The 71,705-nt window shown below is 30.7% G+C and overlaps 6 protein-coding genes, 3 long non-coding RNA genes, 1 other non-coding gene and 1 pseudogene across 14 annotated transcripts in view; 5 read left to right on the top strand and 6 right to left on the bottom strand.

The window, feature by feature from the left end:
• Positions 1-3,184: 3,184 nt before the first annotated feature.
• LOC103863791 (tryptophan synthase beta chain 2) lies at positions 3,185-6,483 on the bottom strand. Its single transcript, XM_009141547.3, has 6 exons — positions 5,414-6,483; positions 4,947-5,271; positions 4,556-4,772; positions 3,936-4,473; positions 3,667-3,765; positions 3,185-3,557 (listed from the first exon to the last, which is right to left on the bottom strand). Exons 1-6 carry the CDS (start codon positions 5,481-5,483, stop codon positions 3,304-3,306), a joined length of 1,503 nt encoding a protein of 500 aa, XP_009139795.1. The 5' UTR covers positions 5,484-6,483; the 3' UTR covers positions 3,185-3,303.
• A 10,274-nt stretch (positions 6,484-16,757) lies between these two features.
• LOC117133851 lies at positions 16,758-16,864 on the bottom strand. Its single transcript, XR_004457892.1, has one exon. It is a non-coding gene; the product is annotated as a small nucleolar RNA R71 (small nucleolar RNA).
• A 13,859-nt stretch (positions 16,865-30,723) lies between these two features.
• Positions 30,724-31,905, top strand: LOC103863790 (protein THYLAKOID ASSEMBLY 8, chloroplastic). 2 transcript variants are annotated; one of them, XM_018658159.2, is made up of 2 exons: positions 30,724-31,500; positions 31,578-31,905. In XM_018658159.2, the coding sequence occupies exons 1-2, from the start codon at positions 30,842-30,844 to the stop codon at positions 31,615-31,617; spliced, it is 699 nt and encodes a 232-aa protein (XP_018513675.1). In that variant the 5' UTR covers positions 30,724-30,841; the 3' UTR covers positions 31,618-31,905. The 2 variants fall into 2 exon arrangements, with proteins under 2 accessions (XP_018513675.1, XP_009139794.1); XM_009141546.3 differs by having other exon boundaries at positions 30,792-31,500; positions 31,599-31,905.
• Positions 31,906-36,504: 4,599 nt separating this feature from the next.
• LOC117133626 lies at positions 36,505-40,468 on the top strand (annotated as a pseudogene).
• A 247-nt stretch (positions 40,469-40,715) lies between these two features.
• Positions 40,716-43,181, top strand: LOC103863789 (RHOMBOID-like protein 9, chloroplastic). Of its 2 annotated transcripts, none has more exons than XM_033290285.1 (7): positions 40,716-40,957; positions 41,229-41,610; positions 41,704-41,848; positions 41,926-42,091; positions 42,251-42,421; positions 42,505-42,659; positions 42,730-43,181. In XM_033290285.1, the coding sequence occupies exons 2-7, from the start codon at positions 41,247-41,249 to the stop codon at positions 42,983-42,985; spliced, it is 1,257 nt and encodes a 418-aa protein (XP_033146176.1). In that variant the 5' UTR covers positions 40,716-40,957; positions 41,229-41,246; the 3' UTR covers positions 42,986-43,181. The 2 variants fall into 2 exon arrangements, with proteins under 2 accessions (XP_033146176.1, XP_009139792.1); XM_009141544.3 differs by lacking the exon at positions 40,716-40,957 and adding an exon at positions 40,980-41,157.
• A 3,185-nt stretch (positions 43,182-46,366) lies between these two features.
• On the bottom strand, positions 46,367-48,129 carry LOC103863788 (14-3-3-like protein GF14 psi). 2 transcript variants are annotated; one of them, XM_033290128.1, is made up of 5 exons: positions 47,888-48,005; positions 47,160-47,637; positions 46,960-47,082; positions 46,760-46,876; positions 46,367-46,664 (listed from the first exon to the last, which is right to left on the bottom strand). In XM_033290128.1, the coding sequence occupies exons 2-5, from the start codon at positions 47,631-47,633 to the stop codon at positions 46,605-46,607; spliced, it is 774 nt and encodes a 257-aa protein (XP_033146019.1). In that variant the 5' UTR covers positions 47,634-47,637; positions 47,888-48,005; the 3' UTR covers positions 46,367-46,604. The 2 variants fall into 2 exon arrangements, with proteins under 2 accessions (XP_033146019.1, XP_009139790.1); XM_009141542.3 differs by having other exon boundaries at positions 46,413-46,664; positions 47,160-47,633; positions 47,894-48,129.
• Positions 48,130-48,360: 231 nt separating this feature from the next.
• LOC117133591 lies at positions 48,361-51,440 on the top strand. The gene is made up of 2 exons (XR_004457467.1): positions 48,361-50,172; positions 50,498-51,440. It is a non-coding gene; the product is annotated as an uncharacterized LOC117133591 (long non-coding RNA).
• Positions 51,441-53,885: 2,445 nt separating this feature from the next.
• On the bottom strand, positions 53,886-56,448 carry LOC117133715. The gene is made up of 3 exons (XR_004457698.1): positions 56,399-56,448; positions 55,637-56,283; positions 53,886-55,562 (listed from the first exon to the last, which is right to left on the bottom strand). It is a non-coding gene; the product is annotated as an uncharacterized LOC117133715 (long non-coding RNA).
• Positions 56,449-56,545: 97 nt separating this feature from the next.
• Positions 56,546-59,212, bottom strand: LOC117133716. 2 transcript variants are annotated; one of them, XR_004457700.1, is made up of 4 exons: positions 59,163-59,212; positions 58,403-59,047; positions 56,651-58,328; positions 56,546-56,577 (listed from the first exon to the last, which is right to left on the bottom strand). It is a non-coding gene; the product is annotated as an uncharacterized LOC117133716 (long non-coding RNA). The 2 variants fall into 2 exon arrangements; XR_004457699.1 differs by having other exon boundaries at positions 56,549-58,328.
• Positions 59,213-63,091: 3,879 nt separating this feature from the next.
• Positions 63,092-66,031, bottom strand: LOC103863786 (ubiquitin receptor RAD23d). The gene is made up of 12 exons (XM_009141541.3): positions 65,785-66,031; positions 65,239-65,397; positions 65,088-65,144; positions 64,892-64,947; positions 64,737-64,793; positions 64,451-64,628; positions 64,204-64,347; positions 64,028-64,093; positions 63,891-63,938; positions 63,699-63,805; positions 63,535-63,613; positions 63,092-63,408 (listed from the first exon to the last, which is right to left on the bottom strand). Exons 1-12 carry the CDS (start codon positions 65,848-65,850, stop codon positions 63,289-63,291), a joined length of 1,137 nt encoding a protein of 378 aa, XP_009139789.1. The 5' UTR covers positions 65,851-66,031; the 3' UTR covers positions 63,092-63,288.
• A 5,555-nt stretch (positions 66,032-71,586) lies between these two features.
• LOC103863785 (probable dolichyl pyrophosphate Man9GlcNAc2 alpha-1,3-glucosyltransferase) overlaps positions 71,587-71,705 on the top strand; it is a 2,759-nt gene continuing 2,640 nt past the window's right edge. Inside the window, exon 1 of the mRNA XM_009141540.3 lies at positions 71,587-71,705. This exon is cut by the window's right edge and continues 413 nt beyond it. The gene's annotated coding sequence lies outside the window, so the exon portion shown is untranslated.

Here is a 71,705-nt window from a genome sequence, read left to right as displayed (position 1 = left end):
CAAACCGGGTAATGGCTGATGTAAATTGAATACTGACGGGTCCTCTAAAGGGAATCCGGGACTGGCTACAGCAGGTGGGGCCATGCGGGATGAATATGGAGAGTGGAGAGGAGGCTTTGCGATCAATATTGGTATTTGCTCAGCCCCATTGGCGGAGTTATGGGGTGTTTATTACGGCTTATGTATAGCATGGGATAAGGGGATCCGACGACTAGAGGTGGAGGTTGATTCCGAGAGTGTGGTGGGTTTTCTTACGACAGGTATCCAGGATTCTCATCCTCTGTCATTCCTAGTACGTTTGTGCTATGGCTTCATATCAAGAGACTGGTTAGTCAAGATTTCGCACGTGTATAGGGAGGCTAATTGTCTAGCAGATGGATTAGCTAACTATGCTTTTTCTTTATCGTACGGTTTACATTACTTTGAGTTTGCTCCGGAGCATGTTGCTTCTATCTTGTCAGATGATATTCATGGGTTTGCTAGAGCTAGACAGATTTTCTTGTAACGCAAGTTTGATTTTGAATAAAAAGTAGGAGACTATCGTCTCCTGCCATCTACCAAAAAAAAAAAATGGTCTGATAGACTGATGGTCGAATGATTATAGATATATGGCCGGATAGCTACTAGCTTCTGGGTTTATAGATTGATCGATTAGGTCACACAAAGATTGTGGATTGTCCTTGTTTCACCAACTTTCTTGTCCCTGGATATGACACACCAAGCCGACTTGAGTGATTGTTGATTTTTCCGGATTCATATATGTTCACAGTCAAGTTGTTCGCAAAAAGAAAAAATGAATCACCAAATTGGTTAAGAGAAAGATTGATAAAAGTGATGATTATATTTAAACTGAATTCGTACAAAAGTATATGTAGAAGAAAAAAAACACATGCAAACGCTTAGAAGAATTGTAGAAAACTAGGCAAAGACTTAAGCTAAAAACTAGACAAGTTAGTAGACCGAGATGTTGAAGATTGACTTGGTTTCTTTATTTCGACCAAAGAACATCTCCTCGCCTTCAACCGAATAGATCAGTCATAAAATAGCTTCCTTAACCTATTTGATCTTTTCTCTTGTCATTGGCCCATTAGAGAAAACAAATGGTTTTTCAATCTGATCAATGATTTTTTTGGGGCTGATATTGGGTTGAATCGACCATCTTTGTTTTTGACCCGATCCACATCACTTCCAACTTGTTTGAAATGTTCCTTATGCATGTTTGCTTGAGCATTAGGTCTATTTATGTCCATTTTAAAATTGTATCCACTTGTCCCTTGTCCAACTCCTTCTTTCGTCCATCAGGGCTTGCCCATCTCGTCCAATGCTCCATCGCCAAGTGGATCGTCCATGTTGGCATTAACGGCTAGTTCAAACAAGACATTGAATGGCTCATCCAAGGTTGTATAATCATCTGGTTCGACCACGGTTGCATCGTTAGACTTCGACCAAAATTGAGGTGTACCTCATGTGGTGAACCTGGTCGAGATGTACCTCATGTGGAGACAAAGGTATGAGAGTGATCTTCTTTCCTTGGTGCTCAAACTAGTGTTTGTTTGTAAACCTATCATATATCAGCTTACGGTCCAATTGCCAATGTCGACCCAACATAATGTTTCCAACTTCCATTGGTAGAACCAGGGGCGGATCTAGTTGTATAGAAGGTGGGGCACGTGTCCCATACTAAATTTTTTAAATTTTGTTTGTAACATAATTTTGAGTACTTAAAACTAGCATATTTGGTTAAATGAGGTAAATGGTGCCACACACTTCACGCTTGACCATATTTTTCACCCATCTTTTATCTTATTTATTTGTTGTTGTCAAATTTAGCGTGTGCAGTTACTCTTTCTTTGTCAAATGTTTAATTTCATATTTCAACTTTTCTCGTTTGTTTCTTAAATTTTATTAAAGTAGTTTTATGTGTCTAATTTTTTCAGCTTTGCACTGTAAATATCAATTTTGAATTTCCAATTACTTATTTTGTACTCCTTCTATTTCTAGAAGATAAATATTTTCTGGTTTATACATATTAAAAACATTAAAATCTGATAATAAATATATTATTATATTTGATTAACTATTCAGTGATACAATTAATTATCTAAGAGTTTATAATTTGCTATTATTAACTCATATAAAATGTATTGAAAGCTTAAAATTATATATCTTTTAAAAATAACTTTCTAACTTTTGTAAACAATTTTGGAAAATAATGAATATTTAATTAGTTAAAATATTTACTGTAAAAATATAATATTTTATAATTTCATAAAACTGTCAAATTATTTTAAATAAAATATATATTTGTGCCCCATATAAAATACATTTCTAGATCCGCCCCTGGATAGAACATCACAAAAGACTTCATCATTGTATCTTCCAATCGTGATAGGAACCCTTACTTGATCATTGATTCTTATTTCTCCTCCACTGAAGAGAATATGGCTTTAGGTGTTTCAGGACCTTAAGGTTGAGTTTTTCGACCAATGACATACTCGCCATATTGGTACAACTCCCTCCATTAATAATCAAACTACAAAACTTATCATGCATTTGACATCATGTGTGGAATAGATTCACACGATGATCTTGCTCCTCTGGTTTGGATTGAAAACTTAACAACCTCCTAGCAACAAGTAACTCTCCATGAACCGGATTGTCCATATCTTCCTTATATGTTTCTGCTAATGGCCGTTCTTCTTCTGATTCTATCTCCAAATTCTCAAGCAAGATCATCACCTTCTTGTTCGAACATACATTGGCATAGCGGCCAATTCTGTGACACTCAAAACACTTCATATCTCTAGACCGATTCACTGGTCCTAGCCTTTTTCATCTCTGCCAACTCCATGAGTTTTTGGTTCTTCTTTCGGTTTGGCAAAGTTACTTTCTTCTTTTGCGTAGGATGGCTTAGAAGATGAATGTATGGGTTTCTAGGAAACATTTTTCTCTTGTTCTGCTGATCAATAAGGATATTTTTGTGTAGCAATTCATCCATGTCATCATAATCCTGCATTTCTAGACGATCTTGAATGTCTCTATTAAGACCAGCCTGAAAACAAGCCATGGTGCTCCAAAATCTTCATCAAAAGTGTAGTGACTCAAAGGTATATTGCACAATCATCATCTTAAAAGTGTATGGCAAGTGGAATGTGTCTAATTTGCCGTATGTCAGGTGATGAAAAAGAAAAGAAAAGACATTGTGTTCATTATTTAAATTCATGTTTCCTCTTTATTCGAAAGGCCATGAAATTGGCCCAACTTATTTCACGTCTGTTTTGGAACATGGGGCATAATTTGGAGCTAAACAACATGAGGAACCTTAGACAAAGACTCTCGAATCCTCTCTTCACTAAATGATAAATCTATCAATTCGCCTCTTAAATACTTGTCGTAAGAGGAAAGGTCAAAGTGGCCATGTCCACACATCGCCATTAGTATCACTTTTGCTTCTCCTGTTTCTTTGCATCGGAGAGCTTCTCTTATGGTTGCAGCAATGGCATGAGTCGGTTCTGGCGCAGGTATTATCCCTTCTGTTCTCGCGAACTGAATAGCCCCTGCAAGAAAATTCAACGGTAAAGTTGGGATTTACATTTCATTGCAAAATATAAAAGGGAGTAAGTTAGTAAACCTAAATTGAGAAATTGTGGTTAGACTAAGAACTACCTTGGAAACACTCAGTTTGGGGAATTGAGATTGCTTCCATGAAACCTTGTTCATAAACATGTGAGATCAATGGGGCCATCCCATGGTACCGTAATCCACCTGTTAAAAACCATAGATAACAAATTAGCCGAAAGTAAAACCCAAGAAATCAAGAATCAAGAATTCAAGAAATCAAGAATCTAGAATTCAAGAAATCAAGAATCAGTGAGATGGAGAAGCCTTCCACTTCAGTATGTCTAAGTTTTTGGATTTTAAGGTTTATTTGTTACCAGAATGGATAGGATCAGGAATGAAGTCATGCCCTAAAGTATGCATCTTCATCAAAGGAGTCAATCCAGCAGTATCGCCAAAATCATAAGCATAAACTCCTTTGGTCAGGGAAGGACAGGCCGAGGGCTCAACAGCTCTTATAACAGGGTTGATTTTGCCTTTGAGTTTCTCCCGGATATAAGGAAAACTCAAACCAGCAAAATTTGATCCTCCACCAGTACATCCTATGATCACATCAGGCGTTTCGCCAAAAGCTTCCATCTGCTTTATGCATTCTTCTCCAATAACCGTCTGGTGTAACAACACATGGTTCAATACACTCCCTAAGCAGTATTTTGTATCCTCGTTTCTTGCTGCCACTTCAACAGCTTCTGATATTGCAATGCCTAAACTTCCCGGGCTTGATGGATCGACCTGAAGGATTCTTCTACCTGCTTCAGTGAGATCCGATGGTGACGGATGAACCTTTGCCCCCCAAGTTTGCATCATTAGCCTGCGATATGGCTTTTGATGGTATGAATTGGCCACTTGCCACACCTATAGCGTAAAAGAAACAAGTACTTAACAAGAAGGACTAAATTTTCAAGATATCACGGCAAGAATCAAATATTTTTCTAACTTCACAATTAAGTCCAAATAGACTAGAAGCAAAGGCTAAAGAACTGCCCCATTGGCCAGCACCGGTTTCCGTTACAAGGTTCTTGACACCTTCTTTAGCATTGTAATAAGCTTGTGGAACTGCTGAGTTTGGTTTGTGTGAACCAGCTGGGCTACCACCTTCATACTTGAAGTAAATCCTTGCAGGTGTCTGAAGAAGCTTCTCCAATCTCTTTGCTCTAAAATCAAAGCAAGTAACGTCATCTAAACTGATAGACTCAGATTTTTTAAATTATAAAAAAAGAGGAATAAATCCTCTGTATTTGTTTTCATCCTTATACTATTCTAATTTATTCTTTCATGACATTCAAGTACAATCATAAACAAAAGAAGAAGAAAAAGGGATCAAGAACCTGATTAAAGGAGTTGGGCGCCAAAGCTTATAGATTTCAAGAACTTCCTCAGGAATATCGATAAACCTCTCTAGTGTTGCTTCTTGTTTTATTATCTCATTAGGGAAAAGATGAGCTAAATCTTCGGGTTTGATGGGTTCGTAAGTCTTGGGGTGCAATGGTGGAGGAGGCTTAACAGAGAGATCAGCAACAATATTGTACCATCGACTTGGAATTTCAACAGATGAGCTATGGTTAGATCTCAAAGCTGCGTTTGCTCTTAAGCTAAATCCATTTGAAACTCTTGTTGGGTGTTTTGACTTTCTTTTCAGAGTTGAGTCATCACCTAATCAAATCAAATCAAAATATCTCTATATATCAGAAGATGAACTTTGAAGTTGAGATTCAACAACAATCTAGTCCCATAAAAACAACAAGAAATCCTTTTGACAAACGAGTTCATATTAAACGTACAAATGTACAATTACCTGTGAAGAAAAGTTTAGCTGAGGCTGACTTGGTGAATGGGTTTGGAGGCAGAAGCAATTGAGCGGCCATTTCTTGCAACTCTTATCAGTTTCAAAAGAAAAGAAAGAAAATCTTGAGCTGTGAAGACTATGAGAGTGAGAGAAAATTTCATAGAACGGTGGGGCATTTAAAGAAGACTTCCCGGCACCCAACTACATCTCACTATTTGAATACTAATTTGTTGTTGCTCAAAAAAAAAAAAGAATACTAATTTGTTTCATCTTCTTTTGTCTTTTACATCTTTTTCTTTACTTTGGTTTTTTTTGTTTTGTTTTGACATCACTTAAATGAAAAGAAATTTTATACTATTTGTGTTATAGAATAGTATAGTTTTCTTATGTGTGTCTAATATTATTTTGGGTAGAGGATAGTGATCTAATAGTCTTGGACATGTGTAATTGTATTTTCAGAACTATATTGTTGCTAAAGAATTTGCACCAATTTTTTTGGGTCTAAATTTGCACAATATTTCATCTATATATTACACTATTTTGTCTATTTGTATTTGTAATACTATTTTTGTTTGTTTATCATCTTCTTTATTACACACTAGGAGACTTTCCCGTGCTCATGCACAGATACAAATACTTATGTAATAATTAATAAAAAAATATTTTTTTATAAATTTTAAACTATTTTTTAATTTATATGTATAATAAAAATGTTATTTTCCATCTTAATTGGATATGTGATTTCACATATAGTATTTTGTATTATTTCAAATATTTATTTTTGATCTGTTAAATTATATATGTTATTTCTAATTATGTTTAAATTGGACTATAATTTTCTTAATTTCATGTAGTCCAGTTCATCCTCTTATATTTGTACATTTTTGTATAAATTAGTATATATTGTTGTAGAAAAAATAGGAAACATAAATATTAAATCTGAGTTGCATTAATAAACATAACTTGTAATATTTTGAAAATTAATGCACATTTTTTTGAACACTTACACACTAATTCACAATATTTTTTTATTTGATTTTCATATTAAGAATGGTTGGATATTAATATTTTAATATACTGGATTTATCAAATTTTTTATCACAATTTTCTTTTGCCATAATTATACTAAAATAAATACTTGTTAAGTTAGTTTTTGTTTACTTTTATCTTAGGATGAAAATATATTTTGTAAGATTATGTATAATTTGATATATGCTGTTTTGGATAAAATAAAAAAAAACTAAAGTGTTGATAAATTTTGTATAAAAATTGTAATCATTCAATCAAAAATATATTGATAGATAGAAATATTATTTATTTTGTTGAAGCCTCATAGTTTTAAATATTTATTTGGTTTTAAAATGATCATAAGATATAATCATTTTTTGAAAAATAAGATATCAAATAATCATTTATGTTATTTAGATTATTTTCTTATTAATTATTCGATCAAAAGGGATATTATCTTGTAGAAAAAGATATCTGAATTATTCCATTTTAATGTTTGTTTTGTGAAGTTTCAATTTATGTATATTAATAGGTATATATTTTAAAAATTTAGAGATATTTTTTTATTTTTGTTGTTGTAGGAAACATATAAAGGATAATAAAAGTAAATTCGTTTTATATAAAATATATGTTAATATCTTACAAATCTTTTCTTTTTATTATTTATGTGCTTTAGTAGAAAAGGAAATTATATTAAAAAGTTAATTATAATTTTTATTAAGAAAAAAAGAAACATAAATAATTGTTATTAATGGCAATCGGAAATAATTTTTTTTAGTTCATTAAGAATATTTGTGTAATAAACCACTATGAAAATTAACGTGAATACGACACATAAAAACTGATTTCTCAAATAATATTATAGAGATGTGTATTGTATACTATTTTTTTATAAAAATAGTATAGTATATTATAACATTTTTTTTCTTCTCTTTGATTTCATCTTCTTCTTTTTTTTTTTCCCTCTTTCTCCTCCTCATACTTCTTCCTCTTACCCTCTCGCCATCTTCCCGTTTATTTATTCACTTTATCCTCTTTTTTTTTTCTTTTTTTTTTTCTCCTTTCCATTCTCTTTCTATTTCTTTTTTTTTCTACATTTTCCTGTTATATCTCTTCTTCCTTATTCTCTTTTTTGATTTTCTTGTTCTTATTATCTTTCGCAGTATTAAAACAAGACGGATAAAATGAATAATATTACACAAATATACATTGCATATTCTAGCCATGTGCTTGCTATGGGTATATGTTGAATTATATTTTTTTATGGTTATACATTGCAATTTCTCTAAAAAAACAAAGTTTATTTAATATTGGTGTGACATTCTCAATCACAGATTTTATAGCCAAATATATCTGTTAATGATATTCGTTGGTCTGCTGTAACTTTAGGAAAGAAAACTACAGCACGGCTGGTAGAAAGTTTATCAGATCACCCCGGTTGAACATTCATCTCTTTGAACGAGAACACGTACTTTCTTCTTCATATAGTCTTCTTTCTTCTCCTGTAATTCTTCTCTTTTCCTTTACTAAATTCAGAAAACCAATTTTTGAAAAAGCTTCCATAAAACAGTTTACTTTATTTTGGTAGTAAGATACTCCTATTACGGTTCAATATTTACCCTCTTCGTGATGTTGATGATATTGCGGCATTAATGTTCATTTAAAACTCAACCACCAAAATCCAAAATAGCAGATCTGTGGCCAATAATAGTATCTAGCTGCTCGTTTGTCTTTTACGAATTATCAAAAGACGAAGACATTGTAAAACAATTGCAAATAAAACTGTAAACAATTGCAATTTATTGAATTGCAGAATAACATAAAATAATTAAGTTACAGAAAAGAAATTTCTGTAGAATAAAACTGCGAGATGATTTTTTGTACTATTAAATAAAATGATGTAAACTGGGGAGTACTAATTATATAAAATATTTTCTATACTATTTATTGCAAAATATTAATAACTAAATTGATTATTACAAGATATGAAATCAAATAAAATTTACAAAAATGACTTTACTTTTTCAATAATTGTACTACTGTAGTGATCGATTCTCCCGTCAATTCCAGGAAGATGGTGTTTTACGAATGGTTCCTAGAAAGAGAATGATATTTTTTCAGGTCAAGATGGTGTTATACGGATGGTTCCTGGAAAGAGAATGATATTTTTCAGGTCAAGGATGGTATAGTACCTTAGAAGGATTTGAGGGTTTGATGGGGGCAAAGAATGTCCGGACTTCCCTTTTTCCTCTTTATGCAGAGATGGAAATGTTACTATGGGCAATGAAATGCATGAAAAACTTACGATAATTTCAGGTTAGGTTTGCAACGGATTGTTCTCAATTGATGAAGATGGTTTCAGAACCAGAAGAATGATCAGCGTTTGCAAGTTATTTAGAAGATATAAACAGTTTGAAAGAGAGTTTTTTCCGAGCAGAGATTATCTATGTACCAAGAACGTAGAACAAGAAGGCGGATAGCTTAGCCCGTAGTGCTAGGAAGGAAACGTCTTTTATAGTTCACATGGATCAAGATCTCCCAATGTGGTTCACAGAGTCAATATGAGTCTGTAAAGTTGATGACAAAAAAAAAGTAGTGATAGATAAATATTTTATAATATTGTAAAACCAAATTATAGTGTAATTTTATTTAATGCATAACTATCTCTTATTTAAAAGTTATCGGTATTTATTTAAATGTTCAAATATTATTACTGTATAATTAAATAATATAAAAATCTTAATTTTGTAAATAATCTACTGAATATTCATTTTTGCTTAATGACTGTTCTTTGTATTTATTAACAAAACAAAGAATTATATTTTTGCGCTTTTCTTATATTCTATTAATTTTGTTTTGATTGAATCATAGATTTACTCATATTTCGAAGGTTACCAATCAAAGTCAATGTTACAACCTCTATATAAGCTATTAAACCATTAATCACTTTAAGAGCTACTCCAATGCTAGTATTTAAACAAAGTTTTTCATTATTATTTTATTAAAAGTAATCAAATATGAAGTGGAGTACATCTCGTATCTCTGAATCAAACCTTTTAGAACCTTGTTAGATTCTCATATTGCACGTGTACTATTGTCATTGGCTTAAACTTCTTATTCTTAATGAAATAAATTAATTACATTACAATATTTTGTTTATAGATATCATAAAAGGGACTCTCATCGTTGGGGCATGACTAACAATCCATCACAACTTACATATTTTAATTATGTCTAGGGCTGGGCACAAATATTCGTTACTTGTCTTATACCCTTTACTTAACATGTACTCGCCTCGTTTTTTAAGTACATGTCCTTGCCCTCACCCCTAAATATGTCAATGTCATTGAGCTAGACCTTTGATCTTTTATTTTATGTTTTTAAGTTTAGTTAATTTAGGAAAAGAAATCGTAAACTAGAACCGAATTATATATATATATATATTTCTCTCACTTCTCTCTTATCTAGTTTCTTTCTCTAATTGTTTACATTTGTTCGTTTCACCGCAGGTCACCCATCATTTCCATTTTCATTTCTTTTTTGCATGCCCCTCTCATTGTCCCTCTTCTTTTAGGTGTAGCTGATATGATATGCAGGTATCTGTGGACCTCCCATCATTTTCACCATTGCTGAGATCTGTTTTTTGGGCGTCGTTAAGGCTGCTGGAGCACCGGTGAGGCCACCACCTGAGTACCGGAGCCAATATGCTTGGATTCTGAGTTGCTTTGTTAGTATCACCAGATCTGGATTAGATCTAGTGGATTTGGGAAGTCTATGTGGTTTTGGGCTTCACCGGTGGTGTGAGGGCTTTCATAGGTTAAACCCTTTCCCACCTCTTTTCATCCTCGTTCTCCGTCACTTTCTTCTCTCTTCAAGCGTCGAAGACCATTTTCTTCATGGTATGAGGCAACCACTAGACTCTCTGATAACTCAAGTTTTAACCCGGTAAACTAACTGTGGGTTCATAATAAAGTATGCAGTAGTAGTACGGTACACACTTCAATTCTAAGTTCAGATTAAGTTAGAAGACACAAGATTTTTTTTCCAAAGGCAACTAATAATACAGTAAATCAAAACGATGTAAACTATGAATGAAAAGCACTATGCGTTAGGAAATTCATAGGAAATCAGATCATGTGGATTTACCGATTTAGTCAGGAAATTAATGAAGAACCATTCTTGAACACATAACACAATTTGTAATATTTCCAATGGTGTGGCTCCAGTTATAATGTCTATCAACCTAATCAACTAACTGCCATTGTACTCAGGAGATTAACCATGCATTAAGAACAAGTTATGATAAGTTCACAATGTGCCTTAACAACAACTTTCGGTGGCTAAGGACACTTGTTTACAAGGATTTGTTTAACGAAGTTAGACCAACTTTCATTACCTTTAACAAATTTAGATTAATGAACTAAAGGGTCAATCAATTTCAAGCATAAAAACAATACAAGTGAAGAACTATAATGAAAATTCCCAAATTATCATTCCTAAACATTCAGTCTCTTTAATTCCATTGAAACCTTTAAACCTAACAGTGGATTTACTCAGACTTATAATCAGAAATACAAATAAATGAAGAAACTATAATTAGAATCAAAAAGAGAAGCAAGATGGGTTCAAAAAGAATATATCGTCTCCACGGAGCTGTTAAAACTAAAAGTTTGATATAAATTATTTTTGCGCCTAAACAATGGCTCAAAAATAGTAGATATAATTCAAAAATACGTCCTGGTCGAATTTTTGGCAAAACCAAACTGAAAATATGAAAAAATAATTTCCTATTCTCTTGTATTGAACATGTATCCAGACCAATATTCAGTAAAACAGGTTTAACAATTGGTCTAACCAATGGATCGACCTCAAACCTGAGGCATTAAAAATCTAATTCAGTTATCTATCGTGTGTAAAACTTTGAGCTTCATACATCTGTGGGAAGTCCACCAGCTATTGCTACTTCTGATGCATCTATGCAGTGTTCTGCAGCTTCAATTTCTTTGTTTGAATTCAGTTCGACATTTCTCTTACCAAGTAGGCTTTAACCCTGTAAAACCACAAAATAATACAAAATACTCCAAACACACATATTTTGAATCGAAAACAACTCAAAACATAGATATAAACTATTAAAACCACATATATCACTTTCTCTGCTCAAGGTTTCAATAAACGTAGCGGTTAGCAATTGTCTCTGAGGTTTATTGGTTTCCCAAGCTTCTTTTTCGGTCGTAAATTGGATTAGGACTGATTTTGTTGGCATACGTGGCTCTAGCGACAATAAATTTTTGAGGCTGAAATAGATATTTTGTCATTTTTCATACTTGAATAGAAAGCAAAAGTCCAATTTATACCTACACTTTTAAGTTGATTTATTGCATCAATCTGTTATTTTCACTTTCTCATATCCCAACTAAAACATTTGGCTAAATTTTACATTGATCGAGAAACCATAACCCAACCGTTGAGCTTAGATGTGGTTTTTACTTAACACTTTGACAAACAGCGTTGTTAATCACTAACTTTATTATTTATTTATTTTCTTTCATTTGTTGAGTCTACTGAACCTTAAATGTGTTGCCCTTTTAAAGCAAAACAATCACATAGCACCTCAAGTATTTACCATGTATGAAAGTACCAACAGACCTTAATGTTACTAAGGCTTTGTTATTGTAGTTGGATGTGCATTTATACTGTCCATCTGGATGTTATATTCAAATCCATGTTATCAAAATCGATATTCTAATACCTTCTTATGCTGCAAATCAATTGGAAGTAAAACCATTTTTTAAAACTGATTCTCTACAAATCTTTATAGGCGACTAAACGCTTAATTGCTGCATAGATACAAATCTGTATAGTCCTTAATCATCGGCATAGATACTAATCCACTACAAAATGCTTCATTGCTGCCTAATAATGTTTTTAAATTGATTCAGATGTTGCATCTGAATGTTCATTTTAGGGTTATATTTAGAACTAAATGTTTGTTAGATTTTTTGAGAAATATTATAAAAGAGCACTAAAACAATTTTTTGTTTCAAAAATATCACACAAGGAAGAAATTCTCAAAATAGCATTCATTAAAGAGTAAAATGACAAATATGCTGATATTTATAATTATATTATTAGCTAAATATACCAAAAAACTAACAATTTCAGAAGTATATAAATAATAAATTTTACAATATATATATAATTTTATTTGAGTTTTAAGATTTAAAGTTTTGTGATTAAGGTTTAAGGTTTAGTTTTAGGGGGTTAGGTTTTAGGGTAATTTAGTTTTTTTTTGGTTAATGAATGTTTTTTTGGAAATTTTGTGATAAAGGTATTTTAGTGCTATTGGGATTTATTCTTTTCAGAATAGCACTTAGTTGCAACTAATTAAAAAGACAAAATATACATTATTACAAAATTACTAACACTTAATAGTTAGATTTTGATTATATTTTTGTGAAACATGTTTTCTTTTATTATTAAGGAAAATTCAATTTGTTGGTTTAACCAAAAACATTCTTTTATGGAAATATATAATTTGATGATTTGGCCAAAACCACAATTTTACGGTTTAGTAGACAAATTAAATGTTGTAGTTTTGGTGGTAAAGTGATATTTATGGTTTTGGTAGAATATCACAACTTTGTTGCTTTTACAAAAAAAAAAAAAAAACTAAATTTGGCCCTTTTTTCATGGTAAGATAAGTAGGGTTCTTCGTGATACTACGAAAACATTAAGTAAAGAAATAAAGCCGAAAGAATAGATAGAAGATAGTGTTTTTTGATCAACAGAGCAGGAGTACAACATATTGATTCGAAAGTCCTAGCTCTAGATGCCTGCTTCTTTAGTCGAAAGTGAATAATTGGTGATCCACCACTTCTAGGGTTTAGGAGTCCCTTTTATATGTCTTTTGTCAAAATTTAGGTTGGATCCTTCCATATTCTGAAATATGGAAAGATCTCTCTTTATTAGCAGTTTTTCATTTTACCTAGAGGCAGGAGGATAACGTGACCTGAGAGCCAAAAATCGTTTAAGCAGGAGAAGAATGCCAGCGTCATGCTCTAAGCAGAAGGACTTTCTTCCAAGATTAATTATCCCCTACAGTTTGGCCCTTATATTTTGAGTTCATGTTGGACATCAGGAGATAACTTGTGCCTTTCGTTTGACGTAATTGTACATTCACAGCAAGTTTGTGGATGGTGTGAAGAGCATGATTTTGCTTCTTAGATGTTTTCCGGATTATATCCGCCTGAATCTATGTGAATTTGGTAGGAGATGCTTCATGGAGAAGGAACATGATGATATAAGAGACTGGGATCTATTTAGTCGCTTAGCACGGAGCCGTGTATGATAAAGTGATCTTAATGGATTCATTGTCCTAGACTCGCATTACAATGATCCAAAAAAACTCATTTTGTGACACATGGCCTAAGTGACGTGTGGTATAGGCATGTGGTCTTGTAGTTGATAGGAGCCATCTTGTCTAGAGGGTGCATAGTCGGACTAGATAGTAGACTTGCCGATATGGTTCATGAGCATTGTGTCGTCCTACTTAAAAGCAGGAGGTCATGGCCTGAACCAGTAGATACACTTGTGAAATGCTACAATGGACAGCTACTTTAGTCCAATTCTCGATGATCTTGTATTATTGCTTAAATTTTCAGGGAGGATCATATTTAAAACATGACCCCTTGTCGTATGGGAAAGAATGCTTGACCTTGGGGCCGGAAGAAGGCATTTTGGAGGAGATTCTCCATGGCACATATTTTGATTCTGGCTTTTTAAGCCTTTGGGAGATTTAACTTTTGACTTTCCTTCCTTTTAGGATATTACCATTGTGATTAGCGAATCATGGTTCCAGTGCCCAAGGAACTTCAAATTTTGATAACTAAATTTTTGGTTTCCGAATAGAGCTTTCTTTCTTTATATGACGTCAGCGTATCCGGAAAGGGATCAACAGCTTTCTTTCCTTATATTCTTTATATTTCAATTTTCCTTTCACGGGATTTCAGATTTTCCTTCTTCTCTTTGGGATTCGCTTTTTGCTTCATCGTCTCCTTTAAACTTACGATTCTACCTCATCATTGTATAACATGTATTATTCTTGCCCTCTTGTTGTAGACCTTTGGGGTTTAGATATGATCAATTCTCGGTTATTTCCTTTAGATCTGGTTGTAAGGACACATCTCCGTCGATTTATCCACGGTGTTCAGGTCACGTATTGATATCTTGCATATTTACATTGTTTTATCCATTCATCCATGAGCATTTTCATCATATAGATTAGGATTTAGCCATGTCTAGGTTGCATTTTGCATTCATTGTCCTTATTAGGTGCTGGAGTGTGCCATGGAGTGATTTGAGATGTTTGGGAGCATTATGATCCAAAATGGGGTGAAAGATGAGCATGGATGGAGGCCTTAGAGAAATCTTCTGTTGCTAAGATTTAGTGGAGACACAGAAAATTGAGTTAGCTTTCTAATGGAAGTAGTTTCAAGTCATTTGGAGATGTAATGAAGGAGTTATGATCAATTTACTAGAGGCATATCCATCCTGGTCGAGTATCGCGGAGGGACCTTCCAGAGCGACACCATAAGGTAGCTCCCAACCCAGAGCGACCTTCCAGAGCTACACCCCTACGTCACTCGCCTTTTCATCACTTTGGAAGCCAAAACATAGGCCTGGAGGGACCTTCCAGAGCGACACCATAAGGTAGCTCCCAACCCAGAGCTACGTCTCGGAGCTACACCACGAAGTCCCTCCGCGTGTTTTGCTTGGACGAAACTTATGATTTTTCAGGGACCTTTTGGTCATTTGTTTTGATGTTTTACACTTTCTAAACCTAAGTTAAGTACTTTGTAAGCCAGGGGAGGCAAGATAATCTCTTTTCTAGAGAAGAACTAGTAAAAAACCTCTTTTGATTCAGATTTCATTGCTTTCATCTTGTGTTCTTGTTGATTTCTTATCTATTTCTCTACATGGTTAATCTAAAATCCAATATGGGTTTAAGAGAAATCATGGAGATTAGTGAGTAATCACCTTTTGAATTCATGGGTTAGGGAGATTAAGGGTGATTAGGTTAGAGCTAGGATGTTTTAGTGTAGATCATTCATATTTCCTTGCTAGTAGAGTAATCATAATGCATCTTCTGAGTTGGCCACTCAAAAGTTGATCCTTAGGCATTTCTCACCCGAAAGGTGTTCGATGAAATGCCCGAGACAACTCTCCTAGGCTTTTAGTATACTTTGCCAAAGACATTTGTTGTTAAAGATGCTAAGATAGCTAATAGACTTGTTATTAATGATTGCTTTCATATTATTCAACCAAAGACATTTGATGTTTGAGATATGTTAGCAAATGAGCATTCATCTAGACATAGAGCTTGCTTAGAATTGTGTCTAGGCTTAAGGTTGATAGTTTGATTGATCATTTGCCATCCTTAGTTCGATACTTGATCACCCAAGGTCTAATCCCTATGCCCATGAGTTCTCTTTTCCCTTAGTTAAGAAAGTATCATTCTGTCATTGCTTTTTAGTTTTAGTCATAGCTTAAAACCCATCTAAATCATTGGTTGCACTTAGATTAAGTGAGTACTTGCATTCTCGGTGCTTTGATATCCCTCAGAACTGGTTCGACAATCATTTATACTACAACATTTGTCTTAGGAGCCTTGAAAACTCCTAACATCAAATTGGCGCCGTTGCCAAATTCTGAGTAGATTTAAACATTGAGATTTAGTCACTTGCTTGAGACTAAGTCATTTTTATTTTCTTTTGTTACTGATTCTTCTTCACCTCCCTTTAATCTACAGGTGTATGCACTTGAGGAGCAGGGGTCCATCAAACCTAGTTCCAAGAGCTGCAGATATCAGAGCTTTAGAGAGAGAGTGTGCTAGAAAGAGAAGAGAAGAAGAGCAACAGGCTCACTTGCAGAGATTGGATACTGATATGGGAGACATACCTCAAAACCAACAGCGAGCAGCGCGACCTATTGGCACTTATGACCGCCCCAACATTCATGGTCATAGATTGGGAATCCGAGCACCAGCTGTAGCAGCCAACAACTTTGAGATCAAATCAGGACTCCTCAATGTGATCGAGAACAACAAGTATCATGGCTTGGCTCTAGAGGATCCATTTGATCACTTGGACAGGTTCGACAGCTACTGTGGGTTGTCAAAAACCAATGGTGTGTCCGAAGATGCCTTAAAGCTCAAGCTATTCCCTTTCTCTTTGGGGGATAAAGCACGTCAGTGGGAGAAGTCTCTACCAGCGACTCCATCACCACTTGGGATGACTGCAAGAAAGCATTCTTGGAGAAGTTCTTCTCTACTTCAAGAACTGCTAAGCTGAGAAACGAGATCTCCAGCTTTCAACAGAAGAACTTGGAAGGCTTCAGTGAAGCCTGGGAGAGATTCAAGGGCTACCAAGCTCAATGCCCACACCATGGCTTTTCTAAGGAGAGCTTGCTGAGCACATTCTACCGTGGTGCTCTTCCTAAGTACAGAGCCAGACTGGATACAGCTAGCAATGGGTTCTTCTTGGGGAGAACTGAGGAGGATGCAGAAGAGCTGGTTGACAACATGGTAAAGAGTGATGCAGTCTACAGTGGAGACCACGACAGAGGCAGTAGAACAGATGATAAGCAGACGAGGAAAGAGATCAAAGCTTTGGAAGATAAAATCGACCTACTCATTGCTGAAAAAGCCACCCAAGAGCAGCTAAAGTTTGTTGGTAACTCCAAGCAGGAAGATCCACTTGCTGTCAATGAGGTTGAGGGTTTGGAAGGTCAAGAGGAGTTGTGTTTCATTAACAACAATGGTAGCTGGTACAAAAAGGAGCCCAACTTTCAGTACAACAACTACCAACAGAAATCCTATCCAAACAACCAACAGAGTGGCTATCCGCCAAGAAACAACCAGCAAGGCAACTATCAGCCTCAGCAAAACCCCTCGTCTGGTTCCTCTGCTCCCAAGAAGCAGCACTGATACCTTACTGAAACAAATCTTGGAGTCTCAGACTAGAAGTGAGAAGCATGTTGGTTATGAGTTGAAGAACCTTCATACCAAGATTGATGGGAGCTACAATGAGCTCAACAACAAATTCTCTCACCTTGCTTCTACAGTCAGGAATTTAGAGAATCAGTTTGCTTCCATGAACACTCACCAGAATCGCCAGCAAGGATCTCTACCTGGAAAGTCTGACCAAAACCCCAGGGAGGCCAAAGCTATCACCCTTAGGAGTGGTAAACAGTTACCTCCTAAAACCCTCACCAAGGATGCTGAGAAACTAGGTGAGGGGGTTGCCATCAACATAGATGATGAAGTGGTGATTGTTGATGAGAAGATCAATGACGAGATCTTGGAAAAGATAGTGGAAGCCAAAGGTAAAGGAAAGGTTGGGGAAGAGAAGAAGACAGTAAAAGATGGTGAAGTTGTTACTCCAGCAAGTGAAAGTTCTTTTGTTCCTCCTCCCTATGAACCCAAACTTCCATTCCCTGGTAGATTCAAGAGGCAGCTGCTAGAGAAATACAAGGCTCTGTTTGAGAAGCAAATGAGTGAAGCTCAGGTTGCAATGCCCATCATCGATGCTTTTATGTTGATTCCTCAATACAGCAAGTTCTTGAAAGATGCTGTAGCTGCAAAGAAGAAGGAGATGGAAGGCATGATGATTCTTACCCATGAGTGCAATGCCATCATCCAGAGGCTTGATGCTTCAGAGAAATTAGAGGATCCAGGAAGCTTCACACTACCTTGTGCTCTTGGACCTATGGTATTTGAGAAAAGTCTCTGCGATTTGGGAGCTAGTGTCAGCTTGATGCCTTTGTCTGTTGCAAAGAAGCTTGGATTCACCCAGTTCAAGAAGTGTAGACTCTCTCTGGTGTTAGCTGATCGTTCAGTGAAGTATCCTGTGGGCATCTTAGAGGACCTCCCTGTGAAGATTGGAAGGTATGAGATACCTACAGATTTTGTGGTGCTTGAGATGGGTGAGGAGGCTCAAGATCCATTGATTCTAGGAAGACCATTCTTAGCTACAGCAGGAGCTATTGTTAATGTGAAGGAAGGCACGATTGATCTCCATTTGGGTAAAGAGAACATCCTCCACTTTGACATCAAGAGGAAAATGAGGAAACCAACTGTGTTCGGGCAAGCCTTCTACATTGAAGAGATGGACACTCCTGCTGATGAGCACCTTGAAGAGTTACCACCTGAGGACGACGAGGAGGGATCATCTCCCTCTACTCATTCCCCATAGAAGGTAACCCATCACACTCCCCTGTATATACCATTTTATTTTTGCATATTAGTCTTCTTTTCGGTATCTCTCTCTCTACTTGACAACACAGAGACTGTGTAACTCAAGTTTGGGGGAGGTACCAAGTATTTGATCATGTTTGCTTTGATGTTGTTTCATTGAGTCATGCATTGCATACCTATTTGCATATAAAAAAAAAATCAATCATTTAGTTTGCATCATTTGCATTTCTAGGAGAGTCTAGAGCATATAGGTTGCATTCACATGCATTGGGAGCAATGATTTTAAATGCCTTGTAAAGAACACTACGTTGCACCTGAGTAGCTTTTGCACCTCTCAAAAAAACTTGTATGTTTCGAGCCTTGAAAACTCTTCCTGAAACTTGTTGATTGCTGAAACTCAGTCTTTGAAGCCAACTACAACCTTATTTGAACTGAACGAACTTAATGCCTCTTGCTCATGGTCCCTTGTGTACTGAGTCATGGCTATACACACTTGAGTTGTCACATCCTTTATGCCAATCTTATTTTGACAAACTCTAGTGGTAGACCACTCCCAAAACCTTTCCCTCCTTTTAAGCTTTCATTGTTTGATGAGTGAGGCCTTTTTCGGAAAGTCTTACATGTGCATAATGTTGAGAGTATCGGGAACGACAATGCTTGATCTTCATTCTTGCTAGATTGGGCACTCTATTGTCTAGCTATAGGTGGGGGGTGAGTGTTGTGATTATGATTTGGGAGAAATGAAAAAGAAAAAAGAATAGACTCTTTGTGCTTAAGTGAATTGTTTTGTTGGGATAAGTAGAGAATCCTCTAGCTCAAGTTTTGAAAAGTCTTGGCCCCCAGCCTAAAAAATAAAAAATAAAAAAAAAAATAAAGGAAAAAGAAAAAACGAAAAAAAAAAGTGAAAAGAAAAAAAGAAAAAGAAAAGAAAAAGGGGGCTAGCAAAGTTGTTAAGAGCTAAGAAATGTTTTGAGGTTGTGAAAAATCCCTTGTAGATTTCAAAGAGAAAGAGTTGATGTTCTTAGGATCTTTTGGTGAGAGATGTGAGTTGGGTTTGACATTTGGGAATGATTGTGTAATTGTATGTTTGGGAAAAGGGTAGAACAATGGAGATTGAGCATTGTATGCATTAGTTGATCCCTTTCTTAGATATATTATGTGCAATGTCAAGGCTACTTGTTTCGAGAGTAAACCACCTTAAAGATCATATGTTTTGAATCTCTTGAATCACTTGAATAAAAGCCTTCCCTTACCCAACCAAATGACTTGGACCAACTGACCATTTGCAAGAATTCACCTGATGTTTTGTGCTTAATGAATGTGAGAGTTGGTTGATTTGAATGTGTGGATGCTTGATGATGAGTGTAAGAACAAAAAGAGTTAAGATAGGCCTAGAGAAGCTAGAGTGTAATAAGAGAGTGTGCTAGTTGTGTTTCTTTTGGCTATGTGCTCCCACCTTCAACCTCTCTCCCTATGAGTTCTAGAAAGTTCACTTGTGGACAAGTAAAAGAACAAGTTTGGGGGAGTTGATATCTTGCATATTTACATTGTTTTATCCATTCATCCATGAGCATTTTCATCATATAGATTAGGATTTAGCCATGTCTAGGTTGCATTTTGCATTCATTGTCCTTATTAGGTGCTGGAGTGTGCCATGGAGTGATTTGAGATGTTTGGGAGCATTATGATCCAAAATGGGGTGAAAGATGAGCATGGATGGAGGCCTTAGAGAAATCTTCTGTTGCTAAGATTTAGTGGAGACACAGAAAATTGAGTTAGCTTTCTAATGGAAGTAGTTTCAAGTCATTTGGAGATGTAATGAAGGAGTTATGATCAATTTACTAGAGGCATATCCATCCTGGTCGAGTATCGCGGAGGGACCTTCCAGAGCGACACCATAAGGTAGCTCCCAACCCAGAGCGACCTTCCAGAGCTACACCCCTACGTCACTCGCCTTTTCATCACTTTGGAAGCCAAAACATAGGCCTGGAGGGACCTTCCAGAGCGACACCATAAGGTAGCTCCCAACCCAGAGCTACGTCTCGGAGCTACACCACGAAGTCCCTCCGCGTGTTTTGCTTGGACGAAACTTATGATTTTTCAGGGACCTTTTGGTCATTTGTTTTGATGTTTTACACTTTCTAAACCTAAGTTAAGTACTTTGTAAGCCAGGGGAGGCAAGATAATCTCTTTTCTAGAGAAGAACTAGTAAAAAACCTCTTTTGATTCAGATTTCATTGCTTTCATCTTGTGTTCTTGTTGATTTCTTATCTATTTCTCTACATGGTTAATCTAAAATCCAATATGGGTTTAAGAGAAATCATGGAGATTAGTGAGTAATCACCTTTTGAATTCATGGGTTAGGGAGATTAAGGGTGATTAGGTTAGAGCTAGGATGTTTTAGTGTAGATCATTCATATTTCCTTGCTAGTAGAGTAATCATAATGCATCTTCTGAGTTGGCCACTCAAAAGTTGATCCTTAGGCATTTCTCACCCGAAAGGTGTTCGATGAAATGCCCGAGACAACTCTCCTAGGCTTTTAGTATACTTTGCCAAAGACATTTGTTGTTAAAGATGCTAAGATAGCTAATAGACTTGTTATTAATGATTGCTTTCATATTATTCAACCAAAGACATTTGATGTTTGAGATATGTTAGCAAATGAGCATTCATCTAGACATAGAGCTTGCTTAGAATTGTGTCTAGGCTTAAGGTTGATAGTTTGATTGATCATTTGCCATCCTTAGTTCGATACTTGATCACCCAAGGTCTAATCCCTATGCCCATGAGTTCTCTTTTCCCTTAGTTAAGAAAGTATCATTCTGTCATTGCTTTTTAGTTTTAGTCATAGCTTAAAACCCATCTAAATCATTGGTTGCACTTAGATTAAGTGAGTACTTGCATTCTCGGTGCTTTGATATCCCTCAGAACTGGTTCGACAATCATTTATACTACAACATTTGTCTTAGGAGCCTTGAAAACTCCTAACATCACGTATGCATGACATGCCGGGTCATACTTCTTTCCTTACATCCTCGGTGGGAAGCATGAGTAAATTGAAGTGAAAGCTCGGATCTGTCCTTTTGGGGTCTGATAGCTCATGGAACCCTTAGTTGACCTCACGAGTGATGTTCAGAATCCAGAACTAATAGCTTATTCTACTGAGATGCTTCCTAAGTTTGGACCACCATCAATGATTGGAGTAGAAGATATCACAGAATGGAGGTAGATGTATCCCCTTCCTATTTATGTTAATCTCCACGTTTCAGGTCCGAGAGATCAGGCCTATGACTTTGGAGTGGAGGAGATAACAGTTTATAAGGCATTTTTTTCAAATCCGATTGTAGATGTAATATCTATGCGTTGTTTACTAAAATTTCTGATTTCTTCAAAATCTCACATGTTCAGCTTAATCATCCTACCAGGAGGACTCTTATAGCTATCTAGAATCTTGGTGAGCTTGAGAATATCTCTCTGAGGATAAATGGAACTCTTTCCGCGTAGCTACCTCCTCTTAATGGTGGTGATAGGAAATTATATCTTCATCCGAGAATCGGATGATCTATCGTTGAGGAGTTTTCCAAATTAGTAGGAAGGAGCATGCATTTGAGAAAAAAATGTTTGAAAGATACACTTTTATAGCCCGTCCAGGTTTTTATACTCTAAGCATGAGGGTTTGCTTCCGTAATTAATTATCCCCGATAATTTTTCTGAGAAAGTACAATTTGTCAATTTATATGAAAAATAGAAAATGAGGTTTTGTCGGATAAACCCAATTTTCCATATAGCTAATTGTATATTTATATTATATATGTATATGCTATTATTTGTGGAGTTTTTACACACAAAAGCACTTTCCACTTTCTTCTTTCACATAAAGGCAATTTAAGAGGAATCAGCATTTTGCCTTGATAAAAAGTCAATACTTCCCTCTAACTTCACATGTTCTGACTAAAGCTTAGTTTACATTTGTATTTAGAAAAAAAAAATACTTTATAGTATTATTCCTCAACTTCAACCCCAACAACACATTATCTTATCTTCGGAATTATTGTTCACCTTGTAAACCATATAGCTTTCTCCCATTTTTAATTGTAAGCTCATTTACTCTTTAACTAGCTTAAGACCCACGCAATTGCACGGGGTGAATGTTATATATAAAACTAATTTTAATTTATTATCATCTATTTGTATTCATTTACGTATTATGTATATAATTAAATTAGAGAAAAGACATAAATCAAAACAATACATCTTTTTTATTTACGATAATATTTTGGTAAATAAATCAAAATAATCATTTTATTTATTTTATATGGTATATAACTAAATTTCAATGACATGGACATAAATATATAGTATATTTTAATATAAATATTTATTATTGAGAACTCATACTCATATGATAAACACACAATTCTAATGTGTGATTTTTTTAATGCAAAATTCAAAATTAAAATATTAAGGTTTCAATGCAAATTTGGAAATTATCATATTTAAGTATTTGTATATGTTATATAGTTTAAGTTTAAACTATATATATTAATATATAATATGAATGTCTAGTCAATCAGACTTCATATTCATACGATTTATAATCATTTGTATCTTGTTATTACCAAAAATATTAAACCATTAATCACAAAATTTTAGTGTGAGACATTTAACGTTTTTAATAATTTATAGTCGTTTTAAAAATTCAAAATATAACATATAAGAAAAAAAAAAAAATTTTGTTATATGGTTAATGTGGTTGTTTAATATATTTTATTAATATAACATTAAACAAAAAATATCTAAGATAAAAAAATTATTATCAAATATTTATCATTTATAATCATTAATTATCAAATATACGTTAATTATATTAGGCAATTCCGTAGCTTTTATTTAAGGAAAGTGCGAGAATATTCTTTTGTACATTATATATCAATTAAATAGTTAGTTTAATAAAAAGTATAATATAAGTTAAGATGGACCAACTTATTTCTCTAAAAAATCTGAATTTCATTTTCATGATGACACGTGGCTACAAAACAATGTTGTAATGTTTCTCAATTAATATATAAGGGATTGTACTCTAGCCAAAAACCATAAAATAAATTTAATTTTTCCAAATGCTGAAACACCAGATTTTTCAATCAATTTTGTAGAATATTGCGCCGGATTTATATAGCTGTTATGATGCAGGTGATTGCAAAGCATAAGATTAGGCATGTATGTATCCAACAACTTCAAATTGGTCATTCTTAGTGGCAACTGAAACAATTGTAAGTCAGAAGCAATTCTATGATGGGAGGTAAGTTATTTGGATTTCTGTTAGAACCAAGAGATGTGGTAGTTTTTGATTTCGTTGTAATCGAGCATGATATGTTTGGTGGATATAGTTTGATTTCAACAGGAAATATATAACACAATGCTTCATATCTCAGTTTGATTACGATTTTTGTTGAATGAAACTTGTAAGGCTATAAATTTGCAGATAGAACATAAAGTAATGGACAACGTATCATCTCGAGTGAATTGGGATGTTTTCGGTAGTGAGCAAGGCCTTATCGGTTCAGAAGCTAAAGAGAACAAGGTATCATTTCGAGTGAGGCTTCTTATAGAGATGTACATGTGTGAGTGAATAGGTGGTCGGTGGCAAGGGTTGTCTACATGAACATACTTTATTGTACTTAATTAAATGTCCACATGGACACAAAATTGTAATTAGAAGCCACTTTCTTGGTTGGTTGTGTGTATTTTTTTAAACTAAGAAGCACCTTGTTGTTAGATGTTTGTTGTATGCTGGAACTTTTGTGGTTCATTAACATTGCATGTTTTTTTCTGCATCGACAAAATTTGGTGGAAACATACATATGTTGTGTTCACAATGTATTCACAATGTTGTCAAGCCTATATGGACAGGTTCCATAGGACACATTTATGTCGATATTGAATTGAGGAAAATTAAAAGTTGATTAAACAGTGAATTACAAATTTTCGCGACGAGTTTATTCCACGTGAACAACCAAATATAGTGTTTCATGAAATTGTGAACACATAAAGAGTTATAGTCACATATTGATGAATGAGTTTGGATGTATGTTGTAAGGTGGCTTGTTGGTGGTTGGTTAACATTTCATGCATTTTACTATAACTGTTTTTAGGTCGTTTTCGGTTTGGATAACAATTTGTGAGAAAAGAATTATGTTTAGTCGTCATGGTCAGAAGATCGTGGACATGTTACAACAGTTGTCTTAATTTATGTTGGAGCGGACACGTACTAGTGGATATCAAATTGTGGATTGTTTTTAACTGAGAAGGAAATAGTTGTATATGTTTACCATGTATAAAGGACCAAACTTATAGCAGTTGAACAACCCAAAAGGTGGTTCATGCAATGTCAAACACTAAAAGATATATATTCACAACATTTTTTCGAACCTTAAATAGACGAAAGTTTAAATGAAAAGTGGTGAATGCTCTATCCAACAAGACCGTGTAGCTCCAGTCGAAGTTTTGTCTGTAACGAAGTTTCACTTCTCATCATCTCAAAAGCTCTACTTTCCGGAGATAGCTCAAAAGTGGGTGGCCATAGCCGAAAGTAGAATGAGATTTTCAATGAGTGTGATTAGTGGAGGTAAAGAAGATAATTGTTTACAAGAAACATGGTTTAAAAGGTGCTATCATGTTGAAAGAAAAAATTAATATGGGCATTTTGTTTTTTTTTTTCTTTTCTTTTTTTTAATCCTTCTATGGAAATACATACAAGTACAATTAGACGAAAGACTATGACTTTGTGCTAAAAACTACAAATATTGATAAAGTGATGACATAATTAGAGTAAAAAGATGATTATAAAAGTTTAGTTAATTTTGTTGGGTTTAGACGATGTTGAAACGAGGTGGACTTTGCACATGGGCATTAAAAGAATTCTAGGTTGTGAGATAGATGGGAAGTGCCTATTGATTGGTAAGTGCTTTATTGTGTTAGTGTTACTTTGAAAATTGTCTTAATAAGTATTTTTTACCAAAAAAAGTAACTTTCTTTTAGTGTTCCAAAAATTAGGATGGCTAAAGTTTAAACATATTATTATATATTTAACCATAAATCTGTTATAATAATGATACATCCAAAATAACTCTCGGGTACAACATGCGTTCAGATGCTAGTTATTGAGCTCCCCTTATTTTCTTTCATAAAAACTAGGAGTTAACCCGCGCTACGCGCATGGCTATTTTTATTTTCAGATGTTAACTATATAGTTTTTTTTACAATGTATTCTGAACAACAACAAAATTCTGAATATGTGGAAACATATTTTCTTAGAAAAAGATAGAAAACTATATATTTTTCAGATAGATGTTTAATATAGTTTTTTATTTCTTATATTGTATATTTACTTATTATTTAGTCTTTCATATATTGTTGGGCAATTCTATCAAATATTGTTTTTTAAATGTTTGTCACAAAAATAGCTTTCAATAAGCAAAATGACCAAAATAGCCACTTTTTATTTTAAATTTTTGGGGAAATTACATGTTTACCACTTTTATGGTACCACTTTTAATTTTTACCACCACTAATGAGACATTTTCAAAAATACTTTCTTCATTAAGTGGTAAAAGTGGTTAGTGTAAACATGAAAAGTGGCACTATGAATGTGGTATTTGTAGCAATTTCCCTAAATTTTTTTATTTTTTTAAATTTTGAAATCCTATCCTCAAAACCTCACCCTTAATTTTAAACCCTAAGTCTATATTAGTTAACCCTACGGTATAAATGTATTTTTACTCTTTAATAAAACTTTTTTGGACAATTTTCTCATTATTAAAGGCTATTTTGTGACAAAAACTTAAAAAAAGACTATCTTGAAAAATTTCTCTATATAATATATTTATTTATTCTAATGTTCTTGTTTGTATATCAAATGGTAATATTACAATAGATATTTAATGTAATATTTCTATGCATTATATTGAATATTTGCTTATTATTTATTTGCATTATGTATTATTTATTTAATTATACATTCTTGTAAACTATAATTTAGTTTTTTATCTTATTGTATATTTACTTACTGTTTATCTTTTCTTATTTTGTACATTTACTTTTTCTAAATTTCTTGCTTTTATATCAATGATAATATTACAATATATGTTTAAAGTAATATTTTTATTTTTTATATACTATATTTACTTATTATTTATTTTTTACTATATTTTTACTTATTATAATATACTTATAACATTTCTATCTCTTATATTGTATATTTACTTATTATTTATTTCTTCCTATATCAGATATATGTTTAATGTTTGTTTTTTTATTTCTTATATTGTATATTTTTTTTTTTGCTTTTATATCAAATGGTAATATTACTTATAGATGTTTAATGTAATATTTATATTTATTATATTGTTTATTTATTTTTATTCTGATGTTATCGTAGACGCTAAATGTAATATTTTTATTTCTTATACTTAATATTTACTTATTATTTATTTTACTATACATTTTTCAGATTGATGTTTAATTTAGTTTTCCAGTTCTAATATTGTATATTTACTTATTGTGTATTTTTCCTTATATTGTATATTTACTTATTCTAGTATTAGATATATTTTTTAATATAAGATTTTTATTTGTTAAATTGTATATTTACTTATTATTCATTTTACTAAACATTGTTTTTCATAGAGATGTTTAATTTAGTATTTTTAATTTTTTAATTGCATTTTACCTATTCTTTATCTTTTCTTATATTGTTTTTTACTTATTTTAATTATCTTGTTTTTATCCCAAATAATAATATTTTGATAGAATGTAGTATTTATATTTCTTATATTGTATGCTTCTTTTACTTGTATGGTATGTTTGTTTTACTTATACTGTATATTTACTTATAAAATATTTGGAAATAATAAAAATGTAAAACTATACATTTTTTAGATAGATGTTTGTTGTAGTTTTTTTTATTTCTTATATTTTATATTTTCTTTTTTTATTGTATATTTATTTATCTAACTGTTTTGCTTTTATATCAAATTGTAATATACGATAGATGTTTAATGTAATTTTTTTATTTCTTATATTATATATCTACTTATTATTTATTTATAAATATATTATTCAGATAGATGTTTAATGTATGTTTTGTATTTCTTATATTGTATATTTACTTATTATTTATTTAACTATACGTTTTTCAGATATATGTTTAATTTACTTTCTCCATTTTATATATTGTATATTTACTTACTATTTATATTTTCTTATTTTGTATATTTATTTATTCTAAATTTCTTGGGTTTATATCAATGATAATATTACGATATATATCTAATGTAATATTTTTATTTCTTATATAATATATTTACTTATTATTTATTTTTTCTTATATTTTTATTTATTTATTCTAATATTACGATAAATATTTAATATAATATTCTATTTCTTATATTGTGTATTTAGTTATTATTTATTCTACTACACATATTTCAGATATATGTTTAATTTAGTTTTTCATTTCTTAATTGTATATATTTACTTATTTTAACTTTTTTTGTTTTTATAAAAAATGATAATATTATGATAGATGTTTAATGTTATATTTGTATTTATTATATTGTATATTTACTTATTATTTATTTATTTATTATTTATTTATTTATTTATTGTATATTTACTTATTATTGTTTAATGAAATGTTTCTATTTCTTATATTGTTTATTTACTTATTATTTATTTTTTCTTATATTACAAATTTACTTATTATTTATTTTCTATTTTTTAAATAATAATGCCACGTGTCTATTTTATGGATAAATCGTTTTGGTTGTTTACTTGAGTTACCTTTTCATCAAGGAGGAGAATGTCCAGAGTAGGTGTGAGGTGTCTATCGACGGTGTTTTGTGCTTGTAAAACAAAAGTGAAAAGAAGACTGATTCACTCAAAGTAATGCATCTCATGGAAGAACCCAACCAAAAAATCACTTACACACATTCATGCGACAAATATTGAATTAAACAAATTCTTATTGCTTGCATTTTCATAATTTGCAAGTTTCCAAATTAGCAATATATTTTACTTTCATATTTTATTATTGTTTTATATTGGACCTCAATATAATCTTACTCGAAAATTAGAGAAATACATGATCACTCTTACTCACAAATATTTTCCTACAACTCGTGGTCCATCTTTTGATACCAGATATTCTTCCGAATACAACAATAGATGGGTTGATCATCTAAAAAGAAATCAGACCTTTTGGATTTCTAGAGACTCATGTATTATGATGCGATGAAACCTACTCGTAATGTATATCTTAAACACTCATTTTCTCTTTGGAAGGCTAAGAAGAGATGCTCTTGTATGTCTGGTCTGTTGATGTGCAATGTTCCTTCTATGAATTCTCCATATTCTGTTGTTCTGTTATTGTCCGAACAGCCTATAGAAAACAGGAATAACCATCTCTTTTGGCATCATAATATAGATATAAATATGACACATAAGAGAAAATAAAAAGACTTCTATCATCTACAGAAACAAGGTTTAATGTAGCTGGATCATTTGCAGAGTTGATCAATATACATAGGTGACAAAAGTATCTCAGAAATTGACTCTGATTAGCTGAGAACATAACATTAATATACAAAAATAAATAAGTTTATATCGTAATACCAACAAAAGATAGAAACTTTCAGAGAAGTTTCCATGGGTTTTCAAGTTCTAGTAGACGCATCTAATTAACGTCATTCACGAACTATCTTTTCACTGGCGGCTGCTGCTCTGATATTGAAACTGTAAACCCATTTTATACACAGTTACTTTGAATCAGTTTTATCTTGTATTTGATTGAAGAATTCATGGATTGTGAGCCTCGTACCTTTTGACCAAAGCAGCAATGTTTCCTCTTCAACAGAATCTTCATCAGTGCAGCTTCTCTCTGACTCAAACGTTGCGGGACAATGAGTCAACCTTTTTCTTCCTTTGATTTTTCTATGCTACTTCTGCTACTACTTTGTCCTGCCATCCCCTTACTGGCGTTGCATGTGTTTTGAAAACTATCATCCACTTCGTTACTTGCGTTCAGGCAGAAAGGAGGAATCTTACGGAAGCTTAATTTGTTTGTCCACCTTGTCGGCTTATGCTTGATGATGATATTATATTCTCTCGTTTCTGCTCTGATTAATGTACTTTCGCCATTTTTTATATTATGTATTTATATATTCGTATATTATTGTATATATTATATTCGTATGATTTAATTTTTATATGGAAATATTAAAATGTAAATTTATATTTTCGAAATAATAATTATCAGTAATATTAAAATGTAAAATATACATTAGATTAATATTTTCGATGATATTATGCCACGTGACTTCTTTTCAAAGAGGGATTATACGCTGATGTGGACGTTCACTGGAGCCACGATTAATCCATTTTATTAGTATAGATTAGAATATATACAATATTAAGATAAATCTATGTATATATTTATCGAGTAAACAATAGAAATCAATATTTTAACTGCTTTCTTTTTCATTAGTTATCATAACATTTTAGTTCTTAATTTACTTTTTACTTGCTTTTTGTATTTTGATTTTTTTCCAATTTCTTTCCGTAATTTATGCATGTTGTTAATTTGAAAAGATAAAATTGTTAAAATAAAGATGTACCTTCTTATTTTACTTTATTGTGTATAATGTTTGATATGTTGTTACACTTTCGTAGTCTTATTTATGTTTAAAATGATGAAATAAAAATGACTGAAAGTATAAAGAACAACTTATCAAATATTTTATAATAAATGTACTAATAAGTATATGTAAGATGGAAAAATCTAGTTTAAAAGTATTCGAGTATATTATATTTTGAGATATAAATTTATATCTAAACTATATAATTTTTCATCTTAAATATGTAGATTTTATAGATGTTAATTATTTTGCATTAAGAAAATGTCAAAAATAAAACAACTTCCGAGGATTTGCAATTTTGCATATATATATGGAGCGGATAGAAAACGAATAGGGTGCAAAAGAAATCAGTTTAAAGGCCTCACTACAAAAATGAAAAGAGTAGAGGGAAACGATCGAGAAGTAAATGGGCCTTGAAAATGAAATAAACGCGTATATAACAAACAGTGGCCTCTCATTGGTCAGCCCAAAATAAAGAGATGTCGATTTCTCTATCGTTCATCCCTTCTCTCACCCTCCCCCAACCACCGAGCCTTAGCCGTAACGCCACCGTCCCTAGAAGATGGTTCTCTTCTATCCGATGCGGCCCACGCGACAACCGTGGACCTCTTCTCAAAGGTCGGATCCTCAGCTCTGAAGCCATCCAATCGATCCAGTCCCTCAAGCGAGCCCATCGCACCGGCTCCCTCTCCCTTAGCCTCCCTCCTCTCCGCCGTCTCCTGAAGGCTGATCTCCTTGCCGTTGTCCGCGAGCTTCTCCGGCAGGACCACTGCACCCTCGCTGTCCACGTTCTCTCCACCCTCCGTTCCGAGTATCCTCCTCTGGACCTCACTCTCTACGCCGACGTCGTCAACGCCCTCGCCAGAAACGGCGAGCGGGAGGAGATAGACAGGCTCATCGGAGAAATGGAGGGGATTGAGGGAGGGTACGAGAAGGACAAGGCGTTGGCGAAGCTGATAAGGGCGGTGATGGGAGCGGAGAGGAGGGAGGCGGCGGTGAGGATATACGGGATGATGAGAGAGGGAGGGTGGGGGTCGGAGTCGTGGGAGGCAGACGAGTATGTTGCAGAGGTTTTGAGTAAGGGACTGAGGAGGCTTGGGGAGGAGGAACTTGCTGCTCAGGTGGCCTCCACTCAAAGGTATTCTTCCTTCATTGCTTTAATTGTTAACACCCAAATTGGCATTGTCACACTAAATATTAGAGTTTGAGTTTGAGTTCTTTTTGGAAATGGAACAGTGTAAGGATACGTACGTGAGGGAGGGCTCAAGTGTGGACTGCCCTCAACTTCTTCTTCTTCTAGTGTGTGGCTTTGTTACCGCCAATTTCACCTAGCTGGTTCTTCAACTTCTCAAATCCTACTCCCTCGGCTAGCTGGTTCTTGAGCTCTGTTGATAAATTCTATGTTTTTCTTCCACCATTTTCTCCTCGGTTAAGTTATTTCTATCTTACAAGGTTGTTAATAATGTAACAGATTATTCGGCTAAAAGTTTTGTTTTCTTTGTCATTACTAAGTTTAAGCAATTGAATCGTTTTGTTGACCAAATATGTAGTCGATTTTTGGGCTAAGTTTGCAAGCCTGCCCAATACCCAAGTGAATGAGCTTACAATTAAACAGGGGAGAAAGCTATATATGGTTTACAAGGTGAACAAAAAATCAGAAGATAAGATAATGTGTGTAGTTGGGGTTGAAGTTGAGGAATACAACTATAAAGTATTATTTTTTTCTAACTGAAAATGTAAACTAAGCCTTAGGGCATCTCCAACCCCACTCCATATTTTACTCCAAAATTGAGAAAATAGAGTGGGAAATGGAGTAATGAACAAAAAATAAAAGCATTACTCTATTTTATAGAACTATGGAGTGGGGTTGGAGATGCTCTTAGTCAGAACTTGTGAAGTTAGAGGGAAGGATTGACTTTTTATCAAGGTAAAATGTTCATATATCTTATTAAATTAGAAGTATTTTAAGGTTTTGTTTGACAACATAAATAACAGTTAAAAAAATAGTGATATATGAAAACATAGATAGCAGTAAATTAAAAAAAAAAGTAATGGGTTTATACTATTAAAAAAAATCTGAATTTTATTACATTATATTAAAAAGTAATGGGCTTATGTTACTTGATATACATATTAAATAAAAATGATAATAAAAAATTGATTTATACCAAAAATTCGTTCAAAAATATACATATATTCAAAAGTTGATTTTTACTAACATATTTTCCAATAACCATTATAAAAATATTTTCAATATATATAAGAAAAATACAATACAAAACTCAATTTCAAACACCAACTTAAATTATGGGTTTTATATTTCACATTGAAATTTATAAATATAATATATGTGATTATTTATATGATTGTACATATAAAATATATATCTTATTAAAGTAGAAATACCTTAAACTTTTGTTTGGCAACATAGATAGCAGTTAAAAAAATAGTGATGTTTGTAACCTATGATGACACATATGATATATAATAATGATTAGGCGTGGGTATTCAGGTTTTTTCGGGTCTGTTTGGGATTTCTTATTCGGTTCAGATCTTTGAGGATTCGGTTCGGATTTGGATAACCAATTTAAATTATTTTAAAAAATTTAAAATTTATTTTATGCTTTATTTTTTAAAAAAATCTATAAACAATAGAATATATTACATATAAATTTGAATAACATATGTGAGAGTACCTAACTTAACATATAAAGTAGTTTGGATTAAATATTTGGATAGAGAATTAATAATTATTTAAGTATTTTTGGAGTTTTGAGTATATTTTAACTATTTTAGATATTTACGTTTGATTATTTGTATATATTTTCAAGTATTTAAACGAACTTAAAAGTATTATATATATTCTGAATGTTTTTATATATATTAAATCTAAAAATAATTAATATATATAAGTATATAATTCTATTTTGAATACCCAAAATACTTCGATTGAGATCGGATTAGGTTTCAGTTCTTCAAATATCAAAATTTTGAATAATTCGGATATTTAATCAATTTCGGTTCGGGTTTAGCACTACTTATTCGGATTGAGATCGGTTCGATTCTTCGAATTCAAGTTTTTTGTCCGATCCTAAATAGTGATAAAAAAATAGCATCATATTTTTTTCTCAAAATCTAGTAATCTTTTATTATCAATGAGGCTTCTACTTCAAATATCAAATAAAAAGAGTAACTAATGTAATTGGTCTGTACTGTGTAGCCCATCAAAAAATAGTATTGACGATTAATCCAATTCGGGATTTTCTAATTAAATTTAAAACATGGATTTATCTTAATATAACCAAATAGATGTAACTTTTCCCAACAGAAATCGAACCTGAGTTTATGATTTATTATAATTCATATGTTACATTTGTGTGTGATGAATCTATGAATGTATTTGAAGATCTTGTTGTCACTCTGAGAAGCCAATCCAGAAGCATTTGTATTGGGGGAAATTCATTTCGGTTATTAGCCTCATTAAAAGAGAGTTATGAGGTTTTGTATCACCTTTGTTTTTGTTTTAGAGTTTTACGGAGTGATTAATAAGTTCTCTGATGAGTGCTTTCCACAACCATTTTTTTTTCTACAACCACATTAATTTACAAATCATGCTTTATAAAAATAATTTAAATCTACAGTCCAAAAGATAAAATAACAAACACATTGACTTTGAAAATCAATTTTTAGAGCTTTATTTAGGGGTTTAAAAGTTATAAATCTAAAGCAATAGAATCTACAACAACAACAAAACTACGGTCTAAATTCTAAACCGAAAAACTAAAGTGATAGCATCTACTAATCAAGCCCTTAAACTTTTTGGGGGTTATAATGGACTTCTAATGCTAGTTTTAATTTTTAATAAAATTTAGATGAAAAAAATATTTTTGGATGAATGATTAAAAATGAAAAATAAAAGCTGATATGAATAAAAATTAAAATAAAAGATCAAAACACATAATACATAAATACAATACATAAATAACAATAAATATTACACTAAATCCATGTTACTACAATTTTAAAATCAAAATATGAACTATTAGCAATTAACGAAACATGTATTTTTCATTTGTTTACGTATTAAACTACAATACTATATACTGACGTAATATATCTATACTATTAAAAGGGAAACAGACTTGAAAAATCTACTTATAAAAGGTTGTTAGACCCTTTCACTAGACTATTAATATTTTGGTCTTATTTTAAATTTATACTAATAATATATTACTATATATTTATGTAACAATGATTTAATCAATTTAATAGGTGATATAACTAGATTTCCTAAATTTTCTAAGATTTACCTTAAATAAAATATTTTAAATTTTTGTGACATGAATCAAAGCCATCTGTGATACTTATATATTTGCCGATCATATCTACAATATAGCCTAAAAGATAATTAGCTACATATTAATTAATAATAAATAATACTCATTTTTTACATGTAAACAAAACATTGTGAGATTCACGAGTGGACTATCATTATTTAAACACATGACATATAGACTATGCAATCAGAAAATATTTACTTACGGTTTTAACAATTTATGGTTCACGACTTCACATAGTTTTGACTAGTAAAGCTAAAAATACACATATCAGACCTACTGAATACACAAGTTTAACAATATTGATTTTTATATTTGTATATAGTCCATGGAGTGTATATTAAAATGATTTGCAGTTATATATTTGTCAACCTTAGAGCAGTATCCCTAAATATGTATATATGTGGAAGGATAATCCTAAACTCTAAATCCTGAAAATAATAGATACATATACTGGTGTATAAAATATATGGTAAGTGAAATTTTGTCTACCTTAATATATTTACAAAATGGTTCAACTAATTCCTCTTAATAAAATGGTTCAAACAATATAGGTTCGTTAATATTTCACATCCACGCAAGTTGCAAAACCGCTATAACAATTACATATGTTTTCATCTGTTCAATAGTATAGATATTCTTAATACTGAAAAATTTGAATCACTCAAAAATGTGAATAAAATGTGAATTATTAATACTGAAAAAACTGAATCACTCAAATATTCTTATAAGAAATATTTGAATTTATCTGAATTATCAGATATTTCATCCAAAAATGATTTAAGATTATCCTTAAAGCGAGAACCAAACCAGAACCGAATTGAACTCAAGATTTTAACAGGTTTTTAAAATTGGTATCGAAAAAAAACTAAAAACCAAAACAACTAAACTGAAACCAAACCCAAACTTATAAATAACTAAACAGTTCCTATATTTCTTGAATAAAAAAAATCAAAAATCAAAAATCGAATCGAAACCGAACTAAAACCCTAAAAAGAACTGAATCGAAATCGACGCGTAGCTTTAATCATATTAGTGAACTAACAAACAATAAGTCACAATCTTAATTCATGTGTGATTTTTTTTAAAAAATAGACCTAATGAACATATTCCTAGAAAGTCATGTTACATTTAATTTCTAATCTGATCATTTCAATTTTTGGCCTATCAATATTGGATTTAAACAATAGATGATCTATTGGATTTATATATAGTATAAATTAAATATATATAATTTAATGTTGTAATACTATACCTCCATATGTTAATTATTTAAATACTTGTCGATGTTAACTTTTAAAATTATAAATATTTTTTAAATAACAAAAATCATATTATCTAACAATGATTAATCTATACTACCTTAAACCTATGAAAACAAATTAACAATATAATTTATTTTCAAAATTTAACAAAAAATAAATGTTTAATTATTTACTCGATAATATAAATCTATGAAGGGAAAAAATTTAATTTTTAAAAAACTTTCTAAATTTGTGAAATGTTACAATATTTTTTAATATGACAATAAAACAATATTTTACTAATCTATATATATATAGTTACGATTTTAATAGTGAAATAATAATCTGAAAATATATATATAGAAGAAGATACAAATACCTGTTAAAGTTTGAAACAATCTATTCAATGAAAAAATATACCGTATACTTATTATGTTTTAAAAATTGATATACACATATATATTATAATATATACCAATTTAGAATTGAAAACAAAAATTTTCTATAAAAATAAATGAAAACAAAAACCTCCGCAGTTGCGCGGATCGAGATCTAGTATTATTATTAAAACCACACATATTATTTTGGCTTTCAAACTGTTATGTCCTCCAACCGCCAAAGAAAAGGTGCTGGCCAGAGTAAAAGCCCAATATAGGCCTTGTGTTATTTTAAAATAATTTGCTAATAAATACTCTTAGTTATTTTTACTTAATATTTTCATTTCAATTTTTAAGTAACAATTATTTTAGCTGAATTAGTTTATAATAAGTGATATCCATATATATAATTGTATCCTTTAAAATATTTTAGTAAAATCATGTATAATATTTTTTAAAAGTTATTAATATTTTTATACAAGTTAGTTTAATGATTTCATGCATATACTTTCATATTAACTTATACTTATATATATATTTATCGGTTATTTATTATTACTTAATATTTTTGCACAATAAAGTATCAGACATAATTTGTTTGTCTTTATATATATATATATATATATATATATATATATGTACGCATTTTTCTATTTAAAATTTTGAGATGAAGATTTTTCTAATATACTAATATATAAAAAAAATTGACAATATAAATTTTATATTTGAACCAAAAGATATGAAAGAAGTGAAATTAAATCAGAAATCTATGACAAAATCAATAAAATTGTTACAAAAGAGCAAAAAATACTCTTTATAAATCTATTAAAATATTTTATTATTTTAGTTGAATTATTAAAAAAATATATTAATTTCTAAAGATTATTAAAATATATTTTACTAATACTTATAGTATATTTTAATATAAATATGAGCGCATATATATTTATATATTACTCTTCATTGTAATTTAATATATATATATGTATTAAGTACAAACATATCTTGCACCAAAAAGTTATAAAAGGATAAAAGAGAAGGAAATGAACTATTTGGTCATTGATTGACACAATAATTTAAATATGAACAACATTAAAAATATGTTGTAGAGGAAATGGTACGATGGAATGACTTTGAATAGTGATTGAGAAAATAAACAATAGTTAATGATAAATAAGAATTTTAATTAATTAAACATTTATGTAGCATGCAAAAAAAAAATCAAACTAAACAGCTAGCAAAATGGGGTGGATTGCAGGAAAGGCAGTACAACTGCTTTTATACAGAAAAAGACAGAAAAAATAAAATAGGTGCAGTTCTCCTATCCTGCAATTTAATTTTATTTTAAAAGGGTAATTCGCAAAATTTTACCCAGAAAAAGCAGAAGCAGAAAATCTGTTTTTATCATGCATTCCCATTCATACACTAAGTATGGGAGAACTGCTTGTGCGGGAGATATGTCTTTGTCCCACCCTTCTATTCTCAGACTATAAATGTGTGAATACAAAGCAGGAGAGAGAGTCATGACAGATGCAATAGAAATATACTATATTTTACAATTATTAGTGTGTATTACATAAAAATAATAATAAAGGAAAATAAACTTACCATATGAATGAAAGAAGAAGGAGAAGAGTATAACAAGTGACAAAAAATAAGACAAGAATACGTTGATGTTTGTTTTTGTCCAAATATAATGAATGAATTTTATGGATGGTGTATGTTGTTATCCGTTATTTATATAAGTTAAATGAATACTTTTGACTTAATTTTAAATTTTATAAATCATTTATTGGCTACAGAAAACAAGCAATGCATGAACAGCTCCAAATGTTGTGAGGACATAACAACATGTAGAAGAACTGCTTTTTAGTAGAAAAAAAGCAAAAATTGTTAATCTTTGCATTCTCCTATCTTTTATTGTTATAATGTAGGAAAACATGAATGGCAAAAAAATATATAGAAAAAACAGATACATGAGATGTCTTTATCGTGTCATATAATTCAAACTCATATCTCACTTGAACTGCATGATTTTCTTGATTATATCACTTGAACTGTTTTTATCATTTGAAGCGGTGCAGAATGGTGACAACGGTTTATTAATTACAGTACTTGACCGGTTTATAACATTTTAAATGGTACACTGTATATTTAAATAATAAAAATATAAAATATAAATACAATAAATAAATAACAATAAATATTTCACTAAAACCACGTTAATGCAATTTTAAAATCAAAATAAGAAAAAAAGTTAGCAATTAATGAAATACATCTCATTTTAATTAATATACATATTTAAAATAAAATATTATATATTTACATAAAATACATTATGATTAAAACACGCATTATTTAAATATAATGATTTAAGTAAATGAAAAATTAGATGCAAAAAATGATGATTAGAAAATGATAATATTTTAATGTTAAAGTTGTAAGTAAAATAAAATAAAATTATTTTATTTATAAAAGCATATAAATAAATTTTAAAATTATATATTTGTAACATAATAATTTATTAGCCAAGTAAATAAGAAAACTGATGAAGAACACCAAATGTATAGCGGGAGATCTATATACAATTCATCTACTTGTATATATTATTAAATAAAAAATTTATACTATATTGCTAGAATTAATTATATTAAATTTACATAGGTGAAAATTGGATTAGTAAATAAATTCAATAAGATAATAAGAATTATTTAAAATTAATATATCAAATTTTAAATATTTTTGAACTAAGATGGTTATATGTATTATTTAGGTTTCGATTGGTGCAGAGGGAGAAGTGCATTTCTCCTGCACTAAAATCACCATTAACATTTTTTTTTGTTTTTAAAGTATATTTAGTGGGAGATCCGCATGCAATTCAATATTTTTGTCTTGTTCTCAAAAAAAGCGAGAGATGCAGATCTCCTCCGCTATACAATTGGCGTTGTTCATTTGTTTTTTTTTTTTGGCTGATAAATGATTGTGTTACGAATTTCTCTTGATGCTTTTAGATCTTTATGTGACATATTAAAATCAAATTATAGTTTATACTCTACTCTAAATGTTAGCATTGAACAGAGTGTGACAATGTTTTTACGAATTTGTGGAGCACAATGAAATTCAAAAAGATGTTGGATTTTGGTTTGGACGGACATAAGAAACAGTGAATAGAATTTTTTTTAAAGTTTTTAGAATGACTGAGTTACTTGCTTGTGATTATGTAAAGATTCTAATAAGACAAAAACTATTTCGAATTCCTGAAAGATTGTAGATGTACAGAAGATATTGACCATATTTTAGTAGATTTTGGAAGTTAAGGATGGAGTTCATGTATGTGTTAAAGTGAAGTTTGAAATATAAGGAATTTATTGGAATTGACATAAGAGGAAATCATTAAATATCATGACAATATGCAATCTAAATATGTTGTTTTCATATGTCTGGAATGGAGCATCTAGATCATGTCACGATACAACAGTTCTCACGACGGCACGAGACAGTGATTTTGATTTTTTTTTGCCTCCAGTAGACAAGTATTATGTAGTTGATTCTGGTATCCAAATAAAGAAGGTTTTTGGTTTCCTATATACTTCTCGAATTAGGGTTGTTAGGTATCATATGTCTCATTTTAATAATAGTCATTCTCCTAGAATTAAATAATGATTATTTAATCGATGTCATGCATCTCTATATTCTATAATTGAAAGGAGATTTGGAGTTTGAAAGAAATGGATGATTTTGTGTGATTCTCTCAGATATGATAATTATGTTAAAAAATAGTGGTAAATAATACAATGGGACTATATAACTTATCAAACTTTTAAATTATTTTGGTGAAAATGTTGTTGAAATAATGAGACACACAAATATAGCAACCAGTATTCTGAAAGTGATCTAAGTGTCATGAATACAATACTGGTTGATAGAGATCATATGATAAATATTAAAGATAATATTACAAATATGTTATGAGCAACTAAAAAAATTCATTAAATAATTTATTTTTGTTTATGTATTGTATTTATATATTTTATTTTGATTTTTTGTTGTAATTTTTACTATTTAAATATACAATATGTATTTTTTAAATGTTTTTAACGTTGATAACTATAATAAATTATTTAGTCCACTTGATCTATATATCTCTTCCACATAATTTGCTTACATAATTTGCTTGATCTAATATTTACCTAGTTTGAATAGCATGATATGATATGCTTGATCTGCACCGGTTGATTTACCATTTGAAGTTTTAATATATATTTTGTAAAAAAATTGTTGTCTCGTAAAAAGAAACGAAATGAACCAAAAAAAAATACGGAATATGTATATAGTTTTTTCGGGCAAGGAATATGTTTTTTTTGGACAACTAGCAAGGAATATGTATATTGTTAAAAATGCAGAAAGCAACAAAGGGTCAACTCTGGAGAGTTGTACTTGTGACACATGACATGTGAGTCAGTGGTGTTCAAACAATTAAAATATCTAAAAAGCGACGAAAACCACTAATTAAAATATTTTCTCTTCCAAAAACGTAATTTTCATTTCCTCCTAAAAACACTCACTCATCATCCTTATCGCAACCACAATCTTCATCATCTTACGGTCCGAGCAACGTAAAGCTTTCATCTTCCAAGGTAAATCCAATCACTTTCTTGGATTCTGATTGTGATTCTTACCGTTTCTTATTTCCAAGACCTGGATTTGGTACAGTAGTGTAATAATAAAGTTATGCCCTTATGTTGTTTGATTAAATGCCCAAGTGAGATATTACTTCATCAAAACCTCTATTGAATCCATCCAATATAGGCTTTTGGATTCTCGAAACTTCGAATTGGTTTGTAACTTGCCCTTCTCATATTTGTGGTGAAAATCTAATCTTTTGAACATGTTACTCTAAATGCGTAGATTTTGGAGCTTTTTATAATGGCGCTGTTACCTCTTCACCATGAGTTCCCCTGTAAAGGTCATGTCTTTCAGCATGGGACTTCAACTCGGCATAGCAGAGGACACGTGTTGTTTGATACGAATGGTTCCAGACGTTTTTCTTCGTCTGCAAGGACCTTCCCTTATTGTCTTTCATCAAGAGGAAAGCTGTGCTTGGTTAGAGCGTCATCAGAGACCAAGATCATCAAGGAGAGACTTAAGCTGTTAGATTCTTATTTTGGGAAACTTCAAGGCGGCGATGAGAAGAAGCCTTCTATCTCAACGGGTGATGATGAGAAAGCTAAGCTCAATGCAGAGACGGAGTTAGAATCTTTGAGCGTTTATCTTGACAAACAACAAAAGGGTACAAGAATTAATAACAAGATCTTCTTGAATACCTGTTTTGTTCCTTTATCTTGTTAATACGAACTTACTTTATTGCTTCATTGACCATTAGATGCGGTGATAAAACCAGAAGGAGGTTCAGCAGCAAGCAAACTGAGAAAGGCTGATATCAAAAGTAATAATAATAATACTCCTTTGCAGCAGCTCGATGATGATGATGAGGATCAAGGAGAAGATACGTTGAACTTTTATACCGTGTAAAAACTCTTCTTAATCATCTGTTGTTCGTTTTAGGTGTGCAGCACATGTTCTTAATCATACATTGTAAATGCAGGAGCATATTAGCAGCCATAAACGTGGGGGTGTGTCTGTTTGAAGCAGCGGCTCCAGTGAGGAATAACGAAATGGGACTCTTATCTCTTCCGCTGCTCTATGGAGCAAAGATAAACGATCTAATCGTGGCTGGAGAATGGTGGAGGCTGCTCACACCCATGTTTCTGGTACAAGACCAACAAATTGGGTCTGTTCTCCCATTCTTTAATGTATCAGAAACACACTTGACAGGAACAGCTTATTGCAGTGTCATATCCAATAGTATATATTGCTTAAGTTTCTTCAGCTCTTGATGGCTTGGTTTCATGTAAGTTTCCCTTTTGCAGCACTCTGGAATCCCTCACGTAGCACTTAGCTCATGGGCTCTGCTTACCTTTGGACCAAAAGTGTGCCGTGACTATGGGATATTCACGTTTTGTCTGATTTACATTCTCGGAGGAGTTTCTGGTAATTTCATGAGCTTTCTTCATACTCCAGATCCTACTGTTGGTGGAACTGTAAGTTCAACTATTAATTTCCACCAAATTGCACCCTTCTTAAAATCTCAAGAATGTTAAATCATGTAAACTGATTGATGCAGGGACCAGCCTTTGCGTTAATAGGAGCTTGGCTTGTGGATCAATCTCAGAACAAGGAGATGATCAAAAGTGATGAATATGAAGACTTGTTTCAAAAGGCCATTGTAATGACAGGACTTGGTCTCATATTAAGCCATTTCGGTCCTATAGATGACTGGTAAGCTTTCTGTATATCATCTTATCAAAAGGGTACTGTGTTTTTGGTTCTAACATGTGAGTCATGACAGGACAAATCTGGGAGCACTTGTAGCTGGGATCGTGTATGGGTTCTTCACTTGTCCAGTGCTTCAACTTGGAAGAGGAAGTGAAAGACCTGAAGGGATTGTGACTGTTGGACGAGAGAAACAGAATAGCGGGGATCCATGTAAATCGTTTCTTGTGTTCGTAGTCTTTGTTGCGGTTCTCGTGACTTGTGTGCTAGTCCTTGGGGATGGGCCGTTGGAATTCCCTACGTATGATGATGTTGTCTACTCTCTCATTTAGTGTAGCATCATCAAGACAACAACTATAAGGTACTTGTGTGTGTGTGTGTACTTGTGTAAATGACAAGTTGAATTTCTGTATTGGTAAACAAGGAGAGAGCTCTTTGGTTTGGGGTATAGCACAATGAGAAAACTATGCTAAACTATTGTCACATTTTGGTTTTGGTTTATATAATATATCTCAAGTTTATCTACTATTTTGATGCAATTATGTTGAAATCCTTAGGATTTTCATCCATGGCTTTTGAATCTGATTTCCTTCAGTTGGTAAACTTATTAATGATTATTGAAAAACTTATTAATGATGTCGAAGATTGGTCTAGCATGGCTTCTGAATGATTAATTTGCTCATATCCGTATCTCTTTTACTAAATTTCTCTTTTCTTCTATTCAATGTAATGTATGGGCAGATCTCTTTTCAAAAATAAAAAAAAACTTGAATAAGAAACTTTATTTTCTTTCATGTAAACTTTTCGATTTCTCTGGGTAGCTTCCATGGCTAAACATGTTCTAGTTGATTTAATAAAATATGGTATTTGTGGTCAAGAAAAAAGATTGAAATCCAAACTAACCTAGAATTTATATATGAGAAAATTAAAACATGCCTTTTTGACTTTTTCTTATAGCCAGTCTCGGTGTATGTTATTTTTAAAATATATAGAGTTGATTACACTAAGAAACATTTTTTTGACTTTCAATTACACCTAGAAATACTTTTTACATGTGACATATTTTATTGTGTGCCAGCAACAGATTTTGGACGATTTTGCTTTTAATGGAAATGACACTTGTGGATGAGTTATTTATAGACGAGTGATACATGGTTGGGTGATTTGTGGACGGGTGATGTGTGGATGAGTGATGAGTAATGTGTGGATATGTGATGTTAATGTGTTTATAGTAGATAACATGGACAAACTCGTTTTGATTCCATAAAACTATAAAACAATACATGGACATGGACTCATGTTACTAAAATTATACCATAGAACGTGGACACGGACTCTGTTATCTCCAATACAAACACTTGGTTTCTTCAGCACAATTGATAAATTATCTGTAATTAAACTTCAATCAAGATGAGAAAGAGATGATATTGTGAGTATGAGCGGAGAAAAATCGAAGAAGCGTTTACCTTTTGTCGGATAGTAATAGATCTTGCATATCAGAGATTTCTGATCTAAGGAATTTACGCTTTGTCATGATGTGGATGGATGTAATTTTGATTAGAGTTGAATTTACATGTTGAGATGATGAATGAAATCGAAGGAATATTGTCTATATCCACAACTAGATTATAATTTTGTTAAGATGTTCATGTCCACAACTAATTTATAATTCCGTTATCCACGATTTGGTGTCCACATCCACATTTTGTTTACACATTAATATATATATATAATGTATATATGAACATGGATCTTAAAAGATAGAGAATTTTATATATAGTTTATTATGACAATTATTTTTGTTTAATATATTTTAGAACTTGAGATAAAAGTAAATAAATACATAAAGTAGAATAAGAAAAATAATAAAATGAAATAAGAAGAGGATAGAGATTTTATTTAGTTTAAGGTCATAATAGTTTTTTTGACAAAAGAAAATCTTATATATTAAAAGAGAAGTCATGACTTCTTTCATGTGTGATTTTTTTTTATTTGGACCATCACTTTGAAATCTTATTAAATATATTTTATTAAGAATAATAATACATAGAATCTTTAAAATACTTTAATCATAATATCTTTTGATATCTTTTTATTTAAAATATAAATATATTTATTTTAAAAATCTAACAAATCTGTTTTAAAAGATTTTTACAAGATCTTCATTTTTGAAATTATATTTAAATATTTTTCATTAATTTCGAAATTAGTTTGAAATATTATTATACATTAATAAATTCAGTAATCATTTATAAAATAAAAAATAAAAAATTCTGTAATATTTTATATATTATATAATCATAATCAATCATATTAAAGGAAAATTATTATATTGAGCTAAGTATAATAAAATTGTATTAAATTTATAAATTTTATTTTCATAAGTATAAAATATTTATGTTCAAAAATAAAATCTAATATGTTGGTAAGATGGATTAAGCAAAATATATAATACATGTATAAATATTAACATGTATTTCTTTAAAGCTTATAATATAAAATCTTTGTAACTACTTTAATCATAATATATTTTCATTTTAAATATAATATATATTTATATATTATATTTAAAAATTCTAATAAATCTGTGTAAAAGTATTTTAACAATAATTTAATATATTTTAAGTTATCGTTTATAAAATGAAAAATAAATAAATTATATCCTATTTTACCCACTTTATAGTCATGATCATGTTAAAATATAATTATTATACTTAAATAAATATGATAAAAGTATATTCAATTGATAAATTTATAAATTTTATTTTCATAAATATAAATTATTTATTTTAAAAATATAATATGATGATAGAACGGCTTAAAATTAACAAACCTTATAATACATGTCTAAAAATTAGCATATCTTAGACTTTTGTATATACAATAATATATTATCTAAAATGAATAAGTATAAAAAATATTAGTAAAAATAAATACAGCTTTGAAACACGGGTCAGAATTTAGCATAAATTAAATACAAAATAATTTTCAAATATGTTTTCTCATGAATATAATAATTTGCTTAATAAGTAAATGCAAATACAATAAGATAAATATATAATAAGAAGTGAAAATACATACGGTTTTAACCAAATGATTAATTATAACATGTAAATTATAAAATTATTATATTTGAAATAGTTATATAAACATTTAAGTATATGATTAATGTTAAAAAAATATCACTAATGTTTAAAAATAATAATTTATGTATAAAAAAAGTAAAAACAAACACCCGTGCGGTTGCGCGGGTCAAAATCTAGTGTGTCTGTAATTTGAATGTGAAAAAGTGTTTTTAGATGTAAAAAATTCAAATATATATATGAGAAAATTAACCCGTACGTCGGAACAATTACACCTGTAATTTTGCTAGGAAATCATTTATGCTAATGGAGATTGTTCCACGACTGGCCTCACTTTTTTGAGGCTTTTGTACACAAAGATAATGAATAATAAAGCACATTAGTCAGCAAAAAATAACTGGATTATGATCCGGTCAAAATGGGATAAAACGCCACAAATCGAACCTCAAATTTCGCAAGACTAAATCCATAGTTCCTAACCGCCAAAGTCTTCCCCAAGGCAATTTGCAGGTTTTAAGACATTACTTGCAATCAGTTGCACAAAAAAAAAAGAAGACATTACTTGCAATCCAAAAAACTACATTTACTAAAGCAAAAGTACTTGTTGGAAATTTTGAAAGACTAATCAATTTAAAAAATTTAAAGCACGTGTTTAAACGTGTTATTATTGTCACGCTAGAGGATCATGTGTGGAAATTTCAAGGAATCAATCGCAAATTGGAAAGTAGTTTTCACATTGTTTCCCAAACAAACAAAATAAACAAACTCAAATCAAAAGAGTATCTGATTCCTGAGCTTATTATCCCTCACTCAGATTATCACATAAGGAAGTTTCTACCCTTATAAACCGACTTCCTCTTCTTCAGCGTTACTCTGCTGCACCACCCTCTGGCTTCGACGCCTCCTTTATCTCATCTCCGGCTTCGTCCTACCAACCCACAAAGAAACAATCATCGTCAATTACAGAACTAAAAATCCCTCAAAATACACAGTGAATAATATAGCACTGTATTCAAGGCTTACAGTCATATCAGAAGTCCAGAGAGTGAGGTTGTCTCTGAGAAGCTGCATAATCAAAGTACTGTCTTTGTATGATTCTTCTCCCAATGTATCCAACTCAGCGATAGCTTCATCAAATGCCTGCACAACCATAAGAGCTCATACATGTTTTTTCAAAAAGTTAACAAGACAGAGGTTAAAGAAGATGGTTTGAAAAACCAAACCTGCTTAGCGAGGGTGCAGGCACGGTCAGGCGAGTTAAGGATCTCATAGTAAAACACAGAGAAGTTGAGCGCAAGACCAAGCCTGATAGGGTGAGTTGGAGCTAACTCAGCAGTCGCAATGTCCTGCAAATGAAACAACCAACAAACAAACAAAATCAATGGAATGTAAGAACAACCAAAGGAAGAAAGAATCAGTAAACCTGAGCAGACTTGTAAGCAACCAAAGTGCTCTCAGCAGTCTCTTTCCTCTCATCACCAGCCTTAAACTCAGCAAGGTACCTGTGATAATCTCCCTTCATCTTCAGATAAAACACCTTAGACTCAGCAGGCGAAGCAGAGGGGATGAGATGAGCTTCAAGAACATTCAAGATCCCGTCGCAGATTTTGCTAAGCTCGGTTTCGATCTTCCCCCTGTACTCCTTGATGATAGCAACGTGCTCCTCGTTCCCTTTGCTCTCTTCCTTCTGCTCGATGGAAGAGATGATCCTCCACGAAGCCCTCCTCGCCCCGATCACGTTCTTGTAAGCAACGGAGAGAAGGTTCCTCTCCTCGACAGTGAGTTCTTCAGAGTCAACGGTCTTAGCAACTTTCTCCATGAACTCAACCATCTCTTCGTAACGCTCCGCTTGTTCCGCTAGTTTCGCCATGTACACATTCTCTTCACGTGACGACATCTTCAAAGCGAACACAGTTTAGAACAAAATCAAAATTAAGAACACACTCGATCTGATCGATTCACAGAATGATATAATCAAAGTTCATTGAATCAAACAAGCTATGCATCTTAGATCTAAGCAGAAACAAATTACGAACCCTAAAACTGGATTCTAATTAAGAACACCCTCGATTCTCTCAATGAAACAGCGATAAGAAGAGCAAAGATCAGATCGATTCACAGAATGATAGAATGAAAGGATCAGATCTACAGGCTTACCTTGTGTGGAATTGCTAGAGAGTGGTTTCAAATTTGGAATGTGGAAGAGAAACTGAATCTGATGCAATGCGAAAGTGGTATAAAACTTAGTTAAGAGATCCACTGAAAGTTTGACAGGTGTCCGATGCTGAAGACGACTTCTTCTCTCCACCAGCCACGTGTCCTTTCATGCTGCTAGGTGCTAACATCCATTTGCTGATAAATGGGAATGGGCCGACTAAATAGCCTGCTCGGTTATTATTAGATCGGAGTCTTTGATTTTAGGTTTGAATCGTTTTATAACAGTTTTAGGAATAACCTAGAGTATGATCAGTACGGATATTTATTTTCATATAGTAAACATATGAAATACTTTATAACATAAAATGAAATGGTTGTATAAACATGCATCTGTATAACTGTTTATTTGATTTGTAATTATTAATTAGATTTTGAACCGCGCTTAAAAAGTACGGGTTTGTTTTTGAAATTAAATAAATACTTATATAAAATAATACATAAATTTAAATACATTTATCCGAAACCGCTAATCAAATCAGAAAAAAAACAAAATTAAAATTGAACTAAATTCCAGAAATAACCGACCAAATCAAATATATTTGGAACCGGTAGTAGCAATGTTTTATTTAAGATATAAGTAACGTTTTCTATCCAGTTTGAACCCGCGGTGGAACCGATAAATTTAGTGGCTGTATATAATATGGATTGGTCTATATTATTCATGTAGCATTCTAAATTTGGTGGCTGTTTTAACATTTTAGTTTAAACGCCTATACATTATTTTGTTTGTATAATACTATAAGTACATATTTTCATTCAAAGTATGTGAGTTTTTATTTTGGTATAGTCTAATATAAAAGAGATTTTGAAAATGATATGAGTATTTAGTTAGTATTGATATTATAAAGTAGATAACTTGTGTTTTCTTTAGTAAAATTTAATAAAGATATGGATTGTCAGCTATAATGAAATTGAATTTTTCTTATCCTATATTTATATCTTAGTCACCTTATAATGATACACAAGATTTTGATTATAAGGTGTTGTTACGGTTGGTAACCAATAATTGAATATGTGGGAAAAATATTAATTGGAATATATAATTTAGGCTCAAGGCTTTAAGTCGACAACAAACTTTTTAAATTTAAAATTTCAGTACCAATTGAAATTGTTGTTATTTGTTTAGTGTCCAAAAATATATAATGATGCAAATATTTAGGAATAAATCAATAAATGACGGTCGCCATATATAGATAGTGTAGGTGGTCTAATTAGCATTACCCATTTTATATTTAATGAATTTTTAATTGTTAGACAAAATCATAACAACACAAAAAAATAAAATTCCTAAGTAGAATAAGGGCAATCTAAAACATATCTTGTTTTAATTGTATTGATCAGATGAAACAAATATAGTTAAACCATTTAATTTGTTAAGCATTGACTGAATTATTTTAGAGAAATATAATGTAACATATTATTAGTAGAAATTTTAGGTAAGACCAAAATATTATTAGTTAATGAAAGGGTCCAACAACTTTGAATAAATAGATTTTTTATTACTCATTCTCTTTTAATAGTATTGATGATAGATCCACGGTTTTTAACCGTCTGCAATTTGTTAATTGCTTATATAGTAGTGACTACATATAAAACCAATGAAAATGATATGGTATTTAACATATTCGTAAATTAATAAATATTTAACTACAGTAACCCTTTTGATGTATTTATATATAAATTAAAACACCAATTATTATGTTTATATATATTACTAAATATATCTTTGTAAATAAAATATTTTATGTCAAATAAAATATACTTAAGTTTTAGTAAGATAAATAGATATGTCTCTAAGTTTTTAGATGTCAAATAAATAAAACTTCAATGATTATTTTTGAAGAAAATATTAAATTAAAATTTATTTGTTGTATTCTTATAATTTAGATATATCTATATAAATTATAATAATCATCAAATTATTTGACCTATATTTGAAAAATGGCTTTATATGTTTTAATAAAACATTTATAATTTATATTTTGTATTTGAAATGAAATAATGATGATGATATCCATGAATATATAGCATTTAAAGTTTATCTCACATTATAAATAAATTTGTTTAATATTATTGTAAAATTTGGTTAGAGAATAATCTGGTCTTAAAATAAGTTTGGTAAATTTGGTTGGATAAGAATCTAACAAAAATAAATAATTTATGGTTAATTAATTAATAGTTATTAGTTCAGTGACATAAAGACGTAGGAGTTGTTATTGGTTTATATATTTTGATTGATTTAGAAATTCATATAGTATTTATAAATTCAAGTAAAATATGTAAATCCGAAAGTTTTCTCTTGGATTTGAGTTTTGTATTTTGAACTAAAAAAATCAAACAAATTCATTCAAATCCATTATTAAATCAAATATATTAGTAAATCCTTACGATTGAATAGCACTTGATTTGATATACAATTTATGAATCATTAAACCAATAACACATGATTTTAATACAGATTTGAAAATCATAGAATCAATAACACTAGATTTAGTTCGGATTTTCAAATCCATTAAAATACAACAACCAATAACCTCTACGTAGTTATTAAGAAAAGTGAATGGTTATTTATAAAAGATCATTCGGTTTTAATAGAATTGAAGCGTTAAGCATGCGGAAACTTTTTATTTTTTGAGAAAAAAACATGCGAGAATTTTCAGAAACGAAATACTTATAACTGGTTATTAACTACCAGATATAACATCAATTTGAAAATAAACTTTATATTTATAAAAATATCAATTCATGTTATTACAATAGAATGTTTCATATCTTTTTGTTAATTTAATATAATTAGTACTATTTTATTATATTTTAAAAATTCTTTAGTTTAACAAATATATAAAGTTAACAAATAAATTATTTTACAGAATTAATATTATATTAGAAAAATATTTTATTCATTTATTATAGTAGTTAATGTAATTATACTGAAAAACTTTCGTAAAAGTAAACTCGGCAACTTTTTACGAAAAAATTCAAATATCATTGATGTAATAAAAATATTTTTGTTTTTTTATTTTTATTGTTTCCTAAAATTTTATATTCGCAAATGCTTGTAATTATAAATGTGAGAGGTAATAAATTTTTGACAGCGAATTGAAACGGTTGACATTATTTATAATTGTTATCAACATTTAACAACCAACTAGATTTTGACCCGCGCTTGGAAAGCGCGGGTTTGTTTTTGAAATTAATTTTTAAACAAATTTCTATATAAAATAATGTATAGGTTTGAGTACATTTAGCAGGAACCGCAAACCAAACTGAAAAAAATGAAAACAAAATTTAACTAAACTTTATAAATAACCGAGCAGATTATAAATCTCTAAAACCGAAAAACTGAAACGAACTGAGAACCAAATGGATACCTAAATTTTAAAAATATAAATTATACTTAAAAATATTAATTATATTTAATTTATAAATAACCAAATATCTGAAAATACTATTTACAAACCGAATTACCTAAAAAAAAAACAAATTACCTAATCAGTTTTTAGTCAAAAGATTAAAAATTGTCCTGATTATCCGATATTTTTATCCGAACTATCCTATATTTAAAATGGAAACCCCAAATTATCCGATATTTTTATTTCTAAATCCGTAATTTTTCGAAAAACCATAATAAAAAAAAAACTGAATTTGACTCATTTCTTTTTTTTTGCATATTAGCCGGTTCCCAACTTTTCTTAGAAAGCGTGCATTTTTTTCACTTATTAATTCAAAATTAGTTTAAAACTACCATTTTTTTGTTTCAAATCTTAAAAATTGAGGTTTTATGTTTTATCATTTGTTTTTTTATTCGAAATAGATTTAAAGATGATATGTGTGATATAATAGTATAGATATTATATGCTAAAGAACAATGTGTTTTCATTATTTAAATGTAGTAAATATATTAATTGTCGATTTTTCCATTTAAAACATTTTGTAAGAATTTTGTCTATTTAAAGCATTACGCATTTAAATCAGTGTTTTTAAACTCAAACTGGACTCGCGGTTGAATTGATAACTTGGTGATGCGATATTTAATCTGGTTTGGATTTTAAGAGATATCCATTATCTTAAAATCCCAAAAACGCTAAAACTCGAAGTTTGATCGATATGTAATCTAATTTGTTTTAAATTGCTATTGTTTAAGTTCAGAAGTTAATTTCAATGTGTGCATTATATATTAAATACTTATTATTTTCAATCTTGTTGCATTTTAATTATATGTCGTATCTGCATAAATTGGAAAAATCTTATAATATATTTCTATAATTATAGGATGTTTTCTTTACAAAGTATTTGAGAAATTGTGTAAAGTGGTTTTCTCATAAGTTGTCTAGTAAGATATTTGCTTAGATGTCAGAATAAAAAGTATATATATGTTTATTTATTTAAATGTATTTATTAGATATCATAATAAAATGTATATTCTCTTGACTGCAGAATATTTGATAATACAGTTTTTTGTGTAATTTACTTAAATGTTTTGAACTACACGTTTTCAAAAGTTAACCTGTTGGTTAGATGGTTAGCTATGACTCTCGCAACAAACCCAACCCTTAAGATGATGATGGTTTAACATTTGACAACATAGTTAGGACTGTGTCTATATAATAGTCAACAAATTCAGATTGTAGTATTATGGAGTCAACATATTTCGAGATCAAAAACATTCAAAACGTAAATCTATCGACGTCTCACATAGTTTTGTTATGAAGCTGATGAAAGAAGTTGGAAGACATAGTTTTGCAAACATCATTTGTTGCTAACGTATAAACGTTGGTTTGATTAAATGTAATAGGATAAGGATATTCGTTTGTTCCTATAATTGAGTTAAATTATATTTTGGTTATTATAATATGTTAAGTTGAAAATAAATAGGTCCAACAACTTTGTTTAAGTAGATTTTTTAGGAGTGATTCCCTTTTAATAGTATAGATACAATTCAAAAACATATTTTATTTGCGGATGGTAGCAACAAAAACTAATCAAACCATTTGTAAAACAATTATTCTAAACACATTATTGATAATCAAATAAACACAAGAGAAATTGCTTGAAATAGCATAATTTGGCTATCACTTTTCAAAAAAAACCCTAGTATTTAGGTTTAGATTTACTGGTTATTGTTTAGGGTTTAGTATTTAAGGGGATTATAAACTACTTTAAATGTCTTATAAATTATTATTAAACATTTATAAATGATTTAGAAAGGTTAGTTTAATATTTTTAATCACAAACTTGAGGTGTTTATGAAAATGGTTATATTTTAAGAATAAATCTGAAAAGTGATATCAAATTTGTGGTAAAACTGAAATTCCTCCGATAATAATTTTTCATACTAAAACCCCATAACAAAATTATTTTAATCATTGTTTATAATAGAGAAAACAGCACAACTTGGATTTTATAATACCCATATTATTACAAAAAAAATATCATAAAAATATCAATTTTATGCAGCCAAAATATTTCTTTATTTTAAAATAAAATATATAAAACAAATTAAATGTATTAAAAAATTTGTGTTGTAAAACTACATTTTAAAGATACTAAAAGAGAAAAAGACTAAGATAGCACCAAACCAAGTTTTTGTTCCAAAGTAGCACTCAAGGCTCAAAGTCACAAAAATAGGTTTCATTAAAGAGGTAAATATACAGTTATATCCATTGGGTTAATTAATCCAAACCTTAGGGTTTAAAGTTAAGGGGGTGGGGTTTTGGAATTAGGGTTTAAAATTTTATAAAAAATAAATACTAAAATAAAAAAATAAAAAATTTTAAAACAGTTTCAAAAATTATTTTTAAATTATAAAAAGAAAATTTGAAAAAAAAATAAAAAAAAATTTCAAAAAAAAAATTTGAAAAAAAATTATAAAAATTTCGAATCTGAAAACATATAATCTGAAACTATAAAAAAATTTCTTTTTTTTATTTTTTTTTTTATTTATTTATTTATTTATTTATTTTTGTTTGTTTATTTAATTTTAAACCAAGGGTATTAGGGATATTTTACCCATGTTTGTAGTGATTTGATCGACCATTAACTTTATTAGCGCCTTTCATGTTCAAAAATTGAGTTCTATGGGATTTGTTTATGTTTACTCAGTTGTTGTAGTATATAAATCAAATAATGTATAGAAAAAGTTATAAAATTTGGATTTTAAAATTTAACAATGTATACGAACATTAAATTAAATTATTTTACTTATTTTACCCAAATTTATTTTATTTATTTTTTGAACAAACCCAAATTTAATTTAAAAATATATAATTATAATAAACTGTTTATAAAATTAATAGCTCTAGAAATTTATAAAATTATAAAATTACAAATCTTTTTAATATATTATTGTGTAAGTTTAAATTTAGTTAAGTTGTTGGTTGTGCTTATCTCAGTTTTTATTTGGTTTTAAATTACAACTTCTATTGCAATGGAACTGTTTCAAATCCATAATTTTCATGGTAAAATTTGTGGGCTGCATCTGAAAACACTAAATAGGCTCTGATGTCACTTGGTTGTAGAAGATCTTTAGTACCAAATGAATTTTAAGGTTCAGTGGGTTACATGGACCCTTATTAATAATCTTATCTATTAAAATAGAAATCATGATTTCTTTCATGTGTGATATTTTAAAATGGATCTCTTTAAAAAATTGTTTTACATTATATTTGTGTATTTACATAATAAAATCTTAACAATATATATAGCTCTATATCGTTTCCCTTCTATTTATAACTAACTTTTGTTTGAATAAAACATCTAAACTATTGTACAATGATAGGAATGAGATTATGATGGTATTAATATACGATTAACAATTGTGTTATTTCATTTATAGTTCATCTATAAACAGTTCATCTATAAAGCTATACATTTATTGTGTATAGTTCTTCTTGCTTTGTAATACGTGAGTTAATAAGTCAAACACATGACTGAATACCATAAGAGTATTAACTCACGTCCATAGGGATTACCGACAGACATAAAATCGTTCTATGTTCAGAACTAAGTAATCATCTTCACAGTATTGCTTCTATTTTTTAGGGTTGGAGAATCGATCGTTAGATTAGAGATCAAAAAGAAAGACGAGAGAAGATGACTAATAATAGGAAAAATCATATTAATTTGATTGGTTTGAAACAATTGATAGAATGACAAATATGCAAATTAAAACATTATTGTATTTGAGAAAATTATATAAATATTTAAAACATAGTGAATATTAAGAATATATGATATTAATGATAAAAATGAAAACAAATATCCGCGCGATTGTGCGGGTCAAGATCTAATATTCATTTAAAACTAAATAGTTTACTTACATTTATAATAAGTTAGCCAAAATGCATGTATACGCGAGTTCAATGTTTCTATGTAAACATGAAATGATGCATTTAGTTTTGAACATCCTGTCAACGCTGCCTTTATATATGGGACATTGCTGAAGTATCACTTAGGGTTGTTTGCGGCTATTATATTTGCCTTCAAAACCTGCCGGATTTGCTTCATCGCCTCTGATTTCTATCTTCGCCGCTGGAACCGTGTTGGTTGCAGAAGCTGTAGCTTCTCGACCTTTCCCTCCAATAACTGGAGCTTTGAAGCTGCTGGTACTCTGAAACAGAGTTGTATATATGTCAATTTAAATTTGTCTGAAGAAAATATTTTGGAAAACAAAAAGTATTCAACCTCTGTGTCACTGACTGCAGACCCAGACACGGTGGTTTGGGATAAAATTGTATGGAGTGGCACGTATCTGAGAAAAGTATTCTTTGCCAGCAAGCTTTTAAAGACATCTTGGTAGTTCTTGCCCACCACCGCCATTTATCTATAGTACGTTTGTGAAACAATTAGTGCTTGTTACAGTTCTAAACATGGGTTAAATGAAGTGTAAAACCAAAAGATGAACTCCCTCAAGAGCCAGAGCAGAAGCATCTTGCTTAGTGAGCTTGGTCATCTCCCTGTTGAAGACCACATATGTCACTATCGTTGCCGTAGTTGCAAGTATAGTTCAACATGGTACTTTTAAAAAAGTTTGAAAAGTGTTAATATATATCCAAGAATAACGTGTTCCCCTATTTTATGGGTGAGGATGTTACCTTTGTACTTGATCACATCTGTAATGTTGGGAGAAACATATTTGTTACAAGAGAGAGAGAAGTGCCAAATTTGTCCAACTTCCTTCTGCATCCGACGTATAAGACAACGACCAGTCTTTGTAAGAGGCTATAAACAGATAAACATCTTTCAACTTCAAAACCTATCAACTTTGACGATGGAACCGGGACGGTAGTGATCCATCCGTCCGTAACGATGGATCAGTGGATCACAGATCTCTGCGTAAGCAGGAAGAAGAGTAAACCAAAACATTTTTTAAAAATTCAATTAGATAGAGTGAGATGGAATGGAATATATAATATATAATGCTTGATAAAGTGAAAATAAAAATACCTTTTCATCTAGGAAAAGAAGAGTGATTCCCATTTCTTGATATTACGGGATCGCAAAAGTGGAGAACACGACCAACAATGAATTGGGAAGTGCGGCCAAGTCGGACGGCTGATTTGGCGACAACAACATCATATGAAGACATTTTGAAAGAAGCTTCTAGGTTTTCGAGTGAAGATAAACTGAGAAAAAGAGTTTGTGGGGGTGTGATTCCAGACCCTAGCCTCTCCTATTTATAGGGTTTGAGGTGTTTACCGGTTTTAACACGCATAAAGCTTCTATTGTAAATGTAGGGAGACGGAGAGTTGGTGAGCTTTAATGATTTCAATGTCAACTGAAGATCCATTGTATATATTAGGAAAGAAACATTGAACGAAGGGTGCGCAAGAAACGAAGTTGAAGAGATATGAGAGGTCAAAAGTTGACAAAGAAGTTTTTTTTAACAACGGCGGAGACGGCTACGTTGTATCGTGGAAGATGGAGACGATTTTCAACCTAATTAAGTAACACATTATACACAAAGTTTAGATTTCTTTGGGGTTCAAACTTCAAACGACAACATCATTACTAAGCAGGCTAGCCAATGGGCTTCAAAATTTATTGGGTTCGTTTATGGTTTTGTATCATATGGTATATATATATTAAGATAACCAAACCAAATGAGAAATGATATATCGAAACCAAAAGACAAAAAATTACGTGGACAAAAAGAACGTTGGTTACGTAATATTTATTGTCTTAATGGAGCCCACACAAAAAAAAACTGCTGACGTGGATAGATTTAGAAGAGAGCAAAAACTCTCCTATTATAATATATAGGCTCTGATGTCACTTGGTTGTAGAGGATCTTTAGTACCAAATGAATTTTAAGGTTCAGTGGGTTACATGGACCCTTATTAATAATCTTATCTATTAAAATAGAAATCATGATTTCTTTCATGTGTGATATTTTAAAATGGATCTCTTTAAAAAATTGTTTTACATTATATTTGTGTATTTACATAATAAAATCTTAACAATATATATAGCTCTATATCGTTTCCCTTCTATTTATAACTAACTTTTGTTTGAATAAAACATCTAAACTATTGTACAATGATAGGAATGAGATTATGATGGTATTAATATACGATTAACAATTGTGTTATTTCATTTATAGTTCATCTATAAACAGTTCATCTATAAAGCTATACATTTATTGTGTATAGTTCTTCTTGCTTTGTAATACGTGAGTTAATAAGTCAAACACATGACTGAATACCATAAGAGTATTAACTCACGTCCATAGGGATTACCGACAGACATAAAATCGTTCTATGTTCAGAACTAAGTAATCATCTTCACAGTATTGCTTCTATTTTTTAGGGTTGGAGAATCGATCGTTAGATTAGAGATCAAAAAGAAAGACGAGAGAAGATGACTAATAATAGGAAAAATCATATTAATTTGATTGGTTTGAAACAATTGATAGAATGACAAATATGCAAATTAAAACATTATTGTATTTGAGAAAATTATATAAATATTTAAAACATAGTGAATATTAAGAATATATGATATTAATGATAAAAATGAAAACAAATATCCGCGCGATTGTGCGGGTCAAGATCTAATATTCATTTAAAACTAAATAGTTTACTTACATTTATAATAAGTTAGCCAAAATGCATGTATACGCGAGTTCAATGTTTCTATGTAAACATGAAATGATGCATTTAGTTTTGAACATCCTGTCAACGCTGCCTTTATATATGGGACATTGCTGAAGTATCACTTAGGGTTGTTTGCGGCTATTATATTTGCCTTCAAAACCTGCCGGATTTGCTTCATCGCCTCTGATTTCTATCTTCGCCGCTGGAACCGTGTTGGTTGCAGAAGCTGTAGCTTCTCGACCTTTCCCTCCAATAATTGGAGCTTTGAAGCTGCTGGTACTCTGAAACAAAGTTGTATATATGTCAATTTAAATTTGTCTGAAGAAAATATTTTGGAAAACAAAAAGTATTCAACCTCTGTGTCACTGACTGCAGACCCAGACACGGTAGTTTGGGACAAAATTGTATGGAGTGGCACATATCTGAGAAAAGTATTCTTTGCCAGCAAGCTTTTAAAGACATCTTGGTAGTTCTTGCCCACCACCGCCATTTATCTATAGTACGTTTGTGAAACAATTAGTGCTTGTTACAGTTCTAAACATGGGTTAAATGAAGTGTAAAACCAAAAGATGAACTCCCTCAAGAGCCAGAGCAGAAGCATCTTGCTTAGTGAGCTTGGTCATCTCCCTGTTGAAGACCACATATGTCACTATCGTTGCCGTAGTTGCAAGTATAGTTCAACATGGTACTTTTAAAAAAGTTTGAAAAGTGTTAATATATATCCAAGAATAACGTGTTTCCCTATTTTATGGGTGAGGATGTTACCTTTGTACTTGATCACATCTGTAATGTTGGGAGAAACATATTTGTTACAAGAGAGAGAAGTGCCAAATTTGTCCAACTTCCTACTGCATCCGACGTATAAGACAACGGCCAGTCTTTGTAAGAGGCTATAAACAGATAAACATCTTTCAACTTCAAAACCTATCAACTTTGACGATGGAACCGGGACGGTAGTGATCCATCCGTCCGTAACGATGGATCAGTGGATCACAGATCTCTGCGTAAGCAGGAAGAAGAGTAAACCAAAACATTTTTTAAAAATTCAATTAGATAGAGTGAGATGGAATGGAATATATAATATATAATGCTTGATAAAGTGAAAATAAAAATACCTTTTCATCTAGGAAAAGAAGAGTGATTCCCATTTCTTGATATTACGGGATCGCAAAAGTGGAGAACACGACCAACAATGAATTGGGAAGTGCGGCCAAGTCGGACGGCTGATTTGGCGACAACAACATCATATGAAGACATTTTGAAAGAAGCTTCTAGGTTTTCGAGTGAAGATAAACTGAGAAAAAGAGTTTGTGGGGGTGTGATTCCAGACCCTAGCCTCTCCTATTTATAGGGTTTGAGGTGTTTACCGGTTTTAACACGCATAAAGCTTCTATTGTAAATGTAGGGAGACGGAGAGTTGGTGAGCTTTAATGATTTCAATGTCAACTGAAGATCCATTGTATATATTAGGAAAGAAACATTGAACGAAGGGTGCGCAAGAAACGAAGTTGAAGAGATATGAGAGGTCAAAAGTTGACAAAGAAGTTTTTTTTAACAACGGCGGAGACGGCTACGTTGTATCGTGGAAGATGGAGACGATTTTCAACCTAATTAAGTAACACATTATACACAAAGTTTAGATTTCTTTGGGGTTCAAACTTCAAACGACAACATCATTACTAAGCAGGCTAGCCAATGGGCTTCAAAATTTATTGGGTTCGTTTATGGTTTTGTATCATATGGTATATATATATTAAGATAACCAAACCAAATGAGAAATGATATATCGAAACCAAAAGACAAAAAATTACGTGGACAAAAAGAACGTTGGTTACGTAATATTTATTGTTTTAATGGAGCCCACACAAAAAAAAACTGCTGACGTGGATAGATTTAGAAGAGAGCAAAAACTCTCCTATTATAATATAGATTCCTATAACAGCTAGATTTTCTTTAGAAACTTATCATAAACTTATATCAACTGATATAATTTATTATTCCATGAAAAAAGTCATGTTATGTTAGCTAGATTTTCTACACTGTTAACTAGAAACTCGAAACGTTTGTTAAAGAATCTTCAATATATTTTAATGGTGCACTAGGATAAGACCCGCGCCTTGCGCGGGATTAAGTTATTATTTTTATTATATTTTGGAGAATGAAACAATAGTTTGGCTTCATTTGGATTACGGGTGTTCAATCCGGATATCGGGTTGGTTTCGGTTCGGTTCGGTTTTTTCGGTATTTGGTTAGTAAAATATAACTACTATTCTAAATCCATATTTATTTTGACTTTAGTCTTTCACATACTTTTGAAAGATTTCAACTGGACGACTAAATTGATCAGCCAATCTTGTTGCTTTAAATCATTAGTGTTTATATATATATATATATATATATATATATATATATATATATATATATATATATATATATATATTATTTAGTTTGAATATTTATTAAATAAAAATTCATATGCGTTATATTTTATGATCATTTGTAACTTATTATAACAAAAAAATAATCTATTGATCACAAAATTTTCAGAGTGGGAATATTCAAATTTCTAATAATATATAGACGTTTTGAAAAATTCAAATATAACATATAAGAAAAAATATAAATATTTTTATTATATATTTAATGTGATTTTTTAATATCTTTCAATAATATAAAATTAAAAAAAAAAGAACTAAGATACCAAAATTGTTATCAAATATTTATTATTCATAATAATTAATTTTCATATATACGTTAATCATATTAGGTAATTTCGTAGCTTCTAATTAAGGAAAGTGCAAAAAAAAGTTTGGTAGATTATTTATCAATTCGATAGTTAGTTTAATAAAAAATATAATGTAAGTCAAGATGGACCAACCTATTTTTCTAAGAATAGTATATTTTATATAGTCATTTATTAAATGAGAATTTATAATCATACATTTCTATGATCATTCATATCATTTTATAACTGAATATTTAAATCATCGATAACAAAATTTTCAATGTGAAATCTTTAATAAGTTTATAATTTATAAATGTTTTTGAAAATTCATTGAAAGTTTTAATATTAAAATATTTATGTAATCTTATGGTATATAGTATAATCTATATATATATATATATGTTTTATTATTAAATGATATTTTTTACTCATATGGTTTTAAAATAATGTGTATCTTCTTATAATATTAAATAAAAGTTCATATTAATAGAATTTTATGATCATTTGTAACTTATTATGACAAAAAAATAATCTATTGATCACAAAATTTTCAGAGTGGGGATCTTCAAATTTCTAATAATTTATAGACGTTTTGAAAAATTCAAAATATAACATATAAGAAAAATTTTAAATGTTTTTATTATATATTTAATGTGATTTTTAAATATATTTTAAGAATATAAAATTAAAAAAAGAACTAAGATACAAAAATTGTTATCAAATATTTATTATTCATTATAATTAATTTTCACATATACGTTAATCATATTAGGTAATTTCGTAGCTTTTATTTAAGGAAAGTGCAAAACATTTTTTGGTACGTTATTTATCAATTCGATAGTTAGTTTAATAAAAAGTGTAATATAAGTTAAGATGGACCAACCTATTTTTCTAGGAATAGTATAATTATTTATTAAATAAGAATTTATAATCATACGGTTCAATGATCGTTCATATCGTTTTATAACAAAATATTTAAATCATCGATAACAAAATTTTCAATCTGAAATCTTTAATAAGTTTATAATTTATAAATGTTCTTGAAAATTCATTGAAAGTTTTAATATTAAAATATTTATGTAATCTTATGGTATATAGTGTTTAATATATATATATATATATATATATATTTATTTATTTATTTTATTATTAAACGATATTTTTTACTCATATGGTTTTAAAATCATGTGTATCTTCTTATAATAAAAATGTTAAACCGTTGATCATTAATTTTTAACATAATAATTTTAATAGTTTTAGTCATTTATTGTCGTTTTTAAAAATTTAAAATATAACATATACGAAAAAATCTAAATTTTATTTTTATAGCTAATTTGATTGTTTAATTTATTTTAATAATATAAAATTAAACAAAAAATGATGGAGGAGATATACATTGTTATCAAATCTTTATTATTAAAATCATTAATTGTCATATATATATTAGTCATTTATGGTAATTCCGTAGGTTTTATTTAAGGAAAGAAAATATCATATCATATCATTATATCATATAGTTTGACCAACTTATGTATCTAACAACATATAAAAATCGAATGTGGACCTACTTATTTTTCAATTGAATGTAATTGACTACCTAATTGAGTGCCACCTATGCATTGGGGCCTCTTTTAATTAATACAAAATTGAGGTTACATCTTTTCAAATGTTCCTCAATTAATATATAAGGGATTTGTTTGACGTAAACAAACAAAAAACAAAAACATTTCGCTTAATCTTCAAAGTTCTCGTGTCATGTGGTTGAATTAGGTGGTGTAAGGGATGAGGTCATTTCAGGTCGTAGAGTGATCTCTATTCTATTGTGGTGAAAGTTACAGCGACAAATTGATCAGGTAATTTAGGATCCAACTCAGTGATTCTAAGCGATACTAGGTTGAAAACTTGCGTGGTTATAATCCCGTGTTCACAATTTGGTCAATGTGGATGTTGAGCCAAAAAAAAAAATGTAAAACACATCCTCCATTTAAAAAACATCGGTAAATACATGCTATCAAGGAAACAATCCGTTTAGTTTTAATAGTTCATCCGAAGATAATAACAATATCTCAAAGATGCGCTGTTGATGGAGAATGAAACTAATACTAGCTGTTGAAAGTTGAAACTGTAAGTACAGATTTATCGTAAGAACTATACTGTTATCTTTCAGTTTTCTATTGTAGACTTGTAGTGTTTTGGAGTCGAACCAAAAAAACGCAGGTCTGGAGTCAAACCAGAAAACGCAAGTCACTGAGTTATCTTTTTTCTTTTCTTCCCTAACACCTCCTTTTACTAATTTTCCACTGATGATCTAACCAAATAGAGAGAAGACGAACATTTTCAAACCAGATAAGCTACGATAAGTTTTTTAAAATGTAGCATAAACATGAAACTTGTCAACTGCACTGGAGAAGATGAGAAACACATATCATATAAAAGTAAATGAGAAAAGAAAAACAGAAAGATGGTCTCTGAGTTTAGGAGGGAGGAGGAATGGAATTGATCTGTTTCTTCTTCCACTATTGTTCTTCAAACTCGTGCATGTGATCTAGAAGATAGTTAGCTGCAAGTTCTTCATTCTTGTTGCACGCAAAGAACACCTCCAAGACCATCGCACGATCAAACCCCATCGCTTCCAGCTGTGTACCCAGACAAACAAATCAAAATCAAATTTCCAACACAATCAGATTTGAACACAAACGACTAAAAGATGAAGACCTTCCATTGACATTGCCTACAAATTCAAACAAAAGAGAGGAACAAACCCGTTCAATGGCTTCACGCTCTTCAGGTGTGACGGTAACAGCTTGTGGCATGGCTGCTTCCAACTGTTCCATGGCGTTCCTGCAGGTTGTATTTGTAAAAGTAAATGAAAAATCAGTATTCGGGACAAACAAATAAATGAAAATGTATGTGAGAATAAACTCACTCTTCTCCCTCGACCGGTTCATTTATCAAGCGTAGGAAGTCGGCCTGGTGCTCTTGAATTAGACGCACAAGCTGCGGGTTTTGTTTACCGAGCTCCTGAAGCATAGGCTGCATAACAAAACGTTGCGAGTGGAATATGATTGTGTGATTAAAAAGCCTATCAGGAATTGAATAGGAGGTGATTAAAGTGTACCTGCAGAATTTGTGGGTTCGCTTGTACCATAGCTCGCAGGGCTTGGAACTGTAGCATTTGTAAACAAATTGTCATTATCACAAGAGGAACGGATTGAGGACTCACTTTACTCAAAACGGCGAGGAATATGAAGATACCTGTTGACTGTTTCGCAGGAAATCAAGATTACCAGCTCCAGCACCAGCGTCTGCAGCGGGCATGCCCTGAGTGAAGACAGATAAAGAGTGAACGTCATATAACAAATCCAAACAAAAGGAAAATATATTAAAATAGGTCAATGATATGCTACTATGAGACTTCAAAAAAACTCTACCTGAGGGAACAGGTCTAATGGATTTGCGTTTGGACCACCAGTTGCAGGAACTGGAGCAGCTTCTTGTGCTAGAGGATTTGCTGCCTGTCCACCAGTAGCTGGGGCTTGAGGGGCTGGCGGGATTTCAGCTTGAGCAGGGATTCCCTGAAGTGTATCAAAACCAAACATCAACAGACGGATCAAAGGATACTGTAATTAGGGCAAACGAAACGGTAAGTATAAAATAATAAAGTGGAATGAAGCATACAGAGTAGAGATATTCAACAGCCCTTTCAGGGTTGTTAAAGGCGGCTCTCAGGGCTCGGACAACAGTGTCACGGTCCCAACTACCTCCACCCATGTCAAGAATTTGCTGAACAGTGGACTCCAGAGTATTCCCAGCAACAAGGTTTGACGCTGCTTGACCATACACATCTGTTTGCGTCCTGTTTAATTCCCCAAAAAATAAAAGGAAACACAAGTTATTTGATAACCAAACAATGGAAGACTGAAAAAGAAAACGAATATTTAGCAGTTATGATATAAGTGCTTACGAAGCAGCAGCAGCACTAGGTGCTGCAACGGTTGCAGCTACACTTGTAGGCTCTGGACTGCAAAACGCAAGCAATAATACAACAAATTAGCAAGCTGGCGCAGATAGAGGGGATTCATCAACAGATTGGGTTAAACCAAAGCGAGAGGAACTTACACTGAGACAGTTGGAGCAGCCACCTGAGGTGTAGCTACTGTCTGTGCAGGCTGAGCCTAAAAGACCAAAGCAGTTCAATTAAACAAAGTAAGAAACGTGACCTATGATATACCACTTATTTTATTTTTTACTTGCAATTAGAGTGTTAAACACAAAAGTAAACCATAGCCAAATACGTAAAAAGAACTTTATTAACCTGAGGTGCTGGTGCAGGCGCAGATGCAGTTGATGCCCCGCTTGAAGAAACCTTGGCCTAGGTCAAAAACAAAAACAATCGTACAACGAGTTAGCATCAAGAAACTACAAGAACTACCAAAACATTAAATAAAAATGAAAAAAGATGAGACCTTGGACAACATGATGACAATGAAACTGTTCTCAACAACGTTGTTCTCTTCCAATGTAGTCTCATCCTTGAGAACTTTTCCTTGGTGGATTAGCATCTGCTGAGCCGCCGGGTATTGCGCACCTTGGTGAGTTTCTATTCTTCTCTTAGTATCAGAGATCTGTCACAACCCCAATTGTTAAACAATCATACATATTGAGTCTTATATTGTATGTATCTACAAAAACTTATAAAGAAAAGAAACCCAGAAGGATCCTAACTCTTAAGTAAACTTTAGAGCAAACTTAGATTCAAGTAAGATCACCAAGATAAAGATACTATACACACTCAATCCATTACTATCATGACTCACAAAGAAACCCTAATTTTGAATCGCCACCAAACGAAACAACAGCTGAATTTAAAATCAGAGTCGCGAGATTCACTATTCCAAACCCAGTTCCACCAAGATAAGAATCAAACCCTCATGATTACAGGAACCAAATCAGACCTAATACCTAATAAGCAGATAACGCGAGAGAATCTCGAATTGGGGAATTAGGGTTACCGTATCCGCCGGATTCACTTCGATCTCGAAGTTGGTCCCCTTGAGAGTCTTGACGAAGATCTTCATCGTTTGTTTAGGAGAAAACTTGAGAGATGAGAGAAGAAAGTTTAGAGAGAAGCAAGGTATAGAGAGAGACCGCTTTTTGGGGTCTCGAGTCGGCTTATATATATCGAAACTATTAACAAGTGTAATTTCTGATCGCCTACACGCAAGCCTATGCTAGCTTTGCTGTGTAAAGATCGTGTAGAGACTAAGAAACAATCGTGATTTCTGATCCGTTGGATTGATTAGTGAGTATGGAATTAAGTGTATGTGCGTACAGATGATTATAGTCTCCTCATAGAATCAACTGAATTACTGCTTGGGTTTGGGATTTTTTTAGATATTGGCATGCGAAATTTACTCCCCAAAGTAAATCGCAGGAAAAAAAAATTCTTATAATAGCCTTAAATCTTTTATCATAAAATAACTTTTATAAAAAATAATTAAAATAGCATTCATTAAATGATTTAAAGACACTTATATCTTTAAGATTTATTGGTCTAAAATTTAGGTTTAATTTTTTGGGTTGGAGTTTAGTATATTTGGTTTAGAATTAAAATAATAATAATAATAATAATATTTTCAAGATATTTATTTATAATAAGTATCTTATTTATAAAGATATCTTACTTCTTTTATTCTTTTAATAAAATTGTTTTTGTCTTTTTATGCTAGTTTGATCATATATATATATTTTTAAAATATTGTTTATGAAATTCCTTAAAACATAAAGCAACTATTGTTTAAAAAAAACAATGTGTCGTAATATGTTTATATTTAATATTTTTAAAATAAGTGTTAAATTAGTTATTATTTTGAATATGAAAAACAATTGAAATCAGTTTTTATTTTATTCTTTAAACTAAAATATATAGAGATACAATACTAAAAAATGATTAAATCTTGAGTATATTCAGAATACCATATAATATATTTTTATGATAACATTTATATATAATATTTATAACACTTTTTGGATTCCAGTATACAACTTAATTTCTAAACTGGGTAGGATGCTACTTTTAACAAGAAAATTTAATGGGTAAAATCACATTTTAAAAAAATGTATCACATATTACTTTACCTCGAGAGTCCACCATTTAAGATCTTTGAGATGACGTTATTCAATAGGGTCGCCGAACTATTTCCCCACGAGAGTTGTCTTATAGCACTAAATATTTTTTAAAATATGACTTCGTACTATTTATATCTGTGAATAAAATTTGAAACCAATTTTGGTATAGTCACGATTTGTGAAACCGAATTTGAAATCTTGAATTTCGTATAATAAACCAAACAAAACTAAACCAAAACAAAATAATACCCGACCAAACATAGATTGGGATCAGAAACGTAACCTGGCCCGACATTCAAACTTAAAAGACCCGAAAAGAAGAAGATCACTATTTTGGCCTTCAATAAATGCTTCAGATGTGCATATTCCTCCAGAGCCACCACAACCTGGAAAGAAAAAGATAATCAAAGCCGATAAGAAAACGAAGAAAGGGGTAAATGAATCTCCAATGAAGAAACAACCAAAGCACAAAACACGTATCATGCACTGTGGAATTTGTGGAATTGATGATCACAACTCGAGATCTCACACAAAGAATCAGGTTGTGTTAAAAAAAAATTGATTCACCGATATGTATTTACATCGACTAATCAGGTTCTTTTGCAGGCTTCTTAAGGTCCTCCTCCTCAAGTTTCTTCTCCAGCCTCTCAATAAGCTTCCGAGGTTGCTTCTCCAGCCGGTTCTGGCTGTCATGTTATTCTCGGCTATGATTACAGGTGCTAATGGTCTTGTCTTATGCAGTCTCGGCTTTTGTTAGATGGCCATTTTCTAGTCTTTTTTTGGATGATCATGTTCTCAAGGCTTTTGTTGTGATTTTTTCTAGACTATCTGTCGGCTTTTGTTGGATGGTGGTTTGTATTTTAACATACACTAGACTTTGATTCGCGCGTTCACGCGAATGCTTGTTTTATTTTTATAAATCAAATATTATTGGCTATCTTTTTCAAATATATTTATATGATGTTGGTATCAATTCAGCTTCGGGTATCCATTTGGGTTCGGTTCAGATCTATTCGGATTTTGAATTTTTGAGTTTGAAGATTTCAACCATAGTCATGTATTTATAAATTTCGGTCCATGTTCAGTTCGGATCTTCGTGGGCTCGGTTCAGATACAGATAACCCGTTTAAATTATTTTAAAAAATTTTAAATTCATATACACTTTAATGTTCTCAAAATATAAAAATAAAATTCATATATAACATATCATAAGGCCTTTAATCACGCACATATGCTTGGATATTCCTAGTATGTGCAATTAAATCGTACCTATAGGAAATTTTATCCAAAAAAGAATTCAAAAATAATGTGAGTTGCGTAAAAGATACTATGAAAAAATTATTGATTAAAGGTTGCTAATAGGAATATTCGTATATATGATTTACACTTTGTTAGTTGCATACCTGAAAATAGGAATTATATTTTGAATGTCCTTGATTGCATGTATCTATAAATCAGATTCGCATTTTGTTTCAGTATGTACTTTGACAAACCAGATTTTTTTTCTTATGGTAAGTCATACTTTAATCTATACAAACCGAAAGGATTTAAAACTTTTTAAAATGTTAAGATGATAAAGACTTCCTTGCGAGGACGATGGTAAGTAAACAACATGAAAACATTTTAATCAGAGGACAATAAGGTGTTCTCGTTTTGAGTTGAATTTTAGCTGACTGAATATTTGATAATTTTATTGTTTAGGTTGAGCATACATACATGCAATGTTCGAGAAAAATAGCTAGGCGCAACGGATGCGGTCGGGTAGGACCTAGCGCCGAATCAATTAATCGCATATGGGTATATATATTAGTTATGTGCTTGTTTAGTGTTGTTGTGACATAGCCTAGGGATTAGAGGCGTTGGTCAAGGTGAGTATTTACTTATTTTGTGAATTTTTTTTTAAAAAATTAAGTCAAATGATTTAAGTAATGACAAAAATAACTTTATCTTCAACCTCCTACTATGATTTCTCTACAACTTCCAGCCGCTTTATAATATTTTTTTTCGATTTCACAGATTTTTCTCATTATTCTTGTAAGTTTTAATGAATACATCAAATCTAATACATATATACGATATTAAAAATAAAAACCATGAAAACATTGAATTTTTTTCATCTTCGATTTATTGGCCGATTATCATCAGTCCGCCACAGATGTAGTCCGATTTGCATATTTCCGGCGATGTAGTCGGCCACCTAACCCGTGGTTTTGAACAAGTTGGAACAGTTAACGGCATGAAGCATTGATTGGATATGCAAAATTTTTCCAAATTTTGTAAAAAGTTACGATAGGTTAAGTACAAAATATACATCGGTTTTAATAGTTTAGATTTTGTTCAAACAAACGTAATTAATCCTCCTATCCCTTATATATTAATTGAGGAACATTTGAAAAGATGTAACCTCAATTTTGTATTAATTAAAAGAGGCCCCAATGCTTAGGTGGCACTCAATTAGGTAGTCAATTACATTCAATTGAAAAATAAGTAGGTCCACATTCGATTTTTATATGTTGTTAGATACATAAGTTGGTCAAACTATATGATATAATGATATGATATGATATTTTCTTTCCTTAAATAAAACCTACGGAATTACCATAAATGACTAATATATATATGACAATTAATGAGTTTAATAATAAAGATTTGATAACAATGTATATCTCCTCCATCATTTTTTGTTTAATTTTATATTATTAAAATAAATTAAACAATCAAATTAGCTATAAAAATAAAATTTAGATTTTTTCGTATATGTTATATTTTGAATTTTTAAAAACGACAATAAATGACTAAAACTATTAAAATTATTATGTTAAAAATTAATGATCAATGGTTTAACATTTTTATTATAAGAAGATACACATGATTTTAAAACCATATGAGTAAAAAATATCATTTAATAATAAAATAAATATATATATATATATATATTAAACACTATATACCATAAGATTACATAAATATTTTAATATTAAAACTTTCAATGAATTTTCAAGAACATTTATAAATTATAAACTTATTAAAGATTTCAGATTGAAAATTTTGTTATCGATGATTTAAATATTTTGTTATAAAACGATATGAACGATCATAGAACCGTATGATTATAAATTTTTATTTAATAAATAACTATACAAAATATACTATTCCTAGAAAAATAGGTTGGTCCATCTTAACTTATATTACACTTTTTATTAAACTAACTATCGAATTGATAAATAACATACCAAAAAATGTTTTGCACTTTCCTTAAATAAAAGCTACGAAATTACCTAATATGTTAACGTATATGTGAAAATTAATTATAATGAATAATAAATATTTGATAACAATTTTTGTATCTTAGTTCTTTTTTAATTTTATATTATTAAAATATATTTAAAAATCACATTAAATATATAATAAAAACATTTATAATTTTTCTTATATGTTATATTTTGAATTTTTCAAAACGTCTATAAATTATTAGAAATTTGAAGATCCCCACTCTGAAAATTTTGTGATCAATAGATTTTTTTTTGTCATAATAAGTTACAAATGATCATAAAATTGTATTAATATGAACTTTTATTTCATATTATAAGAAGATACACATTATTTTAAAACCATATGAGTAAAAAATATCATTTAATAATAAAACATATATATATTTATATATATATATATAGATTATACTATATACCATAAGATTACATAAATATTTTAATATTAAAACTTTCAATGAATTTTCAAAAACATTTATAAATTATAAACTTATTAAAGATTTCACATTGAAAATTTTGTTATCGATGATTTAAATATTCAGTTATAAAATGATATGAATGGTCATAGAACTGTATGATTATAAATTCTCATTTAATAAATGACTATATAAAATATACTATTCTTAGAAAAATAGGTTGATCCATCTTGACTTACATTATATTTTTTATTAAACTAACTATCGAATTGATAAATAATCTACCTAAATTTTTTTTGCACTTTCCTTAATTAGAAGCTACGAAATTACCTAATATGATTAACGTATATATGAAAATTAATTATTATGAATAATAAATATTTGATAACAATTTTGGTATCTTAGTTCTTTTTTTTAATTTTATATTATTGAAAGATATTAAAAAATCACATTAAATATATAAAAAAAACATTTATATTTTTTCTTATATGTTATATTTGAATTTTTGAAAACGTCTATATATTATTAGAAATTTGAATATTCCCATTCTGAAAATTTTGTGATCAATAGATTATTTTTTTGTTATAATAAGTTACAAATGATCATAAAATATAACGCATATGAATTTTTATTTAATAAATATTCAAACTAAATAATATATATATATATATATATATATATATAAAAACACTAGTTATTTAAAGCAACAAGATTGGCTGATCAATTTAGTCGTCCAGTTGAAATCTTTCAAAAGTATGTGAAAGACTAAAGTCAAAGTAAATATGAATTTAGAATAGTAGTTATATTTTACTAACCAAATACCGAAAAAATCGAACCGAACCGAAACCAACCCGATATCCGGGTTGAACATCCGTAATCCAAATGAAGCCAAACTATTGTTTTATTCTCCAAAATATAATAAAAATAATAACTTAATCCCGCGCAAGGGGCAAGTCTTATCCTAGTGAATTTGTAATAACACTTGCATTTTCAAATCAAATTTCATGGGATATTTTGTCCACCCCCAAAGAATTGATTGGTTGGTTGGGAGGAGTTGGAAGTCCAAATCGGTCAACTCCACTTATATAATTCGAAATCGGTTCTAATCGACACACTCCC

Source organism: Brassica rapa, chromosome A04 (assembly GCF_000309985.2).
Source record: "Brassica rapa cultivar Chiifu-401-42 chromosome A04, CAAS_Brap_v3.01, whole genome shotgun sequence".
Classification (NCBI taxonomy): domain Eukaryota; kingdom Viridiplantae; phylum Streptophyta; class Magnoliopsida; order Brassicales; family Brassicaceae; genus Brassica; species Brassica rapa.
Note: the sequence above shows the minus strand (reverse complement) of the source record. Positions and strands in the feature narration are given on the sequence as shown.

Coding starts and splice junctions, on each gene's coding strand:
- LOC103863791 (XM_009141547.3), bottom strand. CDS start 5,483: ATGGCCGCTCAATTGCTTCTGCCTCCAAACCCATTCACCAAGTCAGCC. Junction 5,272..5,413: donor AGCTAAACTTTTCTTCACAG/GTAATTGTACAT, acceptor TGATTTGATTAG/GTGATGACTCAACTCTGAAA. Junction 4,474..4,555: donor TATTTGGACTTAATTGTGAA/GTTAGAAAAATA, acceptor TTTACGCTATAG/GTGTGGCAAGTGGCCAATTC.
- LOC103863790 (XM_018658159.2), top strand. CDS start 30,842: ATGTCGATTTCTCTATCGTTCATCCCTTCTCTCACCCTCCCCCAACCA. Junction 31,501..31,577: donor CAGGTGGCCTCCACTCAAAG/GTATTCTTCCTT, acceptor TTTGAGTTTGAG/TTCTTTTTGGAAATGGAACA.
- LOC103863789 (XM_033290285.1), top strand. CDS start 41,247: ATGGCGCTGTTACCTCTTCACCATGAGTTCCCCTGTAAAGGTCATGTC. Junction 41,849..41,925: donor ACGTTGAACTTTTATACCGT/GTAAAAACTCTT, acceptor TTGTAAATGCAG/GAGCATATTAGCAGCCATAA. Junction 42,422..42,504: donor ATCCTACTGTTGGTGGAACT/GTAAGTTCAACT, acceptor TGATTGATGCAG/GGACCAGCCTTTGCGTTAAT.
- LOC103863788 (XM_009141542.3), bottom strand. CDS start 47,633: ATGTCGTCACGTGAAGAGAATGTGTACATGGCGAAACTAGCGGAACAA. Junction 46,877..46,959: donor CCTGCACCCTCGCTAAGCAG/GTTTGGTTTTTC, acceptor ATGGTTGTGCAG/GCATTTGATGAAGCTATCGC. Junction 46,665..46,759: donor TCTGGACTTCTGATATGACT/GTAAGCCTTGAA, acceptor GTGGGTTGGTAG/GACGAAGCCGGAGATGAGAT.
- LOC103863786 (XM_009141541.3), bottom strand. CDS start 65,850: ATGAAGATCTTCGTCAAGACTCTCAAGGGGACCAACTTCGAGATCGAA. Junction 65,398..65,784: donor AAGTGAATCCGGCGGATACG/GTAACCCTAATT, acceptor GGGTTGTGACAG/ATCTCTGATACTAAGAGAAG. Junction 64,094..64,203: donor CATTAGACCTGTTCCCTCAG/GTAGAGTTTTTT, acceptor GTCTTCACTCAG/GGCATGCCCGCTGCAGACGC.